This window comes from Capsicum annuum, chromosome 5 (genome assembly GCF_002878395.1).
Source record: "Capsicum annuum cultivar UCD-10X-F1 chromosome 5, UCD10Xv1.1, whole genome shotgun sequence".
Lineage (NCBI taxonomy): Eukaryota > Viridiplantae > Streptophyta > Magnoliopsida > Solanales > Solanaceae > Capsicum > Capsicum annuum.
The window spans coordinates 78,112,576-78,184,664 of NC_061115.1; the positions used below are offsets into that span (position 1 = coordinate 78,112,576).

The following is a 72,089-nucleotide window of genomic DNA, read 5'->3' on the forward strand; positions in this document are numbered from 1 at the left end:
TTAGCTTCTATTGGAAAGTGAGAAAGAAGATGAAAGTGGTCAAACTTGATTCTAGGGAGATGTGTGACTAGGGCCTCAGGAAAGTGATTTATCCAAGAGTTATTTTCCAAACATCTATCCAATCTTTCAATAATGATATTAGCTCTACTTTTTTGTCTCTTATTAGTCCAAGTATATATACAACCTCTAAATCCTAACTCAACCATACTACAATAATTCAGGCAATCCCATAACTTATTTATTCTACTATTGTTTATGGGAGCCCCTCCAAGATTTTCATTTGCTCTTAGGAGTTCATTGAATCCCCCACCAATCAACCAATCCTTTTTAAAAGTGGTTGAGAAATGACAGAGCTCATCCCATAGCATGGTGCACATATTAAAGTCCTGGCTAGCATAAATAGTAGAGAGCATCCAGGGATTAGGGTCATATTTTACCTTGACATTGGTCTGAATTCCTTAAGGGGAGATGGAGAAGTTTAAAAGCTTCACAATATCCTCTTTCCACATAATAACTATGCCCCCTTGAGTCTAGTGGTACTTGACTCTATATGATAGTCAAAGTGAAGCCGCTTAGTAAGATTTTTGTGATCCACTATTTTGGTTTCAAGAAAAACAACCATCGTGAGGTTATGGCTTCTTCTCTTTGTCCTTTGGGTAGGTTTTTCTTGGTCTAGATAAAGGCTCAGTGAGACCGCTGCATTGGCCAGGTTTGACATATTCCTGAGGCATAGTTTGAAGTTCCTCATCTACTTTGGACAGAGTACTATAGTTGTTGTGTTGTAAAGCTCTTTGTACTCTTTACGAAGTGGGTTTTCCAGAATGAAGAATTCGATGTTTGGGTCCCTAAATAATGCTAAGAATTATTCCATCTCTACATTTGTCTATTGCATTTTCTCTAGCACTGTGGGTCTTAATTTTTCTTGGCCTTCTACCTCATTGACTACTATTTGTGCTAGGACTAGGTTGGGAGTGTTCAATGGTGAATTCCATGGTACAAATTGTAGTATTTCTATTCCTGAGAGGTAGAGGGAGCTGGGGTAAAATAGAATGTTATTGAACATGTGGGCCATTAGCGAGTTGAACTCATTCGAGTTCATCATATTTAGTGTTCCTAACCTTAGTGCTTGGAGCACCATTTGAGCCAAAAATTGGTACCTCAACCTCTCGGCTATCTAGTCCTCTCCTTTCTTTATTATTTGTGCCATCCAAGCAAAGTCCTGGTTCACTAGAACTATTGATTGATCTCTTATTATGATGCAATGGGAGATTGACTTGCCCCTTAGTACTAGCTCTACCCGTGAGGTTAGATTTTGATGAGGAGGATATGGAGCCGTTCTGAAGATCAATGGCTCTTTTAATAGAAGTGGTGCCGATGAAGGTAGGTTTACCATATTGGGGAGATGGCGTGACTGGTAGATGGGCATTAGGGCTTTGGGGATCATTTATTTGATTAAAGATAAAGTGGGTAGAGGGGGTAGAGGAGATTGACTTGCCCCTTAGTACTAGCTCTACCCGTAAGGTTAGATTTTGATGAGGAGGATATGGAGCCGTTCTAAAGATCAGTGGCTCTTTTAATAGAAGTGGTGCCGATGAAGGTAGGTTTACCATATTGGGGAGATGGCGTGACAGGTAGATGGGCATTAGGTCTTTGGGGATCATTTATTTGATTAAAGATAAAGTGGGTAGAGGAGTTAATTGACATGGCTGTGTTGGTCATGTCAAACATCTCAGGATGATGATTATCCCTATTAGAGGTGGAATTAATCTCACCAGAATATTTAGAGGCGGAGGTCTCCATTGGAGTCTCCACATTATGGTGAGGGTGGGCCCCTTAGAGCTATCGATATTAATAGAAGAGTGAATGCTATAATTATAAAGGAGTAAAAGGGGTTAGTAGAGTTACTCCTTTGCCTTTCAGAAGGACGGGAGTTGACTTTTAAAAGGCTACCTTTTGCAGCTTCTTTATGGGTAGTGGGGCATGTGGGCCTCATTTTTATTTTCTATTTCTCTTTTGATTGTGGAGAAAATTTATTAGTAGAATTAATATTGTTCAATAAAATATGGTTAGATTTGTTTTGGGATGTATTAGAAATTGGGTTGAAAAGGAATTACTTGCAAGAAACTTACCTGTGGAGACATCATAAGTTTGTACCTGTGTGGCTCCTTCTTTGGTGTGCTTATCTCCTTTGATGAAGTTAGGGTTTCTGGTATGTGCTCTCAGTTTGGGGAAGGTGACCGTCTCCCACTCTTTGAATTCTAAAGGTTTACTATGTTGGATTACAGTGGGTGATTCAACATCTTTGGAGGTGGTGTTGTGCGAAAAGGCGTAATTCCGTAGAGTTTGCCAAGTCTGCCACATCCAGTGCATAGGAATTCCTCACTTTTATAGACTTTTTTTGTTTATGATTTACAATTACCACCTGGGTCTTACCTAGTTTGTCCAATGGTACTTAAATGCAAATCCTAGTGTAGCGTCCCCTGAGGGTTGATGAAGTATAGGTATCGATTTTCAGTAATGCTCCAATTTGTTATCGACTTTTTCCAGAATTTCTTTATCATAGAGTTCTGTTAGTAATTGAGAGAGGTGTGCCCAGATAGCTGTATGACTATGAGTGGCTTCCTTGGGGATGAAGTGGGGTTCTCATTGTCGGACTGTTAAAAAGGTCCCAATTACGAACCATGGGCCACCATGGAGGGCCTTTGCCATATTCTCTTGTTTATTGAATTTTTCTACGTAAAAGTCATGCCCCAGATCGATCAGAGTTAAAGGTTCTATTGGTTTCCAGAGTTCTACTAGCTTTGACTTCAGGTAGTTGTGGGTTATATTTTTGGCAAACAGTTTTACGATAACTGAGAATTACCATGGCTGATAGATTCTTATTATATCTTCTTTTGTTAGATTAATAGCTTCCTCTTCATTTGTTTGGTTAGTTTGGTAATCGATGGATTTGTCATTCAATTTTCTGTAACAAACATTCAGTGAGCTACTCTTATTTAGTAGTTTCTCTTTGAAGCTGTCGTTTGGTATCACCGTAGTGGGGTGGTCTTCTTCTATAATGATCATTAGGTCAGGTGGTTTCATTGGAGTTGGTGGTATGAAAGGATGGGATCATGTTGTCGAAGGGTTGGACATGAGTGCTCTCTAGGAGTTTGTCTTTTTTCTAGAGAGAAAATTTGTGTTGGTATGTGTGTTTATGTCCTAACCGAATTGGAGTTTGAAACAGAGAAACTACATTCAATGGAAGAATATAGATTTTCCTTAGAAACTTTGAGAATTATGCCGAAGTGTTGTACATTGAATTAATTAAATTAGTAGCATTGTCATATTTAGGTGATGAACATAAGTAAGTTTATGTAGATTGAAATTATATGTGTCGTTTGGCTCATTTTTTACATTTAGGGCTAAGGATTAGGAATGTAAAAACTAAATTGAGTTGTCAATCCTTTCTAGTTATTTATGTGCTTTTACACTTATTTTTGAACTCAAATAATAATATTAATGATATTTAATTTACGTGCTGGACAAATTTACATGATTTTCTCCATAAGTTAAATTATGATTATTCGAAGTTGATAGGTCAATTCAAATGTAAATACAAAATTTAAATTACAACAGCATCAAAGTCTATCACATGATCAGGTAGACACTAACTACCCAACTACCAGCATGTGCAAGGCACAAGCCCAGTGTCAGCACACTCTTAGCAACGCTTGTGTCACTTCTGTGCATGCTCCATGGCACTGCATTTTCAACATTCAAATTATCTAGTCTTTCCATGTCAACTATGATTGCTTTGCCTCAGCCACATCACCAAAACATGACTTGTCGTAGCCATAATCATTCTTAGCTTTGATTTGTCTTAGCTTGCCCAGCTCTTCAAATACCATAGCCATGTCACTGCTAAGATCTTATTATATCCTATCGACATGTGTCATGCCCTACCGATATTCGCATGCCGAAAGACTGATCCTAAATAAACTTGATCTTAACCGAAATCATTGGGTCTTGGCTAGGTTCATCATGTAAATCCTTAGCCAAGTGTGAGCCGCCTTAACCATCACGCGAGGGTCTAATAAGTAGTATGGTAAAAGGTAGTAGTTGTACATGAATCATATTCGTTTGGATTTTTTAAATACCAAACCAAACCATTTGCCCCAGTCTTTAAATCTATAAACTAAACCAAATCAATAATTTGAATTTTTCAACCTCGAATATTTTTTGGAGTTTTCAGGTTTGTTTTAATAAAGTCTTCATATAGACATATGATTAAATTGTGCTTCAAATATTTCTTTAGTCCTAGAAAGATAAAACTATTATAGGTGTTTCTTAAAAAAAATAACACAAATTTGAAATGAGTGATAACATTAAAATACAACAACAACAACAACAACAACAAACCCAGTGTGTTCCCACAAAGTGGGGTATGGTGAGGGTAAGATGTACGCAGTCCATACTGCTACCTCCGAAAAAGTAGAGAGGATATTTTCGATAGAACCCTGGCTCTAGATAAAGAATCATAGACAATGAGATGGATTACATAACAGAAAAGGCGTAAGGAATAATAAATAGTAAATCAAAGCAATGCGCAAATACAAGTGAGAGTGCAACACGAAAGAAGAAAATAGCAACTGAGAAATTATGAATGGGACACCCACGTAAAATTAACAAATACTCATAGCCATAGATACCTATGAACATAGTCCTAAAATTACTAACCCGGCTACACAAGATCTCTCCTGCTGGCTAGCTACAACCCACACCCTTCCGCTAGCCTTCTACCCTTATCCGCAACTTCCACACCTTCCTATCTAGGCTCATGTCCTCAGTAAGCTGCAGATGCTCCATGTTATGTCTGATTACCTCCCTCTAGTATTTATTTTTCCTACCTCTACTCCTTTTGAAACTATCCAATGCTAGCCTCTCACACCTATGAACTAGGGCATCCGCGTCCTTCCTTATCATAAGTCCAAACCATCTCAACCTTCCTTTATGCATCTTTTCCTCCATTGATGCCACTCCCATCCTCTCCTAAATAATCTCATTCCTAACCATATCCCCTCTAGTAAGCCCACACATCTAACGCAATATCCTCATTTCTGCAACTTTTAATTTCTGAATATGGGAGTGCTTGACTGGCCAATACTCTGCGCCATACAACATGGACGGACGGACTGTCACTCTATAGAATTTTCCTTTAAGATTAAGGGGAACTTTCATATCATACAACACTCTCGAGGAGATCCTCCATTTCATCCAACCTACTCCAATACGATTAGTGACATCCTCATCAATCTCACCATTCCTCTGGATCATAGACCCAAGATACTTAAACCTATCCTGTTTACAAACATCTTGGGAGTCCAAACCCACCACTACATCATCCTCCTATTTCAAGTCACTAAACTTGGATTCTAAAAACTCCATCTTGGACCTACTCAACCTGAACCCCTTCGACTCAAGGGTTTGCCTCCAAACCTCTAATTTGTCGTTCACGCCCCTCCGCGTCTTATCAATCAGTACTACATCATCCGCAAATAGCATATACCAAGGTACCTCACCTTGAATTCTTTGCGTCATCACATCCATCACCAACACAAATAGGAACAGACTAAGAGTCGATCCCTGATGCAATCCTGTCTCGATCAAAAAGTGGTCTAAGTTTCCTCCCACCGTTCTCACCCTAGTCTTCCTTCCATTGTTCATGTCCTTAATAACTCTAATGTATGCCACCGGGACCTCTTTCACCTCCAAGAACCTCTAAAGAACCTCCCTAGGGGCTTTATCATATGCATTTTCCAGGTCGATGAACACCAAATATAAGTCCCTCTTTCTTTCTCTATACTGTTTCACCAATATCCTCACCAAATGGATTGCCTCTATCGTCGAGCGACCAGGCATAAATCCAAACTGATTCTCCAAAACAGACATGACCCTCCACAATCTCCGCTCAACCACTCTCTCCCAAATCTTCATAGTGTGACTCAATAGCTTAATACTCCTATAGTTATTGAAACTCTGAATGTCACCCTTGTTTTATTAAAGCGAAATCATCATGCTCCATCTCCAAGCCTCAAGCATTTTCGTTGTCTTGAAAATATCGTTAAACAAATTCGTCAACCACCTTAGACCTGCCCCACCCGCATACTTCCAAAAATCCACCAGAATCTCATCCGGCCTCATCACCCTACGCCTTCATATCTTACGAATAGCCTTTTTGACCTCCTCTACCTTAAAAAGGCTATAGTAACTAAAATCACAACTCTTCTTCGAATGCTCCATCTCCCCTAACATAAAGCCTCTGTCCCCTTCCTCGTTCAAAATTTTATGAAAGTACTTCTTCCATCTCTTCTTAATGTGAACATCCTCCATCAGAACACTATCATCCTCCCCCTTAATGCACTTTACTTGATCTAGGTCACGACCCTTCTGCTCCTTAGCTTTTGCCAGCCTATATAACCTCATTTCTCCTACTTTCTCCTCTAACCCAGCATACAAGCTCTCGAACGCTATAGACTTGGCAGCTGAAACTGCTAACTTAGCCTCCTTCCTAGCTACCTTGTAAACCTCCCTATTCACCCACTTCTCTTCTTCATCTTTACTCTTAATCAACTTAACATATGCCCCCTTCTTAATCTCCACTTTCTTCTTCACTTCTTTATTCCACCACCAGTCCCCCTTACGCCAACCTGCCCAGCTCCTCAAAACACCCAACATCTCTCTAACAGTTTTCATGATGTAGCTGACCACCCTATCCCATAAAACATCCACATTCCCTCTGCACTCCCACGCCCCTATACCCGTCACCTTTTCCCCTATCTCCAGTGTACTTTCTGGCGTTAAGCTACCCCGCTTTATTCTAGGTCGTCCCTCCCTAGCCAATCTCTTCTTTCTCTTCTTGATAGATAAGTCCATCACTAGAATCCTATGCTGGGTCGAGAGGTGCTCACTCGCAATGACCTTACAGTCATTACCTAACACTCTATCCCCCTTTCTAAGTAGCAGAAAGTCAATCTGAGTCTTTGCTATTGTACTTCGAAAGGTAATCAGGTGATCCTCCTTCTTCGGGAAGCTCGAATTCACTACCACCAGCGTAAAGGCCCTCACAAAATCCAATAGGGAAGCTCTCTCGCCATTTCTAACACCGAAGCCAAAACCACCATGCACATCGTCATAGCCTCCTGGTAAGACCCTAATGTGCCCATTGAAGTCTCTTACTATGACAATCTTCTCTGTGCTAGACACGCTTCTCACCACCTCGTCCAAATCTTCCCAAAATCTTGCATTCACCTCCTCTTCTAAGCCTATCTGCGGTGCATAAACACTATATACCTGCAACGTAAAACCCTCAATGACCAACTTAATCTTCATCAGCCTATCACTGATCCTCTTAACCTTTACCACCTGACCTCTAAGCTTCTCATCCACTAAGATGCTGACTCCATTTCAACGCCTCTCACTCTCTGAGTACCAAAGCTTGTACCCATCTACATCCCTAGCCTTAGATCCTACCCACCTAGTCTCCTGAACACAGGTAATATTAATCCCTCTCTTCTTAAGAATCTTTATCAACTCTATAGACTTACCCTAAAGGGTCCCAATGTTCTACGACCCTACCCGCAACCTATCTACTCTCGTCTCTCGCCTCCCTCTAACACCCCTCCCCGACCCAGCCCTAACACCCGACCTATACCTCTCCACCTACCCCTACCCATCATTACCAACCCCCTCGAATAGGACCCTAATCCACCATCAACCCCTCCAGCCACTACTTAAACAGCAAAACCAAAACAAAGCCCCAAGCCGACAACCCAACGAACAAATCAACCTTACGAAAACAATAAGAAAAGGCACGCCCAAAGAACACTATTCGGCCTAGCATCTAAAACAAACACCACCAAATTCACCAATAAGCATAGTAGCTAGTCACCAATGTACTCACAGGAAGCATAAAATAAGAAAAGAAAGAGACAAGAAACAAGCAACAAGAAATAAACAAGAGACAAACAAGAAACTAGAAACAAACAAGAAGGGGACAAGAAACAAAATATTTCAAAGAAACCAAACTGTAGGAAGTGACTAAAATAATAAAGTATAGATATCACCGGTACGCCTGCGTGCTGCTGGTTCCAGTAATTTTGATGTCGAAATTGGTTGCCAAAACAGAGTCGCCGGAAAAGGGTTGCCGGAGCGTCGTCGGAATTTTGCCGGAGCATCTGGGTCTTGCCGGAATCTGGCCTTCGGTGTCTTCATACCCACCTATTTTGGCCGGTGCTGCCCCCTTACACGTCGCCAGAGTCGAGGGGTCGAACCGGCGGAAGCCCTAGTCCCGTCGGCGATAGTAGTGATAGGGAGAGAAGGGGGATAAAGAGATCTGGGAAGAGAAAATAAGGGGGAGAGGGTACCCTTACCTATTGCCGGCGTGCCTACGCCGTCACCGGTGTCAGCCATCCGATCGTGAACAGTGAGCGCTGGTGGTTAGTGAACGTTAGGGGCCTGATGGTCAGTGAACGTTAGAGAGAACTCTATGTCTGATGTCACATTTTCAATAGTGATGACAGTAAAATATTTAACCAAAAAAAAAAAGATACAATCATGTATAATAAGTATTGGCTATTAATAAGTTGTAATAAAAATAATCATAATTTAAAAATAGCAACTCATGCTAAAATAAGTCTAGTAAGTATTCATTACATGACTAACTATGAAATAAAAAGATAAATTTAGGTTATGTATTTATGCAAAACTAAGAATGAATATCCAGCATAATTGTCATTTCTATGTTTATTGAATATTTTTATTTGAATTAGTATTGATGTGAGCTTTGTCTGAGTTACTAATATCTATGAACTATAAAACTTATTGGATCATTCAAAATTCTTGATCTAAACTTGAAATAATTGTTGAATGATAAAAGCAACGAAAAAAGTTTAAGAGATATTTATAAATTGCATCACAGTAAATACTTTTATATATTAAATATCTTTAAAAATTATATAAATGTAAATGTAATATCGGATTGGTCCGATTCAATTTGACTTCTTTTAATTAAATCAAACTAAAATAATTATAATTTGGGATTTTTTTCAAATGCCAAACTAACCTTGTGATTTTTTTTCAAATTGATTCATTTTATGGTTTGGTAGGTTTGCAATTTAGGTAATAGTGGAGACGAACTCCGAAAATATGGCTCAAATGTTCGATGGCTCTGTGTTGGAACTTGAAAGTGACGTGTATCGACATATATCAACATTTTTTATTTTAAGCCACTTTACAAAGCTGGGAAAGGCTGGCTTACATTTTAGATTTAATCATATGAATGTAAAACAAGTCAGCTTGAGTGGTATTAAATAAGTGAGGTATATTTCGGTTTAATTTCATATGCAATATATCTCCATATCAAATATATTTTACCCCAAGATCAATTGAACACATTTGTGAGTAAACTTATTTTTCTATTACTTGTATATTACTATATATAAGTGTGATTTAGCACACAGCACATGATCGCCATGCATGCTTGTTGGAATTTATAGTTTGTTTAAGGGTATTTTAGGTATTTTACATTTTATTGTTCTTTTAAGTTGTTGTACTTAGATGCTATATGCATGTACTCTTTTTACTTTGTACCATAAAGCCTAGAATAGGTTGGGTTTATTACCAAAAAAGTCGTATTTTAGCTTTCCAGCTGGTAGGTCCCACTTAGTATTTTGGGATCTTTTCATTAATAGTTTTCAATTATTTTTTCAATATATACATGGACCTGTATTTAATTTGGTTTTTTATATGATACTCACTTAAAAAATTTTACACATATTTTTATAGCAATTTTGTTATATCACTTCTAATTAATTATTATGAGTCATTTAATACATATATGTTTCGCTACTTAATAGTGATATTTGGTTGACTCTTAGAATTATATCTTTGTCGTTTAAATTGGAATACAAGAAAAAGTATATAAATCTCAACAATTAAAAACTTAAATTATTTTTAAAATATAATTGACTATCAATGCCACAAAAGCTTGAACAAGGAGAGTAAAATTAATTATAATAGCTAAAATCTTAAAATATTAAATTACAATGCTAAAAAGGTATTATAAATTACAATAGATAACAACTTAAAAAAAAATACATTAAAAATATAATTGATCATCTAAATTTTAATGTAATTATTTTATTTTTAATTTTAACTTGTTATATATTTGAAAAAATTGTAATAATTATTAACTTTAAATTATTTGGAGACACATAAAAAGTTTTGGTTGACTCAAAATTTTAATAATGCAACATTAATTGGGATACATTATTTGAAAATTTCATGAAAAATAATATAAATCACAATAATTATCAATCTAAAATATTTTTAAAATTTATAAAAAATCTTTTTAAATTCTACCGATGTCATATTAATTGAGATAAAGGGCTATTATTTAAAAATTACGCAGAAAGTCGCATAAATCATAATATAATTAACAATTTAAAATATCTAAAACTATATATAACAAATTTGATTGAGTTTCTCAAATATTTCATCAATTTCACATAAACTAAAACAAAAAAAAAGGGTGAATCTCAAAAATAGACCCAAATTGGGGTGGCTTTCAAATTTTAGCCCCAAATAAAAAAGATTTCTTAAAATAGCCTTTACCTATTAACTAATATTCTTTTGGATAAAATTGTCCCTGATCAATGGAGTAAATTACATAAATGATTCTCATAATGGATAACAACTCTATATTTATATCTTTCAAGTTTTATTTTTTCTCTTTTTAATTTTACTTTAATTTTTATTTTTTCTTTTCTCTTTTTATTTTTAATTTTCTCAACCCTTACTTTTTTCCTCTCAACTTTTTTTTTTTTGTTTTTTCTTTTTTCTTTTACATTTTTTTTATTTTTCATTTTTTCTTTCCTCTTTTTTTTTTCTTTTTAGTTTTTCTCAACCCTTAATTTTTTTCTTTACACCTTTCAACGTCTACTTTTATTAAAAAAATATATATTTTATTTTTCTTTGATTTTTTTCTTTTTAAATTTTTCTTGACCTTTATTTTTATTTAAATTTTTTTAAAATTTTTATCAACCTGTATTTTTTTCTATTCTCTCTCAACTTCTACATTTTTTTTTATTTTTATTTTTTAATTATTTTCTTTATTTTCTTCTTTTTTCATAATTTTTATTATTTTTATTCTTTTCTTCGACTTCTTCCATTCAATTTACATCTCATGAGAAAGAGTTGACACTATCACATTATAAAGGCAAGACTTACGACTTTCAAATAATAAGCTATGTTTCATGGACAAGAGTTGCACTACTACATTGTAGAGGCAAGACTTATGACTTTCAAACAAGAAGTTATGTTTCATGGGCAAGATTCGATACTACCACATTGTATTTTGATTTATGGGATGATTTATAATTCTTACCTTAGAGGAAAAACTTAGCTCAGGGACTCTCAAACAACAAATTATACCACACGGGCAAGAGTTAACTCTACCACGTTATATTTTCATTTATGAGATATTCTACAACTATTGCCTTAGAGGTGAGACTTAGCTCAAGGACTTTCAAACAACAAGTTATGTTTCATGGGCAAGAGTCAACACTACCACATTGCATTTTGATTTATGAGATGTTCTACAACTCCAGTATTAGAGGCAAGACTTAGCTCGGGGACTTTCAAACAACAAATTATGTCCCACGGGCAAGAGTTGACTATACCACATTATGTTTTCATTTATGAGATGTTCTATAATTATTGTCTTAGAGGCAAGACTTAATTAGCTCAAGGACTTCCAAACTACAAATTATGCCCCACGGGCAAGAGTTGACTCTACCACGTTATATTTTTATTTATGAGATGTTCTACAACTACTGTCTTAGAGGCAAGACTTAGCTCAAGAACTTTTAAACAACAAATTATGCCCCACGGGCAAGAGTTGACTTTACCACGTTATGTTTTCATTTATGATATGTTTTACAACTCTTGCCTTAGAGGCAAGACTTGATTCAAGGACTTTCAAACTATAAATTATGCCTCACGTGCAAAAGTTAACTCTATCACGTTATATTTTCATTTATGAGATGTTCTACAACTCTTGTCTTAGAGGCTAGATTTAATTAGCTCAAGAACTTTCAAACTATAAATTATGACCCATGGGCAAGAGTTGACTCTACCACGTTATATTTTCATTTATGAGATGTTCTACAATTATTGTCTTAGAGGCAAGACTTAATTGGCTCAAGGACTTTCAAACTACAAATTATGCCCCATGGGCAAGAGTTGACTCTACCATGTTATGTTTTCATTTATGAGATGTTCTACAACTATTGTCTTAGAGGCAAGACTTAGCTCAAGGACTTTCAAACTATAAATTATGCACCATGGGCAAGAGTTGACACTACCATGTTATGTATTCATTTATGAGATGTTCTACAACTCTTGTCTTAGAGGGAAGATTTAATTAGCTCAAGGACTTTCAAACTATAAATTATGCCCCACGGACAAGAGTTGGCTCTACCACGTTATGTTTTCATTTATGATATGTTCTACAACTATTGTCTTAGAGACAAGACTTAGCTCAAGAACTTTTAAGTTTCAAACAACAAATTATGTTCCACGGACAAGAGTTGGCACTACCATGTTATGTCTTCATTTATGAGATGTTCTACAACTCTTGTCTTAGAGGCAAGACTTAGCTCAAAGACTTTTAAACTACAAATTATGCCCCACGGGCAAGAGTTGACACTACCACATTGTGTCTTCATTTATGGAATATTCTACAACTTTTGTTTTAGAGGCAAGACTTAGCTCAAGGACTTTCAAATAATAAATTATGCCCCACGGGAAAGAGTTGACACTTCCACATTATGCCTTTATTTATGAAATATTCTACAATTCTCGCCTTAGAGACACGACTTATCTCAAAAAATTTTAAAGAACTTCGTAACAATAATTCATGCCCTTAAATTTGCTTTGATGTCAAAAAATGAAGATACCTTTGCGGATTATTCAAGTTTTTATTTATTAGCAAAATATAATAGAAGTTGAGAAAAAAGAAAAAAGCTATTAAACAAAATAGAGAAATAAAAAAATGATTGAGAAATAAAGGAAAGAAAAAATAAAGATCAAGAAAAAAGTGAAGAATTAAAAAAATAGAGAAAAATAAAAATGATAGAAAAAATAAAAATAAAGTTTGAGAAAAATGAGGGAAAAAGAGAGAACTGGAAAAAAGTAAAAAACGATTAAACAAAATAGAATAATAAAAAAAAAAAAAAAGAGTGAGAAAAAAAAGGCAAGAAAAATATAAATATTAAGAAAAAAGCGAAGAATTAAAAAATTTGAGAAAATAAAAAATCAGAGAAAAAAATAAAAATAAAGTTTGAGAAAAATGAGGGGGGGTGGGGAGAGAGAACTGATAAAAACCAAAAATAAAAGAAAAATAAAGGTTAAAGACAAATGAATTAAAAAAAATAGATAATGCTTGAGAAAAAAGAAAAGAATAAAGGTTGAGACAAATGAATTAAAACATGAAAATTAAATTAAAGAAAAAAATAAAAAGTGAAAATAATAAAAAAAAATAGAATAATAAAATTAAAGGAAAAACTAAAAAAATAAAAAAATGAAAATAATAAAGAATAGAATAATAAAATTAAAGGAAAAAAAAAAAAGTAAAAATAATAAAAAATAGAACAATAAAATTAAAGGAAAAAATAAAAAGTGAAAATAATAAAAAATAAAATTTGAAAGACAAATAAGTATGAAAAGTTTAAAAAATATATTTAAGGTGTAGAGGAGCAAAATGGTACTCGTACTATACTTAAAAAGTAAGGAAGGTTATTATTTTAAAGACATTTCTTATTGGGGTCAAATATCTAAAGCCACCCCATATTTGGGTCTATGACATACAATTTCCTGCAAAAAATAGCATATAGCATTTGAAAAAGTAACATATTGGGCCCGTGCTGGCACGGGCTCCAATATCTAGTAAGTATATAAGTGTGAGTGAAGCTGCTGAAGCAGACAGTTTATGGAGGACGTGTTTGCTTCAGCTGCTTTAGTCGTGAATTTACTATATCACCTCTAATTAATTATTATAAGTCATTTGCGTATAACAAAATTATTAATATTTAATTAAAAAGTAAAATAGACATTTACTACATGTATGCTTCAGCTGCTTCAACTGTAATTTTATTATATCATCCCTAATTAATTATTATAAGTTATTTACCTATTAGAAAATTAACAATATTTAATTAAAAAAAGTTAGATAAATATTTTTGACATGACTGCTTTATCTGTTTCAATCGTGATTTTACTATGTCATCCTTAATTAATTATTATAAGGCATTTACATATTATAAAATTAATAATATTTAATTTAAAAGTAAAATGGATATTTACTACATGCCTGCTTCAGCTGTAATTTTACTATATCATCCATAATTAATTATTATAAATTATTTACGTATTAGAAAAATTAACAATATTTAATTTAAAAAGGTTAAATAGATATTTATAACATGACTGTTTTAACTGCTTCAATCGTGATTTTACTATATCATCCCTAATTAATTATTAAAATGCATTTACGTATTAGAAAATTAATAATATCTAATTACAAAAAAAAAAGTAAAATAGAGATATTTATGACATGACTACTTCAACTGTTTTAGCCGTGATTTTATTATATTATTCCTAATTAACTATTATAAGTCATTTACATATTAAAAAATTAGTAATATTTAATTTAAAAAGTACAATAGAGTGACATGTCTACTTCAACTGCTTCAATCGTATTTTATTAATCATCCCAAATCAATTATTATAGATCATCTAATCATTAAAAAATTAATAATATTTCATAAAAAAAAAGTAAAATAGACACAAAATTTTAAGTTAACTCATGATGTTTTAAATTAACTTGACGACTTATATGAGGTCTATTTAAATTTTTTTTACAATTACTTTTTATAGTAATTTTATTATATCATTTCTAATTAGTTAACTATTGATATTTTAAATTAACTTGACGACTTATATGGGGTCTACTTAAATTCTTTTCACAAGTAGTTTTTATAGTAATTTTATTATATCACTTCTAAACAGTTATTGTAAGTCATTTAAGTATGAGATTATAAATAATATTTAATAACAAGGATAAAATAGATGAAAAAATTATAAATTAAAAACGGTTGGATGAATACTTTGCAATATTAATATTTGGGCCAAAAAAAGTAAGAAAGTAGTACACCTACTGAGATCTATATTATTAGATTCAAACAAAAAATTAAATCCATAATTACGAGCTAAGATCTGAATGATCAAAATATCAATTTTATTAGGTACAACCAAATGAAACATAAAATATGTAAACAAGAAAATTAAATTTTAATTTTTTTTAACAAATTTTTGTTTTGGTGGTCGGCATGCTTACCTATCACTTTTTACTCCGTGATTTTACTATATCATCCTTAATTAATTATTATATGTCATTTACGTATTAAAAATTAATAATATTTAATAAAAAAGGTAAAATAAACATTTATGACATGTCTAATTTTACTGTAGCATCTCTAATTAATTATTATAAGTCATGTAAGTATTGAAAAATAAATAATAATTAATAAAAAAGGTAAAATAGACATAAAATGTAAAATTAACTCTTGATGTTTAAATTAACTTCACACTTATATAAGACGAACTTAAATTATTTTCATACGTATTTTTTCTAGCAATTTTATTACATCACTTCTAATTTGTTATTATAAGTCATTTAAGACATGTCTGCTTCACTACTTCAACATGATATTTACTTGACTCTCGAAATTAAATCAGTGTCACTTAAATTGGAATAGAATAAAAAGTATGATAAATCAAAATAATTAAAAACTTAAATTATTTAAAACTATTTAATTTTTTACGCCACTTCAGGCATAAATATATTTCCTTAACACTTATGAATGAAAGATCTAAACTTTAAGTAGTAAGATCACCTAGAGAATATACACTGTGATTAATTTCTAAAGACACTCATATTTTATATAAATTTGTCAATAATTAATTATGATGATTTATTTCACTGCTTTCATAATAATTTAGCCACTAGTTTAGTGATAGGGAAAAGGACGAAAATAGTTAGTCGGCTGAAGAAAAAAAAAGACATAAAATGGACAAGGAATTTCAAAACCCCATTTCTAGCCATTTAGTACAACTGCCACAGGTAGAAATTTCCATGCTCCCACTTGATCATAGACAATTGCAAAACAACTACAACACTCAAAAGGTTACGTTTTTATTGATCGGTGCACTAAATTTCACAATAGTCTAATTGTTGGAAGGTAAAGAAGTAACAAACCTCGTTGGATATAACATCAAGTTTCTTCTGATCTTCACCTTAGATATTAATAGTGCCTTGAGTTCCAGTAATGTTAACAATGTTGGACCTTTGTAAAAGCGATGTGATTTGCTTGCGGACCAGTGATATGCTTGAAAGAATTACAGTTAATTCTTCATCTATATTGCCTGCTTGTTCCTGTTGCAACAACCATGTTGTCAAATTAATCATTTCATATCGATTTTTCGATTTTTGATCTATGCTGGGGCTGTTTTTATTCCTTCCAAGCTTCCTGCTTCGCAACGAATTCTTGAATTAGGACTAAAGCTACTATTGATGAGTTGTTGTGATCTCTTGATATTTGTGGGAAAGAGATGGAAATTAGGAGAGAGAGGAGAAATGGAAGAAGAACTAGAGAATTTTCTCTGTAAAAGATGTATTTATGTGGTATATACTATATCAACGTGGTATAAAAGTGGATGTATTTGTGTGGTATATATGCTATATCAACGTGGTATAAAAGTGTATCAATATAGTATAAAAGTGTATCAATGCAGTATAAAAGTGTATTAATGTAGTATAAAAATGTATCACTATGATATAAAAGTGTATCAATTGGATATAGAAACTGCATGTGGTTGACTAGATCAATGGCTAAAAGAGGAAAATAAATTGGTCGACCGGCTACAGTTATCCATATTTTCAAATTGTGGACCATTTTTTTTCAAAGTGGTCAGCCCACGTCCTTTCCCTTCCCTTTAGTGATAAGCAACAAGAAATGTAGAAAGGTCATTGCTAAACACCTCTTTCTTTTTAATGAGGTGACTATCCTTCTAAACAAATTAGTGTTTCAATTATGTGCAAAGACTTATTGAAAGTCAAATCTACTTGTGTTCGATAAATATGATGCCTTAAGAATGCGGCAAACACGAAGAGGTTGACTGGACAATTGATTATCATAAAAGAAACGATGAATGGAGAATTGACTGGAACAATATTGAACATGAAACTTTCGTTGGGATCACTTCGTTTTAGTTCAAAACCAACACCTAGAGTGTCTTATTTTTTTCACTTGCTATTGCAAGTAGTCAAAATGTTAAAACAATTTCAATACTCATATCTAGAAAATGAAGGAATTTGGAAGAATATGAAAATAACGAACAAATTAACTAGATAAAACAATTAGAAGTATGAAACGTATCCCTTAAAATTATAAATTAAGAAACTCTTATACTTGCAAGTTGGATCAAAGTTAAAGCATATTTTGAATTTTGATTTGATTCAATGATAGCTCACGCGAACAAGTTTCTTTTTTGACTTCCCAAGGTATCCCCCAGCCCGATAGGCCAAGAACTAATCCTCCGCGGATCTGAGCTCCATTTAAGTGTTTGCCGCTGGCCAATTGATTGCTGCATGCACAAGGCAGGAATCGACATGCGAACAAGTTTCATTCATTGTGTACAAAGGTTTAAACTAAAATTTCAGTAGCTTGTATAAAGAAAGAGATTTCGATGAAACTTCATATATGCACTTATTAGTTAGACTTGAAAAATTGTAAATAGCATGTAGCTGACACAAAACGAACTTTCATTACAAATGGATCACCACTTAATCAATAATCGATATGACAAAAGTTAAAGAAATCATTACAAAATTAAACTCTGTATGATAAAAGATTTGGTGAGATACTATTTATGCTACTACTATGAAAGTTTTGGTATCCACACACACATTACCATTTTACATATTTAGACAAATATTACATCAGAAATTTGACCAACACTTTCATAACCACGCAAATCACGGGTAGTTTCACTAGTTTCGTTGTAATTAGTTTCAAAAGATTTCTTTTTCAAAATTTGGAAATAAATTCATTTTATGAGATGAAAAGGCTCAAAAATACTCCTGAACTATTCGAAATAGCTCAAAAATGCCCTTCGTTAGATTTTTGGCTCAAAAATACCCCTTCGTTAAATATTTGGCTCAAAAATACCCTTCCCTCTAACGGAATTCGAAAAAGGATCAAAAATACTCCTGAACTATCTGAAATGGGTCAAAAATATCCCTCTGTTAAATATTTAGCTCAAAAATACCCCTCCCTTAACGAAATTAAATTATTTCGATTATTTCGTGAATTTATATAAAGTTCATCATTTAATTTATATTTCGTTAATTTCTTTAAGTGAAAATTTATAGTTCATTAATTTCGTTAATTTATATTTCGTTAATTTCTTTAAAGATTAAAAAGATGTAAAGTGAAAATACCTTTTTAGAATAAATGTATGTTTATTTTCCAAATCAAATTCAACCAATTTATATTATAATTCAAATACTTTTTTTCATTATCTTATTTTTAAAATTTAAAAAATACTTTTATGTAAAAAAGTTAAAGCATTAGGGTTAAAAAGTTAAAGTTAGGGTTTAATTCAATCGAAATAATTTAATTTCGTTAAGAGGAGGGGTATTTTTGAGCCAAATATTTAACAGAGGGGTAAACGAAATTAAATTATTTCGATTATTTCGTTAATTTATATAAAGTTCATCATTTAATTTTTATTTCGTTAATTTCTTTAAGTGAAAATTTATATTTCATTAATTTCGTTAATTTATATTTTGTAAATTTCTTTAAAGATTAAGAAGATGTAAAGTGAAAATACCTTTTTAGAATAAATGTATGTTTATTTTTCAAATCAAATTCAACCAATTTATATTATAATTCAAATACTTTTTTGCATTATCTTATTTTTAAAATTAAAAAAAATACTTGTATGTAAAAAAAATTAAAGTATTAGGGTTAAAAAGTTAAATTTAGGGTTTGATTCAATCGAAATAATTTAATTTCGTTAGGGGGGGGGGGGTATTTTTTAGCCAAACATTTAACAGAGAGATATTTTTGACCCATTTCAGATAGTTCAGGGGTATTTTTGATCCTTTTCTGAATTCCGTTAGAGGCAGGGGTATTTTTGAGCCAAATATTTAATGGAGAAGTATTTTTGAGCCAGAAATCTAACGAGGGGCATTTTTGAGCTATTTAAGATAGTTCATGGGTATTTTTGAGCCTTTTCCGTTTTATAATCGTACTTATATATATGATCTACTTTAAGCAACGAGCTTTAAAAGTAGGATAAATTACACAAAAAATACAAATTTAACAGGTATAAATACATAGAATCCCTTATCTTTTAAAATGTTTTATAAAATCTCATATTTCTCTTCTTCTTTTTTTCTCTTCATACATATAAAATAAGAAAGTAACAGATTTGCATTTATTTTAGGAGAGTAAATAATGAGAGAAAATCTCCTAAATATCTTTAAAAAACAAATAAATTAAAAAAAAAATCATCAGATCTCATTATTTACAGTTTACAATTTGATTCAATTTTTTCCCATCTCTATTAATCTTTTTTTTTTTTCCTTAAAATTTTGAAAGCTTCACTTTGTGCTTCATGTTGATCATTCATATTCTTTCGAAGAATATTCGTACTGTAGAAGCTAAAAAATCTCATAGTTTCAACGGAACCATGGCAATGACGATGACCACTGCAATGGTCCGCAGAATTAGATATCGAATTCGATGTTGATACATATATTTTTGGTTAATGCGCTTGATACATATACAATGTTAATTTCTCAATACATTTTCGTACTATAAACAATGACACATTTACTGTCAGTATATTGGTAATAGATATGAGTGATGCATTTATTTATAAATGTTTGATAAATTTTACATATGTAAACTACTTATTTTTGTGTGAGGTTGTTTTGAATAGGTATTGAGTAATTTTACTAAATGTACCATTATGATTCATCTAGAATTGAATGTACTTATGCCACGATTTGCACATGATTTACTCCCCATCACTCAATTACAAATGTATCACAATATGTATCACAATAACCAAAATCCAAGATATCTTGTAATTTAACAAAGTTACAATAAAAAGTGTTACGACCCATTAAAAATCTGAAATTTATGTAAGTTACCCTTTAAAGTATCCAGCCAATTAGATAAACAAATTGAAATTGATGGAGCATCAGCTATTCTTGAACACATTTTAAGTTGTACACTTTGAAAAATGCATTGGAAGTGCGTGTGATGTGTATATAATATACCTTTCCGACCAAAACAAGGAATAACTTTCGAGTTCTTTCCTCTTAGAAAAAAAGCATCAATTAAAAAGTCACACCCAAGCATGTATAAGAATTGAAAACAGCAACATCTTTCACTGACAATGGCAAGGAAAATAGATCATTAAAGAAAGAATAAACAAAAGCGCACAGTTCTATTTTCTCATAGAATTAAAATCAGTTTTGGTTGGTCATGTCTGCGCCAATCTTTTAGCTAATTTATCATTTGAATCCCTGATACCTTTTGGCTCAACTACTTTTACGACATTCCTTCAGCCTACGTATACTGGTCTCAGCCGTATCATGGTATAATTTAGCTGAACTGATGATGCCATTGAAATGAGCAAGTCTTTTGCCCTGTTGCCAGTCCTGCTGCAACACTAGCGCTCCTTGGCGACAAGATTAACTCGTGCTGCAAACTCATCAATTCCAGCTTTATTTTGCTGTTTTTTACTCCTAAGCACTGAAACCTGTAGAAGATCACAATGATAACTACATTATTGGTCAAAGTTAATGTTGAATGCTAACTAGTGCAGTGACATTTTGCTGCAACAAGTCAAAATAGTATGTTAAAAAACAGAATCAGCAAAAGTTGTGAGAGATCTGCAGAATTGAAAGCCTTCTCCTCAGCATATCAAAGCAAAGCTAGATTTGAGCACTGCCCACTGTTCCTTTTTAACTAAATAATCGTAACAATTTGTATACGATCATTATACGGTAAGTGTCTGAACAGGCTGTTATCATATTTGAACCCCATTACCAAGTGTAAAGCTCAAGTTTGAGTTCTTTAGGTTGAAAATTGATTAAGTTCGACAATTGACAGTAGGTCAAGTTAGGAATTTTGACAAAAGGCAGGCAAAGGTACTATATAGCTCAAAAAAGCAAATATGAACAATTAATGTCTCGTGGTTTCCAATTATCAAGCAGATATCTGCTTAATGGATTGGAATTCAGTTTAAAAGAACAAGAATATAAATAATACAAAGAAAAAGGAAAATTCCAAGACGAAGTTATTAGCTATCTAGATTCAGTGATAAAAATTGACCACAGGCCAACTTGCTCTAAATTAATCTAGTTGTCATTAAAGCAACATAACTGATTGTCATGCAGCTGCTCCCACCCGTTCCTGTCCCATTAGTTTAAACACAAAAATCAGTGGTATGTCATATAAAATGTGAGAATATGCAGTTTATGATACCTTGGGCCTATCCATAGAGCTGCCAAAATAACCTATTCCAAAAGATGAGGAAGAATAAACAGCTGCAATCTCAACAGCTTCCAGCTTAGCCAAGTTGCCCCCAACCTATGGACAATGGATTGCCAACCAATGTGGAAGTTCCTTTATTTTCTTTCCTTTAAATAATAGCATGAGAAGAGACAAAGATAAGGAAACAAAGAACGGCCTTTACCAATCTTGGAGGCTCTGCTTGAACTAGAAGGAATCCAGCACTTCTTTCAGAGTCACACTGGCTGTTTTCTTGAATGGTTCTCAAAACCTTTTTACAAGCAGAAGATGGACCGGATTGAGACCTGCAGAAAGAAATGAGGCCAGTATAAAATTAGAGCGTGAAAAGCGCAATGGAATATGTGCATGTTCAAGTTCACAAATTCAACAATCCACTAATGTTCAGTAAAATCCATTGAATCTTGCAGGTAAAATTTTCTCCATGTTATGGAATTCAACAATCATACTGTGGACAAATAGGAAAGCAAATATCTTTCTATGCGTGGCAAACATACAGAGATGATGAAATACAGCATTCCCGAGCAGCAAATCCTTTCATTAGGTATTCTCCAGCACCACTAACACAGCATCCCACTATAAATGGAGATCCAAAAGGTCCCTTTGACGATGCCCAACAACCGGAACCATACATTGCAGCTAGACCCACACGCCCACTTACCTGTTATAAGTTCAAATAAATAAGCAATCCAAAGAATTTATCAACTCAATATAAAGAACGGACGGAAAAGGACCTCTGCTCTCGCAAAAACAATAAACTTTAGAACCATGGAAAGTTTCACAGCAGTTTAGGAGGCTAAAGAAAATAATAGACATCAGCAAGAAACTTCTCACTCGAAGTAGATTGTTTGAATACTGCAAGAGAAAGAGAAACTCAGAGCTCAACCAAAAGCAAACAACTTGGACAAAACCAAAACTTCTGCTTCCTTCAATAATATAATAGTTTTTCAGTCTTCACTTGTACGGTGGTTGGAAAGTCTGAAGCATGATATAAGCCTTTCAAGCAGTCAGTTATGATCAGAGAATCAAGTGCAGGAAACGGCTATACAGAACTGCACCAGTCACAATCCTTACAATTTTGAAACCTTCAGTATGTTGCATTCATTCACAACATGCACATACATAGACATTCTAGAGAATAACAGAAGTTGGGAAGAGAAACACCTACTGTAAAACCTTCCAAGTTTATTAATATGCTTTATGGAGAAAGAAGTTTATAAATCAATTCTAGATTCATCACCTTCAGTGCTATCCCACCACTAGAGCTTCCACAAACCAGGTGTCCTCCCGAATCGAGACAGATAACCCCAACAGTGTCTGAAATTAAGTCTTCGTTTAGTGCATCAAGCAAGGAGATTTGGTCACCCACTCCATTTCCCCTCAATTGATCAGATGGTTGGCTCTCTACTTCTTAAAAAAAAAATGCACATGTTTGAGACATACATACAGAGAAGAAGAGGGTAACAGGCAAATTAAAAATATACTGATATTTTCTCAATATGAAAAATTACTGGAAAACCAAGATGGTTCAGCCAACAAGAATATGCCAAGCAGAAAGTATTTCTTATACAACAACAACAACAACATACCCAGTTCAGCCCCAAAAGTGGGGTTGGGGAAGGGTGGTGTATACAGAGTCTTGCCCCTGCCTTGTGAATGTAGAGAGGTCGTTTCAGATAGATATCAACTCAAGTAAAGCATATCAAATCAGATATCAGAAAGAAATATCGAAGAAAAGAAAAAATGCTAGAAACAAAAATAAAAGAGAACACTCGCAGCAATAAATAAGAAGGTAATTGAAGCAAAGAAAACAACACATAATAATAAAATCGATGAATAAAATAGTAGGAGAGTAATAATAACGATATTGATAAAGGACTCGACCTCTATATCTCCTCTCTAGGGTCACTCGATAAGTTGCATGTGTGCCAAATCCTGTCTATCATCTCTCTCCAATAATTCTTCAGCTACCTCTACCTCTTCTCACACCCACCATTGCCAACCTCTCAAATCTCCTCACCAAGCATCCATGTGTCTCCTCTTCACATGTCCAAACCATCTCAGCAACTCAACCTCACCTTGTCCACCATGGAGGCCACTCCCACCTTGGTTAAGTTTCTATTGAATTGAGTAAGATCCTTTTGAATAGAAGATGCCCATGAAAAAGAATTGTTTGTCCCGAATATCTTTGTTCCTAATCCTTTTTCTCCTACTATGTCCAAACATCCATCTATCTCAACATTCTCATTTCTACCACTTTCACCTTTTGGACGTGCAGGTTTTTGACCGGCCAACACTCTGCCTTATACAACATAACTTGTCTTCAAACCAAACCCTTACGTACTCTTAGTCCTACTCATACTAAACCCTTTTAGACTCCACGGTATGTCTCCAAACCTCCATCCTATCAGTATCGGCTGCATATCTCGTCTATCTCTATGTCATCTACAAATAGCATACACCAACACCTCCCATCTGTTGCATCAATTCATCTATCAACAAGGCAAACAGAAATGGGCTAAGAGTTGATCTTTAGTGCAACCTATCACGACTAGGAACTGCTCCGAGTCTCATTGTAAGCAACGACACACCTCTAGCCTTAACACATCGCTGTAAGAAACCCCCCCCCCCCCCCCCCCCCCCCCCGGTCCTATGTTTGTCTAGGTTAATGAACATCATATGCAAGTGCCTTTTCCTTTCCCTATACCACTTCATCCATCCCTACAAGATAAATGTCTCTTGCAGTTGAACGCCTCGACATGAATCCAAATTGGTTCTTGGTGATACACACTCTTCCTCACCATCATTTCCACCATCTTCTCCCAAACTTTCATAGTGTTAATAGCTTGATACTCCTATTGTTGTTGCAATTTTGAATATCACTCTTATTCTTTTACAATGGAATCATTGTACTCAACCTCCATTCTTTAAGCATTTCTGATATCCTAAAAATGATGTTAAACAACCTAGTTAGTTAGCCACTCTGTTCTTCCAAAGCTCCACTAGGATCTTGTTCAACCTAATCAGCCCCCATTTCTCATCTTATGCATAACCTCCTCAAATTTTACAGCCTTACAATACCCAAAACCTAGACGACTCTTAGAGTGCTTTAAATTTCCCAGCACAATTTCCTATACCCTCTCCATTCAAGAGGTTACGAAAGTATGTATGTCATCTTAGTTTAATGTGCTCCCAATACTTTGCGCTCTTCGTCTTTGATGCACTTGACTTGGTCCAGGTCTCAAGCCCTCCTCTCCCTCGCCTTGTCGAACCTATACAACTTCTTATCCCCGCCTTTGTCCTATAGTTCTTCATACAAGTATTCAAACATTGCGGTTTTGGCTATTTAACCGCTAGCTTCGACACCTTATACCTCTCCCTTATTTTGTCCTATTTTCCTCCTCGTTTTTTCTCTCCACGAACTCCATAATAACAGTATTCTTAGCTTCCGCTTTCCTTTGGACCGCTCCATTTTGCCACCAATCCCCTTAATGTCCACCAAATCCCATCGCCATCAACTTCTCCCCTATTTCCTGAGCTTGGGAGTATCAAGCCACATCATTTGATTCTCTTAAGAAAATATTGTTTACACAGAAGCATTTTATTTTGTGCAAACCTTATCGACTAAGCAATTTCTAGTAAAATAAAGTGCATATATATATATATATATATATATATATATATATATATCATGCCCTTGAGTAAATAAGTAACTTGTAGAAGATAAAGAGTCAATCCCAATGAACAAAATGCACAATCAGAGGTAATGCATCTCCATTCAATTCAGTGTACTTGAGATATCAATTATGTCAAAGATAGTGTAGTAACTAACATAGTCTACCAGTAGCCTAATGTACAAGAAATACTTTGATGATTCCATCGATGATATCATTTAACTCTGCAATTGTATAGTAGGGGGAATATTTCATACATTGAAAAAATACAACCTTGTATATGAGTATAATAACTTCTAAGGATACAACTTATCAGAGGGTTGAAGATTCTCCTAAGGTCTTTTACAAAATAAAACAAAAGAAAAATTCACCGAAAGTCCTTTTCAAAAAATAAAAGAAGAGTTCACCTAATGTTAACTAAATGCAAAAACTGAGATATTTGAGACCTCACAATACGTACTGCCCAGTTCGTCAGAACTCAAAATAGTACTCCCTCAGTTTCAGTGTATGTGACTTTTCTTTTGTCTTTTGTCTGTTGCAAAAAGAATTAACATTTTTAAATTTGGAAACAACTTCTTTAAGACTCTCCTCATTTTACCTTTAATGAGAAGCTTCTATAACCACATAAATGCTATAGCATGTTCTACACCAAAATTTCGAAAATCTTCATTTCTATCTTAAAACTCTGTCCCATTCAAACTTTGTCAAAAAAATTGGAACAGATAAAAGTAATTTTGTTCACTTGTTGGCTATGCTACTCGGACTCTCCAAAGCAGATGTGGCACCCGTGTCTGATACTCCAAAAATGCACGACTTTTGGAGGTTCTAACACGCACTCTTCACCATTTTCAAAGAGTTTGAGCAACATAACTGGTTAGCCTTCCCCACATCAAGCTAAATTAAATCGTCCCATTAAGGAAATCAAAGAAAAATCTTTAACATTGAGAATACAGTAGCCTTACCAAAGTTGAAAGAACTTGGATAACAAGTGCTACTACTTACCAGATATTGCATGAGTCTCCATAGCATGGGTCATCTTTATGTCTGGAGCATCATTAACATCGTTGGCACAATCAAGAATTGCTTTGTATCTTTTCCATTGGGTTCTTGCTTTCTCAGTCACAAGCCACTGTCTCCATAAGACAAATAAATAGTTTATTTCAAGCCAAAATCTAGGAAGGATACTGATGATCGAAGGAAAATATAGTATTTAGACAGACCACCAATCTAATTGACCGAAATTCAAGAGACCTCCCTTTTAATTTAAGAGCTGCTAAGCACTTCCCTCTAATTATACAAATATCTCCATTGACACTTCTCCGGGGGTCTATCGGAAACAGCCTTGCTACTTCTCCGGAGGTAGTGGTATGGACTGCGTACATCTTACCCTCCCCAAACCTCACTATGTGGGAATACACTGGGTTTGTTGTTGCTGTTGACACCCTCAAATTTGGAGTACTAGGGGAAGAACGTATATTAATAATTTTAGCCTTAAAATGAAATTATCCTGACCCGAGAGGACAATATTTGAAGAAAACTTCAAGCATTAATTGGAAAACATAGTAGGACGCTATTGAAAATATAACTACATAAAATCTTACAAGTTAAGCTTCTTAATGAGATGATCACAACTTGGCAATAGGCAAAGCCCAAAGGTCTTGGGTTTGAGTCACGCCGTCTCCCTTTTATCAAAAAGAATTTTCATTTTTTATATAACTGTGGAGTTCGGCCCAGCTTACACGCACCTCAACTAATTCCACGAGATACCTGTCACCTCCCGACTCCCACCAACAACAGGAACCAAGTAACTGTCCACCAAGACTAGAACAGATGGGAAGAAATCACCTAATGTTTGTCTGGAAATTGAACCTAAGCCCCTGATGCTCAATCCAACTTCATTGAACCACTAGGCCACATCCTTGGGTGCTAAAAATTAGTCGAGGTGTCCCTGTTGGGAATCACTTAGGGTTTAGCTTATTTAAAAAGTTAAGCACACACATGAAGGGATGTGTTGAGAAATAATTAAATAAACAAAAATATGCTCTTTCTAACAGTTTAAACTTTAGTATACAATACACTTCAAACAGAAGCAATTGAAGTAAAAAAAAAAATAGGAAACTGGAAGTCTATGGATAACCAGTATAGCTCTGCAAATAGTTGAATTTAGTTGGGGAAACTCGTGATAAAGTTAGGCCTGAACTTTTTAAGATAGACCAAAGGGAGTTACCCTAAGGTGTCGTAACTTTTAAAGCTTAGAGCTTTCAACTGTCTCCAGATGTCACAATGAGAGGAGAGAGAAGACCTTTATTGAATTGGGTAATAAAGGTTAGCGAGTAGATAATAATGCATAGTTTCTTGTTCACTAACACAGAACAATAATCGCTCACCTTGTGACCTATTTTAACTCATTTTTTAATACACCTCGATACTAGGACATGCACTTTTGCAGTAGTCAAGATTTTAATTACTAAACAATCATTAAAAGTCTATAAACTTATCGAGACACAATCTAACAAAAATATATTTGTTTGCAATAAATTTTGAAGTAATGGAAACTAAACTACAATTACAAATAAAGTATAATGAAACAGGGATTTTACTGATGAATATTTGTGAATATCAGTGTTCAGAGAAGCGTGATGCAGAAAAAAGCAACAAGGCGTCGCACCACGCATTATGCGATGCGTTATGCAATGCGACCGCATCACTGACGTGAACCGCAATTTAATAGAAAAAAGACCTAATAGATCATTCAAATAGTAAATTATAACTGAAAAGACCATAACAACTATATAATCAACAATAAAGACGACATATATAAGGGAAAGTTTAAATGAAACCCCAATATCACTGAAACACCTATTGCAAGAAATAAAATAGTTCAACAAAGCAAAACAAACCCAAAAAAAAAAGGAAGAAAAATCAAATCTAAATTATTAATGTTTCAATCTAAAGCTTCTACCAGTTCATTAAGATTGTTCAAGCAGTAATCTAGTTCATTAAGATTGTTCACCGCATCACTGACGTGAACCGCAATTTAATAGAAAAAAAACCTAATAGAGCATTCAACCAGTAAATTAGAATTGAAAAGACCATAACAACTATATAATCAACAATAAAGACAACATATATAAGGGAAAGTTTAAATGAAACCCCAATATCACTGAAACACCTATTGCAAGAAACAAAATAGTTCAACAAAGCAAAACAAACCCAAAAAAAGGAAGGAAAATCAAATCTAAATTATTAATGTTTCAATCTAAAGCTTCTTCTAGTTCATTAAGATTGTTCAAGTCTTCTATTCCTTGAGTATCACCATAATGCTCATCATCTTCAACTTCCTAATCTTCCTCATCTTCTATTGAAGTAGCAACATCTTTTCCCTTATTGTATAAGCTTGAAATACTACTCCATAAACCATAACGACGCTCATCAACTCCACTTGCCTCAACAACAACAATCCAAGTGAAATCAATATCTCCATAAAAAATTGATTCATCTTCAACATTCTCAATTCCAGTTAGCCATTCATTGGCATCATCAATGTTGTCCAAGCTAATTGGATCAAATCCATTGCGAGCGTTGCAACGACGCCTCAATGTTCTATTGTACTTTATGAACACCAAGTCACTGAGGCGCTTTAGAATAAGACTATTCCTCTTTTTGGTATGGATCTGCAGGTAAATATTGGCAAGTATAAAGTCAAGACAAATATAATATACTTATCTCAATATATTAAAGCTTTTCTTTACCTCTTACGTGTTCGAACACACTCCAATTACGTTCACACCTAGATGTGCTACAAGTTAGACCCAAAATTCGGATGGAGAACTTTTGTAACTCTAGCGTTTCTGAACCATAAAGCCTCCACCATTCAACTATTAAAGTAAAGTCATTATTCAAAATTAGCAACTATAAAGAAATAACTTAAAAGTGTTAATTTAATAAAAACAATGGAGGAGTCATTCACCAGGTGACTTCTTGTCTCTTTGTCTTATGGATCGATTATTTTATCTTGCATATCTTCATCACCAACAATCTTTGCAAGCACGTATGGAATCTCATCATCAAACTCTTATTCAGTAAATCATCCCTACGATTATAATAGAGTGATGGGTTCAATATATTACCAGTTGTATGCAACGGTTTGTGGAGTTGAGCACTCCACCTTTTATCAATGATCTCAAAAACTTTTTGCATATTTATGCTCCTCAGTAAAAAATTTTTGAATAGCCTCCTTAACCTTTACTCATCGCTTCATAAATGTAACCCATTGATGGTTTTGCCTCACCATCTACCAAATGAAGAGCAGTAACCAAGGGACCACATACTTTAAGAACATAAGAAACATTGTTTCAAAAAATTTGAATAGCCTCCTTAACCTTACTCATCGCTTCATAAATGTAACTCATTGATGGTTTTGCTTCACCATCTACCAAATGAAGAACAGTAACCAAGGGACCACATACTTTAAGAGCATAAAAAACATTGTTTCAAAAGTGGAATGAAAGCATAATCCGTACAACTTCTTTTTCTAACACTTCTTTTGCAAATTTACTATTATTCGATTCTTCTGAAATGAACATGGTTCTCAAATTTGACTTTTGCTTGAACATCCTTTGCAAGATCAAGAAAGTAGTAGCAAATCTAGTCTTGCCAAGTTTCACCAAGTTTCTTTGATTAGTGGACCTTCTCATCATATTCAACAACAATGACCTTTGAACAATGTAAGAATGCACCTTAACTGTCTTGATGAAAACGCCTTGAAAGGGTCTCTGCTTGAAAATATCCCCGAATATCAAATTCAAACAATGGGCTCCACATGGAGTCCAATATATGTGCGGGAACACTCCCATTATCAGGGAAACTGCCTTAACATTTTCAGCTGCATTATCTGTAACCACTTGAACAAACATTCTCTGGTTCAATTTTATCTATGGCACTCTTAAACAAAAAGAACATTTTGATGAAATCAGTGGACAAGTCACTGGCATCAATTGATTCAAGAAATAAGCTTCCTCTCGTTGAATTCACCAACGCATTTATGATCATTTTTTGAGTTCTTGTTGTCCACTTATCCATCATATTGGAACATCCAAACTTGTTCTATTCCACCCGATACTCCTCCACAATTTCTTGTCTCTTCCATTGCTTTTTCTTTATTTAGGTAAGTTACACTAACCTCATGATAAGCGGGTGACTTCATCCCTGGACCATATTGGTTTATGGCCTCGATCATGTCTGCAAAAGAGTCGTAATTGACACAATTTGAAGGGCAGCCCTGCATCATACAACCACCGTGTAAAGGCTGCAACAGCATGATCCTCAAAATTCCCTTGGCCACAACCTGTGCAAATTCTGACCACTTTTCATTGAATCATTTCCTGGCTTCAAAGGGAAGTATCTATTGGCCCTTTCGTACCGGTTGATCCATAACTTGAAGAGCCTGATGCATTTTGTGATTTTGAAGGAAGTGACAAATCAACAGCTTCTCTTTCCTCCATTTCATCATCATCAAGATTAGTAACTTGTGGTGGGGACAACATTTGACGTTTTAGTTTCTTTTTTTGCTCAACCTACTCTTTAATTTCTTTTCTAACAGCATCCGGACACTTTTTACATTGTTGCACATCACTACAATTACCAATAAGATATTTATGGGGAAAAGCTCCACCATTAAATGTCAAGCCATAATAAATACATGTAACTTTGTTCCTATTGGTCCCACTTGCCCTTTTATCATATTTCCAAACCGGATCATACATTTAGAATTGCTATAAAGAAAACATAAAAAATAAATCAAACAAAAGTCGCAATAAAAAGGAAAAACATAAAGCAGTGTTCAGTTCCTACAAAAGTCGCAATAAAAAGGAAAAACATAAAGCAGTGTTCAGTTCCTGAGGAAAAAAAAATAAGTAAAACAAAAAAAAAACAGAGGAAAGAAAAATAGAGCATCGGTTGTAAAAAAAAAACTAGAGCATCAGAACTCAGAAGAAGAAGAAAGAGACAGTCGGGCAGCAGAAAAGAAGAAGGAGAAGAAGGAAAAAGGAAGAAGCATGAAGAAAGAAGAAGAAGAAGAAGAAGAAAAATTACCTTAATCAATAGCCAAAACAGTTAAAGCTTCAATGGAGAGGAGAGAAAGTCAAAGCTTCCCTCAATAGAAAACCCCAAAAATTTTGACTTTTCTTAAACTTACGACTATTTTTTTAATTTAAAAATAGCCCTAAAGAAAAACACAAGATACGCCCGCATTGCATCGCATCGCGCATCATTGTTCATCATGCAACAAGGGTTGATGCACACGCTTCTCTCAGATGGCACCGCCTCAAGAATGCGACTCGGTGGATGCCCGCATCGCATCGCCGCATCCGTGAACACTGGTGCTCCCCATCAAGACTTGAGATGTTGCAACTAATGTCAAAATAATGGAGAGCATCCAACAATTTATAGGTGTCATGAGTCGGCTAAAGATCAACATATTCAAGTAGGATTAGAGAACAGTTGGTTGCATCCTAGTTCCTTAAGAATACAATGTGTCATTTGTATAACACTAATCTCAATGACGTCACTTGAAGAAGACTTCGAGCACTAATTGCTCGAGCAATGGGCAACACAAGATTAAACTTCCAAGCAACAGGGACGAAATTTTAACATAACATTTACAGACTAATTAAGCTTTCAAATCCTCTAAAGGCTAGTGGAGTTCTCTAAAGATAATTACTTCAAATGTGAACATTTCAAAAATGAACAAGGCAATGTGATTGGAAATTTGGGAATAAGATACTCAATGCCATTTTAAAAAAAAATCATATTAGCTCCTTAGTACAATCTTCCAAATAGGGAATACATAGGGTTAACCTTTTACCTAGTCCTCGATGAAAGATCAAAATATGGCCTACAATATCTAAATGAGTAGCAAAGTGTGTTTCCCAAAGTGTTAAATCAAAGAGTCAAACATGGAATTTCATGCCATTAATGTCTCCATTGCTTTGATAAGATGCTTGTCCTCACAACAGTTGACAACTACAGACGAATTAAAATATCATAAGTATATCCTTTGGAAGGTTCATCAGTTTATCCGAAAATAAAGTTCCACTATAGTATCTCTCGTACGCCCCACTATGTGGGAATATACTGGGTAGGTTGTCGTTGTTGTTGTATAGTATCTCTTGTACTCTAGAGGCATTACATATAACTGGTTTACCTCTCTTCTTCGCCTTTTTAGATCCTAGGGTCAAATAAGATCGATAGACCCCAAAACCAAAAAAAAAAAAAGAATTATCTTTCCCATTGTTGGAGGTTAATTTTCCGTCGTGATGTGAACCCATTCACTAGGTTTTTAGAATACTAAATAAAGGAGCTCGGGAATGGTGTCCAGGTTGATGAGCCGGAACCTGAAAGAGTTTCCAATGAACCACTACCAGTAGAAACCAATCTTCAAAGTTGAAGTCTAATGAAATTAAAATATTTATCCTTCACTAATGCTCCCAAGTTGGAAGTCCTTTGACTTCACAAGCACCAAGTCTAAGATATATCTATTTGAAAATTGTACCAATTTTAGGCAAGACGTTAGCTTGCTCTTAGGGGAAAGTATAGAGTGGATTCAAAACATAACAATACTAGTTTTTTTTGGTATCTTTTTGTGCTCTTGAACATCTCTATTTGGATAACTACAATGTCAAGGTAAATGTGATCCATAACTTTAGTGTAATGCATTTTCATAGATGAAAGATCTTTTGCGTGTTGATTCATACTATATAATTTGGAATTTTCTTTCTGTGATTGGCTTTGTGATTGGCTTCAGGATAAGTAACGACTAGTCTTTCCCTATGTCAAGTACCGACTAGTCTTTTTTTTCATCTAAACTGTGTCAAAAATCTTTCCCTCTGTGATCTTTATTTCGGTGAGCCATATGTTGTCTCATGTGTTGTGTCCTTATTTAGAAGCTTCCCATATTTACAATATATGGAAACCAAGGTTCTTAATCAGTTGTTTCCCTTATTTCTCCTTGTTTGGTGGTTTCCTTATACCTTAGATCCTCTTCAGACTTTGGTGCTTCTATTATTCTCACTTAGGTGGATAATAGTGGTGAACCTCTAAATATGGAGTATCTTGATTTAGAAGGAGGAAGGTTTGTAGAGGTAACATTTAATTAGCTCAGAGTACGAAACATTCGAGGGGCGTATCCTCATGTGCTACTAATCAAGCTTCTCGGAAGTCTCCTGCTCCTTTGAGAATCATAATTGAGGTATCAATCTATGAAGATTATGGAAGTATTAAATCACTAATTGAGATGTCAAAATTTGGAGGCCAAACCCATCGACAGCCCCCTCAACTTGGTACCATCTTTCACTTTGACACTTCAAGTGGAGGTTGTCCACTTTTGGCACCTCAAGTAGCTATAAAGTGTGTCATTTTGACACTTTTTTGCTGAATCAGCAATGGACGTGTGACTCACGCATTTTAAGCGTGTTTTGAGGGGTATTTTTGTAATTTTATCCTCTCTTCTCTTTCTTCCTCATTCTTTCCCCCTTTTCCACCATTTTTTTCCTTCACAAGCTTCCATTGTTGAAGAATTCATTTTCTTCACCATTAATTTCAATTTTTGATATTAATGGATTCTCTCCTTCATTCCTCAAACTTTTGATAAATTTTAACAATATTTTATTAAGTTATACTATTAATTTCATTTTTTTCCAATTTAGTATTTCTCAATTTGATCCAATATACAACTTTTCCAACTGAATTTTGCATAATTTGATTAAAGAATCCACATATACAGGCATTGAGAGGAAGAGACCTCACCGGTAACAGTCATCTTAACGACGACAACCATCAGCGGCGAGGTCGTCTCTACCGTAACAGCTATGGAAAAAGACAATGGTGACATCTGTGTTTTGCCCCAATTTAATTTGATCAAAGAATTCATTTTTCTACACATGAATCATCACAAAGAGGAGGAAAGAAATCGCGTGTGTGTTTAGTCAAGGTCCATTAATGGCTTCCTTCTCTGAGGAGTTCATTAAGATTGTTCAAACAGTAATCTAGTTCATTAAGATTGTTCACCGCATCACTGACGTGAACCGCAATTTAATAGAAAAAAAACCTAATAGAGCATTCAAACAGTAAATTAGAATTGAAAAGACCATAACAACTATATAATCAACAATAAAGACAACATATATAAGGGAAAGTTTAAATGAAACCCCAATATCACTGAAACACCTATTGCAAGAAACAAAATAGTTCAACAAAGCAAAACAAACCCAAAAAAAGGAAGGAAAATCAAATCTAAATTATTAATGTTTCAATCTAAAGCTTCTTCTAGTTCATTAAGATTGTTCAAGTCTTCTATTCCTTGAGTATCACCATAATGCTCATCATCTTCAACTTCCTAATCTTCCTCATCTTCTATTGAAGTAGCAACATCTTTTCCCTTATTGTATAAGCTTGAAGTACTACTCCATAAACCATAACGACGCTCATCAACTCCACTTGCCTCAACAACAACAATCCAAGTGAAATCAATATCTCCATAAAAAATTGATTCATCTTCAACATTCTCAATTCCAGTTAGCCATTCATTGGCATCATCAATGTTGTCCAAGCTAATTGGATCAAATCCATTGCGAGCGTTGTAACGACGCCTCAATGTTCTATTGTACTTTATGAACACCAAGTCACTGAGGCGCTTTAGAGTAAGACCATTCCTGTTTTTGGTATGGATCTGCAGGTAAATATTGGCAAGTATAAAGTCAAGACAAATATAATATACTTATCTCAATATATTAAAGCTTTTCTTTACCTCTTACGTGTTCGAACACACTCCAATGACGTTCACACCTAAATGCGCTACAAGTTAGACCCAAAATTCGGATGGCGAACTTTTGTAACTCTAGCATTTCTGAACCATAAAGCCTCCACCATTCAACTATTAAAGTAAAGTCATTATTCAAAATTAGCAACTATAAAGAAATAACTTAAAAGTGTTAATTTAATAAAAACAATGGAGGAGTCATTCACCAGGTGACTTCTTGTCTCTTTGTCTTATAGATCGATTATTTTATCTTGCATATCTTCATCACCAACAATCTTTGCAAGCACGTATGGAATCTCATCATCAAACTCTTATTCAGTAAATCATCCCTACGATTATAATAGAGTGATGGGTTCAATATATTACCAGTTGTATGCAACGGTTTGTGGAGTTGAGCACTCCACTTTTTATCAATGATCTCAAAAACTTTTTGCATATTTATGCTCCTCAGTAAAAAGTTTTTGAATAGCCTCCTTAACCTTTACTCATCGCTTCATAAATGTAACCCATTGATGGTTTTGCCTCACCATCTACCAAATGAAGAGCAGTAACCAAGGGACCACATACTTTAAGAACATAAGAAACATTGTTTCAAAAAATTTGAATAGCCTCCTTAACCTTACTCATTGCTTCATAAATGTAACTCATTGATGGTTTTGCTTCACCATCTACCAAATGAAGAACAGTAACCAAGGGACCACATACTTTCAAAAGTGGAATGAAAGCATAATCCGTACAACTTCTTTTTCTAACACTTCTTTTGCAAATTTACTATTATTCGATTCTTCTGAAATGAACATGGTTCTCAAATTTGACTTTTGCTTGAACATCCTTTGCAAGATCAAGAAGTAGTAGCAAAATCTAGCCTTGCCAGGTTTCACCAAGTTTCTTTGATTAGTGGACCTTCTCATCATATCTAGACTTTAAGCCTGGGTGAGTCCAACTTGAAGAATTGGAGGTTGAGAGGACTTTAACTTCAAGACATGGTAGATTTGAGACTTGAACTTGCAAACTAGGTGGATTTGAAAACTTCAACTTGAAGACTTGAAGAATTTGAGGATTTAAGTCTTCATCTTGCAGATTGATAAATTTGAGACTTCAACTAACAGGCTTGGTGGATTTAAAGACTTCAACTTGCAAATGTTGTTGATTTGAAACTTCAACTTAGACTAGGATGATTTGAAGACTTCAACTTGTAGACTCCAAGGATTACTTTAACTTGAAGATGCGATGGATTTGAAAACTTCAACTTGCAGACTTGGAGAATTTAAGAACTTAATACAGACTTGGCAGATTTAAGACTTCAACTGCTTCTAAAAAAAAAAGATTGAAGACTTCAACTAACAGACTTGGCAAAGGACTTCAACTTGTAAATGTGGCTGATTTGAGGACCTTAACTTGCAGACCCGATAGATTTGAAGACCTCAACTTACAGACTTAGCAAATTTGAAGACTTCAACTTGACGACTAAGAGGATTTGAAGACTTCAATTTGAAGACGTGGTAGCCACTAAACGACTATAATCATTTTGTTGATGAAGCCTAGTTGCCCCCCATCGAGCCATCAGTGCCTGTAGGCCCGACCTTCATGTGCCCAGTCAAGTGGACTCGTTTCCATCATACTTCATTCAAACTATTTGTGCTATATGTACTTTTTTAACTCATGAAATTAAACTGAGAATAAAACAGTGAAGAGAATCAAGTCTTTCCATAGTTTGAAAAGAGTGATTTTTTGGTCTTACATTTTCCCTAGGTCGCCTCTATTGATGTTTTCAACCTGCCAGGCTTTTTTTCCTTTTTATGTCCAGCTTTTGCCTAGAATGCCTCTTTCAAGGTTTTCAACCTAGTTGACAAATCTTTTTGGAACGTACACAATAAGTATACCTCATGCCGCAGGGAGTAATATGCAAGGGTTAATGCTCATACCTTATGGAGTGTTATCTTGCTTCACGGATAGTACCTCTTCAAGTTTTTATTCATGAATACTCCCTCCATTCCTTTTTAGTTGTCATAGTTCCCTTTTAAAGAGTCAAACGATACAACTTTGACCAATATTTTATCATACTAATATGAGAAAGATTGCAATTTATAGTACTTTTTATATAGTTTTTGAATATCTAAACTTTAATTTTAAAATATTGAATTAAGTTAATCTAATTTAGCTTTAAAAATTAGTCAAATTGACTTTCGAACAACAAAACGTGACAACTAAAAAGGAACAAAGGGAGTATTTGTGAGTACAATTTTGTTCCTCTCTTGAGTCTTCTCACTAAATTTTCTCTATGATTCAAGGGTTGCTAGTAGTATAGTTCTCGAAGATAGGATGATTTGAACTTCCTGGCGATGTATTTAATCGCTAAGAATGTCGAGTAGCGGCTTTGACAAAGGCAATAGTTGATGTTTAATCTCTTTATGATGTCCTAGAGTTAATTGGATTTCGAGATCCCGATCTCTCCTTGTGAATACTTAATAGTTTATGGATATTTGAGATTTCAACCTCTTTAAGAATACCCAAGAGTTTATGGGATATTAAAGATGACTCTTCAAGGAAATATATATTTCCATTTATAAAACCGTGAGCCAGGGTTTAAAGTAAAAAAACCTCCAAGAACCCAAACAAAAATTGAATTCATCTCGTAGAGTGCCACAAATTTTTGAGACCTAAATGTTCCTTTATCTTTCAACACACCTCCTTGCTCTTAAACTCAAAGTGGTGGAAAAAACTTAGTTTGCAAATCAAAACCAGAAAGTTAATATGAATAATCCTGAAAAAAAGAACAATTATAATAACCATATTGTTGTTCAACCCACATCGGCTCATTAGAGATGGGATTGTCTCTTCATACAATCTTGGACAATCTTGAGCTAGTTTTTAGAATTGGGTTTGGCTTAAAGTCCATTTCTTAACATGGTACCAAAGCAGGCAAAGGTCCTAAATTTGAACCAGCAACCCTTATTATTAAAAGCATTTCCACATGCTTGGCTTATCATAAAGAACCAAGCTTGCATGTGACAGGTCGTGTAGAAAATATAATTAAGTAAACAAAAGGATGCCCTCTCTAACAGCTTAAGCTTTTAGATGAGATAACCATAAACTTCAACATATTTTATATAATGTAACTACTACATGTGCTTGATACCTAAAGAAAAATAAATCTAAAGTTAAGACAAGTGTATTCTACCTCATCAGCCTCTGTAATAGTTGATGGTAAAACAACACCTTTGGACTTCGCCCATGCACGAGCACCTTCACCAACTAAAAACCTAGACCAAAGGTCAAAAAAGTTTCATTAGAATATAAAGTTGGAAGAAGTAAGTTAAACCAAGAGACAAAGAAATGGACTTCTATTTATGAACAATTTTCTTTTTTCGGAAAAGGAAGGATGCAATGAGTAGAACAGGAGCTGTAAAAACAACTTTTTCATTTGTTTGTCCCCTAAAATTTAAAAAGAAAAATTCAGCCAATGGAATCATCATAATCAATCTTGATAAATATAGTAGAACACTAAGTATCTCTTTATCATATCGATGAACAATAGGTAATTTGCAACAACAAATGCATCAAAATTAAATGAGGTGTCTCTCGACTATTTAATTATTTTTTCAGTCCATTAAAGTTAATTGGACCCGCTTCCTTTTTAGCAAATTCCAATTTCATTGAATTCTTAGATTGATATATTATGCCAATGATATATTCATATTGCACAAATATTATAAAAAAAGGATGATATATTAATAAAAAAGGCACCATCTAACGGTTTTTCAAAAGAAATATATAGCTATTTACAAATTGCAAGAAATCTAAAGAAGTGTCAGCATACATTGGAGATATTCGTCCAAGCTGTGAAGAACCAAAGATCTGTTCCTTGGCCAACAAAGCAGCAATCTCAATGACATTTCTAACACCTGATAATGGTTAACTTCACAAAAGATGTAGCAAGAGTAAACAAAATGGATGCCTCCAAAACTAGAGTATTAACACTAAACAATAATGACAAAATTTAGAATACATCGCCAATGCATGACCTCGACTTTCTGCAACAAAGTACATGATCATTGGCTCTGAGAATACCTGCCACTGCACCTACAGCACCGAATGCTCCAGAATCACCATCCATGATACTAGCATCACATTCCACATGACCATCCTCTGTCAAATTTGAACCCCGTCCAGCATTTATATTTGGATCATCCTGCAAGAATATAATATTTCACCAATCACCTACACTCCTTGCTAGAAAGGGATTTTAAGACTTACAAGAATGATACTTTTATGATTTCGACATTTACAAGCTCATATAACTACAGTCAGCCGAAACAAACTTGACCAAAGTGACTCATAGGGCATCATGCACTTTTCACCCTATTTCATTGTTCGGTAATTGAATACCTACTTCTTTGACAATCGTATAATTGAATACCCTCTTCAATAGCATTTCAATACAAGGTAAACTTACAAGTAAATTTCATTACAACCTCTGGTGCTTCTGTTCCAAATATTATATCCAACCTTTTCAAGAGATACTCACAAACTATATGGTTTTACCAAACGAGGTACTTTCTACTACACTATACAACAACTAGAAACTTGTATAGACACACTTTCTCTTCCAAAAAGTAGGCCATCCTTAATCTATTCTTTGAAGATCAAAAGTAACTCGTGCCTCCATATGTACCCATCTAACTAAAACGGTATTCCTGTTAACCATTTCAATGACAAAGCAACTTCAAAATAGGGCATTCAATTAGAGACCAACATGCTAATCTTGGCACTACTGAAGTTATTAAATGCAGGAACGGCTTTTGTGACGGTGCTCCTAACTTTCACCATGTCCCTACATGATCCATATCTCATGGAGGCATTAAAAATTCATGTCCCCACTTGCCAAGGATGTCATCCAAGCAACTCTTCATTATCAAATTGCTCGGAGAGTTCAAAATAATGTCATGGATCTCTCTCATCCCGGTGAATGTAATACCTTGCTTATTAATGTTGATGCCACTAACAGTTACCAATGCACCCAAATCCCCAAACAAATTAAAAAAGAACTTATAACAAAAATATTCCAGATTCATGGGTGACAAATTAGGAACAATTGAGAGAACCCCTTATAAATTCAAAAAGCTTATTTCTCCAATTTATTGACATCTCAAGCTAGTTTCTAACCAGGATATGACCACGGACATTACAATCAATCTCCAAACAATTTTAACCTATTTTATGTATAGTTAAGAACCTTGAACTTCTCTGACCATCTTATTTTTTTTAGAATAGCAACATCGACTTGCTTGGCCATCTTTTCGCCCGAATTTATTTATCCTACAAGCACCACATTTTTATCTAAATTTCTTCACCTTTTAAGAAATTGACTACCAGAGAAACATCCTTCCGATATAGTGCATCGCAGTGTTCTTGGATGCGATCGCATCAGTGCATAATGCGCCGATGCAATGCGATGTGGGGTGTTTTCTCTTCGGGTTTTTGATGCAAAGCAATCTACAGAAAGCGCGTGCATCACCCTCTCATGCTTGATGCGTGCTGATGCGCTCGCATCGTGTTTATTAAATTGTTAGGCCATTTTTAAATTTTAAGAGAAAAAAATGGGTCAATTTAACCAAAGAAAAAGTCGAGATTTAGCAATCGCGGCTTTTCTTCTTCAGTTTTTTTTGGCTGCTGCGACTTGCTGTGCCATTCTTGTTCCTTTCTTCTCCAAAGTTCTATCTCTATTGTTGATGTGACTTCTCTTCTTTAAGGTAATTTTTCTTCCTCCTTTCTTCAACCTTCTCCTTTGTTTCACTGTTACTTCTCTTCTTCTTCTTTTTAAACTTCTGCTCTTCTTCGTTCTTCTTTTCCTGTTGCTCTGTTTTTACTCTTACTGCAACTTTGTTTTTTCCCTCTCTTTCCTCTTTCTTTTTCTCTGTTTTACTTTTAGGGGGTGTTTGGTATGATGGAAAATGTTTTCTTGAAAAATGTTTTCCTGGAAAATAAGTTGGTTTTCTACTTATTTTCTCATGTTTGGTTGGTGAATGAAAAATATTTTTTGAAAAATATTTTATGGTGTTAGGTTGGTGAGTAGAAAAGAAAAATATTTTCTAGTATTTGATTGGTGAGCGAAAAAATATTTTTTAGAAAATGTTACTAACTGTTAACTAGTATATCAGTGTCTATAGCAACTCAACAATTTTTAAGAATTAATTTAAGCATAGCAAATAATATTAATATCGAATACTAAATATTACAATCACTAAATTTAAGAAACTATTAATTAGCAAATATAGGAGACATTTCTCAACGTTTTGTCAGGACAATCTCAAGATACTACAAGCAATAGAAATATAACGGAACGACAAGCTTATTCAACCTTGTGAAACACTTTACATCAATGACAAAATGAAATATGCAATTAGCAAAAGTAACATAGGTAAGTGTTCCTTAATGTATATGAAAATAACAATACATTCAACGAACATTGAAAAGGGGAAAAATTCGGGCGTCACTATTTTTTATTTCAAACAGTAAAAAATTGAAACAAAGCACAGTGAAAAATATTTCGGAGTAATGTAAATTTTTGAGAAATGTGAATTTTTTGAGTCATGTGAATATGAGTATTGTCGGGGTGGGGAAGAGGGGTGGGAGTGGGCGTGGGGCATAAGTCACATTTGTCATTTTTCAGAAAATGACTTCCCTTGGTCCATGAGGGAAGTCATTTTCCCTCAAATAGAGGAAATGACATTTTCCCTCAAATAGAGGAAAACGAGTTATCTTGAAAAATATTTTCCCAATATTTTACTACAACCAAACAAGGAAAAATAGGAAAACATTTGACAGAAAACATTTTCCATCATACCAAACACACCCTTAGTTTTTTGTTGCTCTGTTTTTATTTTTTCTGCAGCTTTTTTTTCCTTTTTTTTTCTCTTTTTTTTCTCTTTTTTTTCTCTTTCTTTTTACCTGTTCTGCTTTTGGTGTTTCATTTATACTTTTGCTTATATATGTTGTCTTTATTGTTGATTATATAGTTGTTTCTTTTGAAACTGGTAAAGTTGTATTCCTCTGTATTAAGGGTATGCTGGCCACCTCAAAAAATTGTCAATTACAAATTTCCTATTAATTCTACAATCTGATCTACTTCATCTGTACAAAGTTGTTTACGCCAAAAAAGTAAAGATACTAAAAAATTCCATTTAACCTTGTGAATGGAATTGGGTCTATCTTCAAAACATCTCCCATTTCTTTCCATCCAAACTGACCACCATATACATGATGGTATTAACCTCCACCATTTCTTTTGACTCTTGCTACCTCCTCTCCTGATCCAGCAACTCAATGCTTCTGCAGTATGTTCTGTCATTGTCCAGTTCAAAGTTGTGATGTTGAGAAATAAATTACCGAGTCGAGAAGTGAACTTACATCGCAGAAATAGTCTACCTTTTTTTTGACGCACTTCCTGAGTTAAGCAAGCCCTCTTTATTACTAGCCAAGTGAAGCATTTCACTTTTCTAGGTGTATCCCCTTCCAAAAATAGTTCCATTAATATTTAGGGCATCCATCCAAAACCTGCAACCCTCTCTTGTATGCACTGTTGACTGAAAAAAGAACACCTTTGTTGTGCTTCCATTGAATTTTGTCCCTAGTAGAGGTATTTATGTTGATGGTCCCTAGTTTCCCTAATAGCTCTGCCACCCTCTTTATCTCCTAATAATTAAGGGATCTTCTAAAAGAGATGTCCTAGCCCAATTCTGACCAACAATTACCTACATTAGCATCAGGATTGTCACAAATTTGGAACAAGACTGGAAAGAGTTCCCTGAGAGGAAATTGGTCTATTCAGACATCATTTCAAAATTTGGTCTTATTTCCATTTTCCACCTTGATGAACAAGTTTTCTTTCATTTTAGGCCATAAATTTCTAATTGTTCTCTAAACTCCCACACCATATGGTTCATTAGTGCTCTTTGTACACCAAGGACTCATTTCTCCATATTTTGCTATAATCACCTCCCTCCAAAGAGCTTCTCCCTCCTCATTGTATCTCCGCAGCCACTTCATTAATAGACTTTCATTATGAAGTCTCAAATTTCTAATACCCAACCCCCTTCTTTCTTTGCTAAGAAGCAGACTTCTCCAGTTCACTAGACTATAGCCATTTCCTATTGCCTGAAAATAAAAACTTTCTCCTTAAATTGTCTAATTTTTTAACCACTTTAATTGGGATTGGAAATAAAGAAATCACATAGGCTGGTAATGAGTCAAGAACAGAGTTAATAAGAATCAATCTTCCTCCTAGATAAAGATACTGAGCCGTCCATCTTGAAAGCTTCTTTTCAGTCCTCACCAAGATATTATCCCAAATATCCAGAGCCTTGTGGTTGCTGCCTAGGGGCATGCCCAGGTAAGTGGTGGGCAAAAACTCAACACTACATTCCAATATACTTCCCAATTGCTAAATTTGAGGAACCTCATCAACAGGGAAAATACTACTTTTTCCCCAATTAACTCTCAATCCAGAGACTGCCGCAAAACAAACCAGAATTGCCCTGATATAACTAATTTGTTCTGCTACATGCTCACAGAAGATCGTATTATCCTCATAAAGCATATGGCACACTTATTTTGCTTCTCTCCCCCCTCCCTCCCACTTGAAAGCCTTTGATCCATCTATTTTGAGTTGCAATCTTCATCACATAGTCGAAACCTTCCATTGCCAAAATGAACAAGAAAGGGGAAAGAGGATCACCCTGTCTCAATCCCCTTTCTAACTCAAAAAAGCCCACAGGTTCTCCATTAACTAGAACAGAAAACCTAACATTTTTTATGCAAGCCTCAACCCACTTCAACAATCTGCATCTAAATCCCATTTTTCTAAGTGTGTTGAGAAGGAATGACCAATTTACATTATCATAGGCTTTTTATGAATATCCAACTTACACATTATTCCCAGGACTCCATTCTTCATTTTTGTATCAATACACTCACTAACTATAAGTGTTGCATCCAAGATTTGCCTCCCCTTCACAAAGGCCGTTTGATGATTAATTTATCCATAGCTTTTTTAAGTCTTTCAGCCAATAATCTAGCAATTATCTTTTAGACACCACCAACTAGACTAATTGGTCTGAAATCTTTCAAGTTTGAGGCTCCTAGCTTTTTTGGAATTAATGCAATAAAAGTTGCATTAAAGCTCTTTTCAAAGGCTTGTTAGCGTGAAAAAACTAAATAGTTCTGATGAAATCCTTTCAACACATTCCAGGAAGTCTGAAAAAACACCATAGGGTAGCCATCCGGTCCAGGAGCTTTCTCTATTACACATAGATTTAAACACACCAAAATTTCATCCTCCTCAAAAGGTCTTTATAGCCACACTTGTTCTTCTAAAGTGATCTTTGTAATGTTTAGAAGTTCCAATTCAGGTCTCCAATGTCCGGTCTCTTTGTAAAGGCTCTTATAGAACTCCTCCACTGACTCTTTGATTCTATTTTGGTCTTTAGCGATAACCCCTTCTATCTCCTGTTGTTCCATAGAGTTGAACCTTTTATGGGAAGTTGCAACTCTGTGAAAAAACTTGGTATTTTTGTCCCCTTGTTTTAGCCATTGGATTCTGGGTCTCTGTTTCAATGCTATCTCCTCTCTCTGCAACTTCTTCAAATCCCATTCCCAGATGTGTCTTTTGTAACAATTCATCATCAGTTAGAGACCTTTGTTCCTAAATTCTTTCCCAGTCAGCAATTTGATTCAAAATGTCTTCCTTTCTTTGTCTCCAGTTCCCTCTATTGTTTTTGCTCCACTCTTTAAGCTTCACTTTCAACATCTTAAGTTTTTCAGCAAGGATGTAACCTGGTTTATCACTCACTTGAAAAGACCTCCACTATTCTTGGATTTTCTCTTTAAATCCCTCCACTTCAAGCCACCAGATTTCAAATTTAAAGTAGGACTTCCTCCATCCTTCATCTCCACAAGTCAAGATTATAGGATTGTGGTCAGAGGCAATTTTAGGAAGACAACTTTGGCTTATCTGAGTGAAATTTTCCCCCCATTCCGCACAATGGAGAAATCTATCAATTCTGGAGGCACAGTGATGATCTTCTCCTCTTCTCCAAGTAAATGATCCTCTAAATAAAGGAGGGTCCACCATCTCCAGTTCTTCAATGCAGATTGAGAAATCTGTTATTGCACCAGTCAGTCTGTGACTATTTGTTCTCTCTCGTGGAGTATCTTGTGTGACATTAAAGTCACCACACACAATCCATGGCCATCAATGGTGTTCTTAAGCATTAGTAGTTCCTGCCAAAGCACTCTCCTCCTCACTCTATTACAATTTGCATAAACAGCAGTGATAAACCAGTTGAAACCATCATTCACTCCAGAGAATTTCCCAATTATGCATTGATTCACATCCAGAACCAACTCCCTATTCCAAATTCTTTTATGGTCTTTTCACTTATGATTTACTATTTTGGATGCTTTATTAGGTCTTTTTTCTTTTAAATTGCGCTTCACATCACCGATGTAGTCGCATCGCTTCACACATTGTTGAATGCGTGATGCGGAGTCTTGTCATTTTTTTCCGCATCACGCATCCCTGAACACTAGTGTAGCGGAAATTTGATTGCTTTACATAATTCTTCCAAGATTCTATAAGACATTCATCTCGCCCTAGATGTCGAAAAATAAACTATCAAAAGCAGATTCCACTATATAAGGTTTTCAGAATTAAAAAAAAAAAGTACTCACTTTGTCCCAATTTATGTGGCACTTTTCACTTTCCAAGAGTCAAACGGTTTAAGTTTGACAGTGAATTTGGAAAAGAGATCTTCAATTTTTTAAAAAACCAAGTCACAATAATCGACAACTCAACATATTTAAAACATATATAAAAAAATTACAGCCAAAGATGGTGACACATAAATTGGGACTAAGGGAGTAAGAAGTTGTTGAAGTACCTCCAAGACTTGAATTGCAGTCGTAACAGCGTCCATGCATCCACCAGAACCCTGAAAGTAAACCAACATGCCCACATTGTGAAAGAAGCGGATCCAAAATTTTAAGTCAAAATTAGAATACAATTTAAATAGACAAAAAGAAATTACTGCGACCGTGCACCCAAGGGTGTGGCCTAGTGGTTCAATGAAGTTGGATTGAGCACATGAGGTCTCAGGTTCAATTCCCAATTCCCAGCAGAGACAAACACTAGGTGATTTGTTCCAATCTGTTCTAGCCTTTGTGGGAGGTGACACGAATCCCGTGGAATCAGTTGAGGTGCACGCATTATCAAAAAGAAATTACTGCCACCGTTCCTAAATAGTTGTCATCCTTACTAAAACTATTTGTTCCACAATACCTGTTATTTACACTTTTCCCACTTTACCCTTAACACACTTTTCATTTATTTATTGAAGAGAGATCACACTTTTCATTAATCAAAGACAGATGATTAAAGAAATTAAAAGCGGTATGATGGGGGCATGCAAATCAAAAATTTGACAAGTACTTTTTTTTTGTAATTGTAGTGTTCGGCCCAGCTTGCACCACTTCGACTAATTCCACAGGATATCTACCACAGACCTACCTCTGTCTATAAAGGCTAGAACAGATGAGAAGAAATTACCTAGTAGTTTGTCTAATTTGGGAGTTGAACCTAAAACCTTACGGTGCTCAATCCACTTCATTGAACGACTTGGCCACACCCTTGGGTTCTGACAAGCATTTAAAAAGAGAGAGAAAAAATATATAAAAAGCAGTTTTGGTCCCTAAAGCTCCCGTTATGGGGGTCTAGATAAGGTCAAACCACAAGGGTTTATATCACGTGACCTTACCCCATAATTTACATAAGGAATTTTAAAAAAAAAACATATATAAGTGGAATCGAATACACGGATCGATTTGCATGCAAAAATTTCAAAAAGAAAAACTATTTATTGAAACCTTTTGGAGAATGGAAGCGGCGGCGAGACACGCGCATTTCATGGCGGAACGGAGAGATTTCTCATTCGACGACGCGTGATATCCAGCGCCGACGTGTACGGCTACGAAAAATGTCGGTGTTGAGAGTGTCCGATCAGTTATCTCAGTGGCCATGACTCGTCTGTGCTCCGCCGGTGTATACAATAAAGGAAAATTTAAGCAAACGAAAGGAAGAGACTTGTGAAAATTGAGGGAAAGGAGTTTTTAAGTATCCATTAAGTTTTGCTGACATTGAGCAAGGTCAAGGTCAAAAGTGTTTTAAAATAATGAAATAATATCCAATTACCCTGAATTATACCCTGAGGGGTCATTTGGTTTAGGTATAAAAAATTTAAGGAATGAGTTATCTCGAAATAAAATAAAAGATTATTTAATCTCTTATTTGGTTGGAGGAATTAATTCAACCGAAATAACTTATCCCACCATTTTCCCCTTAGTGATGGGATAATTTATCCTATATACACGGTGAAATAAGTTATCCCAGGTAATCCCGGGATAACTAATACCGTATAACAATTTTCCAACAAAACGACCCCTAAAGCTATAATACACCTTAATTTAAATATTACCCCTGAATTAATTAAAAGTGTAATTATGACACTCTTAGTGCCTACGTGACACATATGTGACACATACGTGGCACAACATACTGAAGTGTCCACGTAGGCATACGTGTGTGCCACGTAGGCACTAAGGGTGTCAAAATTATATTTTCAATTAGTTCAGGGGTAATAGACCTCTTTAAGTTGAGGTGTGTCATAATTTTTTAGGGTATAGTTCAGGGGTAATTGGGTATTTTTACTAAAATAATTAAATAAATTAATTGAGCAAATTAATATTTCTAAACTTGATAATCTTTTCTAAAATCAAATTAATCCACACCCTGATTTAATGTGTAATAAATATAAGGAACTAATTAATTATTTTTTAGTCTTTTTTTTTTAATAATTAAATTGGAGTTGAAGTACTTATTATTGCAATTCTCAAAAAGGATCCATACAACCGAATAATAAACAAAAAATTTGAATTTGATGACCCAACCCGGCCCAATTGCCAAATTAGGTCTCTATAAATAAAAACACTCTAGGGTCTCCTAAAATCAGACAATATTTGGATCCCCTCCGCTATTTTCGTCATTAATGATGTTGAGCTCTATCTCCTTTAACCTTCAATTCCAGTTTTTTTCACTGTGGGTGATGAATTATCTTTACACGTTGCTGTGATTTTTGTTCTTGCTTAGCTTGCAGAAGTAAGAACAAGCACTGCTTACTTATTTCTTTCACTTTCCTTATTCTGTTACTGATTTTCTCCCCTGTGTGTTTTGATGGATATCCATGGGTTATGAAGAAACTAGTCTAAGGGCTAGAACATTGTATCTCAAGTTTTTAGATCTGTGTAAGTTACTTAATACATACCACATGCATTTGATTTCTCTTCATTTTTGATTTATGTTTCTTTTGTAGCTGAAGTAGAAGAGGAGAAAAACAAGTTGCTCCCGAACTTCTTCTTTCAGATCTCCAAGTCAAGCACAAATGACATGTTACTAAATTCGTTTCTCTGCTCTCGATTTTGCTGGTGACCCTTTTTTGTTGGCTGATGTAGCCCCTATGGCGACCACAAACTTTATTGTATATGTAATAACTGTGAAACACTGATACGGGATAAATAAGGGAACACCAAAATTAGTCCAAAAAACAGTCCACAAAATGGAAGAAATCCGTGAACCCTTTTGGAGACCAAGTCTCGGCTTCCTAAGAACACAATAACAAGAAGATAGCAAGGTGTTTATTACATCAAATCAACGGGCAATAAACTAGATTAACAATATAAGATGATGAACAAGAAGACACAAGATTCGGATTTAACAATAACAACAAGAACACAAGATTACAACACAAACACTAAACAAGATTACAAGAAGGTAAAATGATAGATAGATAGACCACATGAAGGTATAATCTTAAGAACCCAAGAATGGACACTCTTGGACCCTTATCACTACACACAACAATAAACCTATCTCTTACATAACACAAGATCGGATTCCACCTCTCTAGCATCAATGTTTCCAAGCAAGCAACAACAAAAGAGAATCCACCCTATTATTATATCCTAGTTTCGGTGGTCACTCTTCTCACTAAAGAGAGAGAGCTTGTTACAAGTCTTACAAGACTCCCAAATATCATCCAAAAAAACTAAACTAAAAACCCTACAATGTTCCTTTTATAACTATAACAAAATATAAGTTAAAATGACCAAAAGGCCCTTCAAAGAATGGGCACCCATCTAGTGTAATTTATGGGCTGATTTTTTTGGGCCTTTTTTACATTTTAATTGCACGTGCCAAGGCTCGGGTCCAACATGCACTCTCCTAAGTCCATATCCGTGATTATTCCCATGTCATCCTCCCCATCTTGAGAGGAATTTGTCCACAAATTCACGGCTTCACCTCATTCAATTGGTCACTTCAAAGGAAATCTACTCAAAAATAGTCCGCAAAACATGAAGAGCCCAAGAGCTCAATAATAACAAGGGACGTATCAAAAGCGAGCTAAAAATATCCCAAAAGAAATGCACAAAAATAGTCTACAAGCTAACCAAACTGAAGAGCATAATGACAATAAGTCTCGAATCCAACATCTTTATTTGGAACCTCGGCTTCCTCTCCTTCTTGAGATTGGCCTTCAATCTCATCCGACTCAAGTCTCCTTCTATCATATAAGCATCGTCGTAGACTCCATATCCTTCATGTGTCTCTCTACTATATTCCTCTTCTTGGATGTGTCAGTTTTTGGAATTGGAAGTTTTGGTTAAGAGGCTCGATTTGGTAACGTGAAGCTTCGTTTGTAGAGCTTGGATGAGAGGAGATTGGCTTCCAAGTCCTCCTTGTTGGACTTGATCAACTTGTGGGGGAAGTGGTCTATCTTGTTCTCGATTTTGAGGGCTATTTGGAGCTTGGCTTATGGTATTATGTAGTTGTCTTGGAGGATTGGTCATTGGAAGTAAAGTTTCGAGAGTAAAAACACGAGAGTTCCTTCGACTCTCCATTCGATCCAACCTCTCACGCATAGTTACCACATCCAAGTTAATTTTTTTAAGACCCGCATTTGCCCTAGCAAGATCTCGGGACAAAGCATCAAGGAGAGCTAAAATGGTTGTCATTATGGCCAAGAAATTACCTACAAAACAACAAATAAGTTAGTTGTACAAGAATGGTCCTCACACTTCATCTCTATTGTTTTGGCTCTCAAATTTTTTTTCTCACTTTGATCTCACAAGTGTCATAACCTTGCTTGTACTCCGTGAGGTAGTAATAGGTGTACCAAGTATTACAACGACTCAAAAGGATAAGACACACAAAGGAACGTATACACGAAGGACGGGTTCAAAACTAACTTACAATCTAAAACTAGCTTGTAAGTTAGTAATGGAATCAACAAACGAAACTAAAGAAACAACACAATAAAAATAAATTTTTTGTGTGAATAGTAACTTGGGTGACATAGCAGCATACCATTGGTCACGGCCCCACAATTAGTCACTAGTTGAAGTTTACAAACTTTAGTTACTATGTAATGTAAATAATTGGTTTTGGAGGAAAGTATATGTCTTATATCTCATTTAAGTGTAATCTTCAAAAGGCAAGACTTGACTTTGTACAATTCCCACAAAACAAGGTCCTTTGAAACAAGAAAAGTGGTTGAAAAGTAGATGTTAAATCAAGAAAGTGATGGCTCAAGTCTTCTCACAAATAATTTTACAACTTGTAGGTTCATCTTTTTGAATCTATGTTATACTTTGGTTGTATTAAGTTGTAAGGTGAGATGAAGAACAAGATGAAAACCACAATAAACTTCAAGAACACATCAACAACACAACAACAATTTCCACCCCACAGTAAACATCAACATATATCACGGCAAATTTTAGTGTCAACACACGGCCAAGGTTCTTTTTGGTGTTGTATTTCGATTTTAGAAAGGGTGAAGGTTGTGATGAATGTCAAGAACTCAACAACAACTTTATAAAGAGCAAAAAAAACACCAACAACATCCAACCAAGACTATAACAACAAGTCCACACGTCCAAGAACAACAACTTCAACACACGGTCATGGTCTTGTTCACAACAACAACATCAATTTTTTTAAAGCTCAAATCTAGATGACTCAAAGTGTTAATGGACAAGAATTCTAACACTTGAAATAACAACACAAGAAAAATAAATCCTAGACCTAGACACACAACATTCGGCCAAGATACAGCAACAACAAGTTCAACTTCTCGGCCAAGATCTCAAGCTCGAGAACACGTTTTTTTTAATTATTTTCTTAGCAAGAAATCCCAAGATTGGTATTGTAAGAACAAAACCAAAGATTTCTTTGATACCAAATGATACGGGACAAACAAGGGAACACCAAAATTAGTCCAAAAAATAGTCCACAAAATGGAAGAAATCCGTAAACCCTTTTGGAGACCAAGTCTCGGCTTCCTAAGAACATAATAACAAAAAGATAACAAGGTGTTTATTACATCAAATCAGCGGACAACAAACTAGATTAACAACATAAGATGATGAACAAAAAAACACAGGATTCGGATTTAACAATAACAACAAGAACACAAGATTACAACACAAACACTAAACAAGATTATAAGAAGATAAAATGATAGATAGATAGACCACATGAAAGTATAATCTTAAGAACCCAAGAATGGACACTCTTGGACCCTTAACACTACACACAACAATAAACCTATCTCTTACATGAGACAATATCGGATTCCATCTCTCTAGCATCAATGTTTCTAAGCAAGCAACAACAAAAGAAAATCCACCCTATTGTTGTATCCTAGTTTCGATGGTCACTCTTCTCACTAGAGAGAGAGCTTTTTACAAGTATTACAAGACTCCTAAATATCATCCAAAAAAACTAAACTAAAAATCCTACAATATTCCTTTTATAGCTATAACAAAATATAAGTTAAAATGACCAAAAGGCCCTTCAAAGAGTGGGCACCCATCTAGTGTAATTTATGGGCTGATTTGGGTGTATTTTAGGCCTCTTTTACACTTCAATTGCACGTGCCAAGGCTCGGGTCCAGCACACACTCTCCTAATTCCATATCCGTGATTCTTCCGGTATCAGACACTGTGGTCCATGTTAATCCCCTACTCATGCATAATTATGTGTGATGCTTATCTTCCTTGTTTTTATTTTTATTGCTGGAATCTGCTGCTTATCTATGTTTATGATCTTTTTTCCTTAACTTGGTAGCTGACTGAACTCATAAAATTGAATCTTTTGTTCCTATTCAATATTTATATTTGCTATGTAGTCTGCTAGCTGATTAGTTTCTCTGTATATGTGATATATATGAATGTTTAGATGACCACTTAAACTTCTGATTTCCTCAATACTTTCTTTTAGCATCCAAAGAATCTTCTATTCTCCCATAATCATCCTTTTAATACTAGGAGAGTTTGTCTCTAATTGAATTTGCATCCAATTTTGTCTGAGACAGTAGGAAATAACTTTTAAAATTGTAGTAGTTTCTGCTTCCATGTTTGTTGTAGCTCCCACTGATTGAGCCTCTGTGTATATCAAATCTCTCTTTTTGTTTCTATTACAAAAGGCATAGGAGCTCAAACCTGGATTTCCTTTGCTAGCACCATCCGTGTTGCACTTTAACTATTCTGTATCTAGCCTGTTCTAAATTTCACTATAAGATAGTAAAGTTGAGGTTTATAAGCCTGTAACACTTTTAGAATTCCTTGCCAGTAATGTGGTATGCCTTTTATCTATGGATATCTAACTTGAACAAGATAAAACATATTTTTCTGTAGCTGGTATTTCATCATATTTAAGGTAATATCCTTCCCATGTCTTCTTGCATTTCTTCTCTTTCACAGTTCCCACATCAACATTGTTGGAATAGCTTGAATAATGTTTTTATCTTTTGGGCTACCTCCATGACTCCACCATCTGTGTATTGTTTGTTGATAAGTAAGACAATCCATGTTAATACCTGTATATAGAGCAAATTGCTTCCATAATTGTTGAGCTATGGGAACTTTTAGTAATAAGTGGACCATGATTTCTTGATATCCAACCTCATAACATTGATATTTGAAAGCCATTTGAATGTGCATTCTTTTAAGATTGTCCTCTGTTGCTATTCTTTGTTTCCATACTCTCCAAAGAAAGAAGGCAATTTTAAAAGGAATCCCTTTGATCCGAATGTTCCACATCCAACTTATATCCTTATTTTTCTATCTCATAATATGAAAAGGTGAAATAACCATGAATTATCCTTTTGAATTACCCATCCACCAAGATTTTTCATTATTATCCCTTCCTTTCAGAGGTTTTATACTTTAAACTATATGATCAGTCAACTCATCTGGGAGATATCTCCTAAGTCTCTCAACATTCCACTCCCTATTATAAATGAATTCTTTAACTTATATTTATTCTTCTCCCTCATTCTACTCTACCACATAATAAAGTACCCCCATATTTGTTCAATTATCAAACCAGAAGCTGGAGTTTCCATTCTTGAGCTAATCATTTTTCAGTCGATTTTTACAAAAATGAAATATTTTATTCTCTAAAATATCACTCTCACCCAATAGATTGCCTCAAAATAAAATAACAGATCTATATTATTGTTATCTCCAGAGACTATTAACTGTTTAAGAACCCACATTCGACTTCTTTATCCTTCCTTCTTCCCTTACAACCGTCAATTTCTCTCTCTATCTTCGTAGGTAAATACTTCTATATTATTGGTTTTCATAAAATTGGAATGTTTTAGTTGATGAAGAAAAAGAAGAATTTTAATTATATTCTCTTATAGAATAGGTTAACAATTTTAATTTTTGATGCTCGACAAAGAAATAAGAATATGAGAAAATCCTCATTTGTGGTAGTTGTTCTCTTAATATGGTGATTGATGTAAATGTGGTGTCTTTTTGAGTGAAATTTGATTTTTTGTTATTGTTCTTGTTCTCGGATATTGTTGCTGAAAAGTGAAACTTAAACTTTGACTTTTTCGGAGATATTTATTATGATAATTTTGTTGTATTATTTGTGTTGTTGTATTGAATCACTTCACTTGATATTTTTGGTGTTGTTGGTATATGTTGGTGTTTTTTTGTAGTTGATGTTGTTTGTGTTCTAGATATGTTCTTGATGTTCTTAGTTGTGTTGGTGTTGTTGGTATTGTTGGTGTTTGTGGTTGTTGTTATTGTTATTGTTAGTGTTATTGGTGTTCTGGATTTTCTTTGTTTCGTTGATTTTGTTATTGTTAGTGGTGTTGTTAGTATATTGACAAAAACATTAATGTCGTTCAAGTGGTGATATTGCTTGGTGGTGGTGGTGGTGGTGTTCTTGGTGTGATATTGCTTGGTGTTGTTATTGGTGGTGTTCTTGGTGTGATATAGCTTATTGTTGGTGGTGATAGTGGTACTGATATTGGTGTTCTTATTGATATATAATGTTGCCCAATAGATGTTGATATGTTGTAAAGAATAAGAAATTATTGAAACATATTAAGCATTTGTTGGAAACAATTGTATCCTTTGTTGGTTTACTAGTTCGATTCTTTTTCAACAAATGATCTATCTGTTACAACAAATGAGTCATCTATTAAAAATATTTTTGTATCGTGTTTTATTTATTAAATTTTCTGTTACCTTTTTTTTTGATGATGCATAAATCAATTGTAATCATTTTTATTTTCTCTTGTTTGTAGATAAAAAATGTCTTCCAAAAGAAAAGAAAATGGATCAACTTCTGATAAACGAACTAAAATATCTCAATCACAAACAACATTAGAAGAACTTGTTGAACAAGCTCTTTCACAAACAAATGAACTATTATCATCTGTAGATGTAGAAAAAAAGAATGAAGATGTGGAAAGAAATAATTAATAAGATATTAAAGAAGAATCAGTTAAAATATCTATAGATAATGTAGAAATTGAAGGTGAAGGAGATGAAGAAGAAATTATAGAAGAGGAAAATAAAAATAAAAATAAAAATAAGAAAGAAGATGGAGATGATAAAGAAAGTGATAAAGAAGATGAAGAGGGAGGTTAAGATGAAGGTGATGATGAAGAGGAAAAAGAAAGTGAGAAAGTATATGAGGAGGAAGAAGATGGATATGAAGAGGAAAATGAAAGCGGTGTTGAAGTAGAAAGAGTTGGTGATAATGTTGATGACTATCGATCGTGAATGTAGATAAAACATCTAGCATAATCTTGTCAAAATTTTTAATATCGATAAGTTCCAAGTTGAGATGACTATAGATAACACTAGAGATTTGGTTGGTGATTTTGTAGTAATATCTGTTATGGGTAAATTTTTGATGGTTCTGGGAAGATATTAACGGATTAAAAATTGAAGGATTACTTTAAGTTCAACTGCGTTGGATACTTTCTTGATCTGCTGGAGGATAATAATGAACACTTTCAAATGACCATTATATATGGTCTCAAGTGCAGGATCAAGTATAAGGGTTATGATGATACAACATTAAAGAATGATGACAAGAAAATAGATGAGATTTGATAAACTACTATGGCAGGTCGATTTGTTTTGGCATGAAAGAATTTGCCATAGTGAATGGCATAAGATTTCATCCTCCATTTGAACCTCTTCCCACAATAACACCCTTACAAAAGTTAAAGACAAGCAAGATACCTAAATAAGTGAAAGTATCAAAGAAAGGTAAGATGCTAACCAAGCCACCCACCAAAACCAACAAAGGCAAAGAAAAAAAATGAGTTGTCGACCATTGTTGTACCCAGCTACAAAGCTAGACCACTGATAGTTGATATTCACAATAAAAGGTTTTTGAAGAAGTACAAGGAGCTATTGTACTTAGTTTGGTTTGTACATTCTATTTTATGGGCTAGAGAAAATAACAAAATCATAGAACCTAAATTATTGGTGTTTGCTAGGGATTTGGAGGTATTCAACAATTATTAATAGGGATATGAAATCTGTTCTTTTGACCATCAAATATATATATTATCAAAGTTATCTTCAAATACGATCAACTTATACAGCTTTTTTGGGGGCTTTCATGGTAAACTTCTTCCCTATTTTTTAGTGTTTTTTATTGATACTATTAAATTATTATTCTAAATTTTTATTTTCATCAGGTTTACATTTTTAGTTTTGAGAATTTGAAGTCATTCCTCATCTTCCATAGCAAGTCAAGGAATACTCGAAAGAGGTTTCTCATCCAAGCTTCTTAGTTGGTTGTTTGCCAAGAACAACTCAAAAATGAATCCTTTGATCTCTTCAACCCTCATGATTATGATGATGATGAGGCAATAAGTCTTCTTTTAAGTAGAATAAATTTACTCAATTTAACAAATTAACACATTACAACAGATAACTCATTTGTTATAATATATTAACCATCTGTTTGCAACATATTAGCCATCTATTACAACTTATCTCTTTAAATTATCCATCTACTGCAACTTATGCAACTGATGACTCATCTGTTGTCCATTACAATAAATGAGTCATCTGTTACAATTGATAATTTATATGTTGTATAAGTTCTCTAAACCTGTTAACAGATTACCCAGTCTACTGTAAAATAATTCAACAAATGCATAATTTATTGCAATAGATGACTTATCTATTGCAAATCTCTTACAAATTATAGGTTTAATATATCTACTTTTATTTATAAATTGTGCATCCCTAGCTTCTACGTACTAAGCAAGAGTTGGAGATGTTTTCCTTTATTACTCTTAAGTGTTGTTGAAATAAAATTAGACCCAAAAGTGAATTTGATTTAAAAAAAATTAGTTAAAGCAACAACCATTAAAATAGAAGCACCCGGTGAAGGTTAGATCGTTCTTGTTGAGCCTATTATTGAGTGTTTTGGTGATGTTGCAACAGATTTGGGTTTTGGTATTACTATTAGTGATAGTGATTGTATTAGTGTTGGTGCTGGTATTGGTGTTAGTGATGTTGGTGTTAAAGATGGTGATGGGCATGTTAATGGTGTTCATGGAAATCTATTTGTAAAAAGAGTTGACCATGATGATGGTTATACTGGTGATGGATGTGGTCGATTTACCCCTTTCAATAGGCGTACGACCTCTTTTGATCCTCTTCAAGCTCACGTTCTTCTTGTAAATGCCTAGAATGTAAGGACAGACATAACAACTTAATTAAAAATATTAATGCTCAGACTGTTGTTATTAAGAAATTGACATCTAAGATGGGTGTCATATTTTCAAAGAAGCTGATAGAGCCATTCACTTCATTAGAGGTTAAGAGAATGAAAAAAGTGATACTATCAGACATTAAATCAAGAAAACTTATAACTCTTCTTTCCTTCCACTGTTGAGAAAATTCAAGGAGCCATAGGAGAGTAGGGACAACTGAAGAATGTAAATATCTACAAGTTAGTGAAAGCCACAAAGAAGACTAAGTTGAAGACATTGATAAAATCCAGAAAGGACCTAGAAGTCTACTCCATGAAAAAATTTGGGCCAAAACACTTCAAGACATGATATATATGAAGCAATGGTATAAGGACTGGGTAAGTTACTTTTTCTAACCTTCTATCTATTCAATTTCTAACCTTCAGAGTCATCTGTTGCAATAAAATACCTATTTATTGCATTAGTTTGTAGTAGATTAGATAGTCTGTTAACAGGTTTAGAGAACTTATACAACAAACGACTCATCTATTGTAGATGAGTCATCTATTGAAACAGATTATCCATTGTTACATAAGTTGCAGTAGATGGAAAATCTGTTAACAAGTTCAGAGAACTTAAGCAACAAATGGCTCATCTGTTGCAATGGATAATCCATCTGTTGTATTTTTTCAATTGTTATTATAAGTTACTAACTTAGTTAAATTATGTTCTTACATCAGTATATTGATGAAATTCTTCACCTCATGCGGGAGAGGTACTATAAATTCACTAAATACTATGATCTCAGGGATAGGATCAATAAAGAAATAACAACTCTCGGTGGCAGAAAAATTAAGGAGATACTTACTGAGTTTGAATGGGATGAGGATATGACTGATTACTGTAAAGGAAAGATGCCATATTCAAGTGTCAAAATTGGACTGGAGAAAAAAGGATTCTTGCAGTCATGAACTTAAAGAATAAACATTTTATGACTATTGAGATTATCATGAATGAGGGAATCATGAATGTTACAACTACAACATACAAGGTTTTGAAGAGTGATATTTTTTGATTTGCATGTAGCCTTTATTGGAGTTATTCCCAAAGTTATTGAAGCAAAGTGGCATAATGAATCACTTGCCAGAAAAGTTGCTTAATGAATGATGGGCTTTTGAAGGTAAAAAATAGAACCTTCCAAAAAATGAGACTGGTGTCGCGTGTGGGTCATACTCGCTTGCATTTATTGAGCATTTGATAATTAATACTGGTATGACAACTCCAAGGATCTTATTGAATGACAATAAAGTTGGAAGGATGTAAGAGGTTTGGGCTGTTGTGGTAGCATGTAAGAGTTTGAAGCGCTGATGTGGGTTGTAATTTGTTTGACTTATCTGGATGTGTTATAGATAATTTCTAGACAATATAATTTTTTTACATTTTTAGTATTTTAGTTAATTATATTGCGTAATAGGTGATGACAATATTTTAGGCTTAATTGTGTCCATTGAGTTTGTAATGAATTCTATTTTATCCTTAGATTTGGAAACTTATAAATTATTACTAAAAGTAGATTGCTAATTTCAAACATTACAACAGATGTATTATCTGTTCCAACAGATAACTCATCTATTGGAAATAATCAAATAGATATAGATATCTGTTACAATGCAACAAATGGCTCATTTGTTGGAAATAATCAAACAGTTGTGGATATTTGTTGCAATAGATTCATGATTTATTGCAACAAATGTCTCATATGGTGAAATATTCAAACAGATATAGTCATCTGGTGCAACATGCTATAATCAGTTGCAATAGATTATACACATAGATGAGAAACATGAAGGAAAAATGTCTTTTAAGTCTTCATTGTGGAATTGGTGTCATTGACCAACTTAAAGTGTCAAACATAATTAGGAAACTTAATTAAGTTAATTAGGGACTTGATTACTATTTTCAAAACTTACTAATCTTAATTAAGTTAATTGAGGACTTGATTATTATTTTCAAAACTTTCTAATATGTCCAAAAGTGAAACGATATTAGGTTGGGACATGCCCCGACCATAGCCAAAGCCAAAGTCTATTAAATGACAAAAGTATCTAGAGAAATCCATAACATGAAATGGAGCCTTCTAGAGTATGGAAGCTCACCACTTTAATCCAACTCAAGCTGTCCCCGAATCCGATCACTAAGCAGTAGGAGTATGGTTGGTTCCGGTATCACATAGGGATACAGTGCCCGAAGACGGGTTAGCAGGTGAACGATAGCATGCACTCAGGAGAAGGATAAAACAATGCCAATATTTCAAAATAAAGTAAGTAACCATATGCGTCAACATCATTACATATACATATATACAATCCATATTGGGAAAGAAAACTGGGTGTAACTTGTGTTTAAAACCATTAACCTGTGTTTGTGTATCTTAACCGTCCTTGAACCACCCACGGGCTATATGAGTCCTGTGTTACCCCCTGTACGAGCCGAAGATATTATAGGGGAAGGGGATTCCCCGTGTACCCTTCACCCTACATGAAAAACATATATACAAGTATAACTTAGGGGATTCCCGTGTATCCCATTAGTATATGGTCGCCATGACCATCCTCATGTCGACAAACATGAGTTTCCAGTGTCCGTCCATTGGACTCACACCTTCATGATTAGCTATCACAGCTCATCATTATTTCCTAATTAAAATTATTTGAACACCACCAGACCACTAATTCCATGTATTATTAACCAAGGATTTATGAAGTGGTATCGTCATACCGACTATAGGTTTCAAACACTATCATTAGCCAACCTTTTGTGGAATTCCAATGTACCTCATAGATTTCGTTATTAAATTCACTAGGGGGATTCCCATGTGCCCCACAAGTATTTTAATTAAACCAAACCATAGCCACGAAGCCTTGCCATTTAACCATTTAAAACAATTTAAACCAATTTAGGTTCCATTACCATATTATACTATGCATGGTTTATCAATAAAAGTCCAACTATGTACAAAAGCATTCTCATAGGCATTTTAACAAACATGTTGAGGGCATATAGTTCCCAAAACCAAAATCAAGTACCAATTGACCATTCCCATGCAACCACATGTTCAAAACACCATAACAACCTGAAAACCATAAGTAAATAAAACATGGGAAAACATTATCCAACCATTAATAACCCAAATCTCCAACATATATTTCAAAACCCAAAATATTATCACAATCATGCCATAAAAACTATTCATAAAACATGTCTTTAGTTGGTACTAATAATGAGGGAGGAGTAACATGCCTTAGATACCATAGAGTACAGAGAAAAACCACCCTTGTAAACCCCAAATTGATCATATTAAGAAAACCCTAGCCTTCCTTGAACCAAGAGCCTCGAGAGAGATTTGACAGTATTTTGAATGTTATTGATTGAGAATATTAGGATAAATGAAGGCCCAATAGTTCTTTAAGTCGTAGGGTTAGAAGAGGTTAAGAAGGCAAATGTCCAAAATACCCCTAACTTAAATTGTAAAAATCACTGCAGGAGGGTATGTCTCCCCCTTAACTCATACCTACAACATACGAGTGGTACCCATCACTCATACCCTAGAAAAAATGCTAGACATCACACACTGTCCAATATAAGACTCCCATTGCCTAAATCGTACCCATACCATATGATTAGTACCTTCAGACAGAATCAAAGATAGACTTAAAGGAGTTAGACACTAGACAACATACAAATTATACTATACCACTCATACCATCCCCATGCGACCCTTATGATGTCTATTCGTACCTTGGATAGAATACAACTTAGATCACATGATTATCATACGACCAAGACCCTATAAACTATACCCACATCATACTACTAGTAAACTTAAGTTGTATGATGTCCAGAGAGCTCAAAATCCAGAAAATTTCTAAGGACCAGAACCTAGGGTGTTTCAATTTTGCTATGTTGTACATATTAGATTTACTGTTATCCTTTTGTTAATGATGCATTAATCAATTATGATATTTTTTATTTTCCTATTATTTTTAGATAATATGAATCCCTAAAGAAAAGAAACTGAATTAAGTCCAATCAAAGGAACAAGTGAAGTAGTAGGCTAAATCCACCACTCTAGAGCTTATTTTACAAACGTTATCTCAATCAGAAGCAGAAGATAATGAACATGTGGATGAGGAATGTTTCAAAAGAGATGATCCAAATAGTAATAGCCTTTCTACGGAAGAGTTGATCAAAACCTTCAGAATTGATAGTTATCCTGCGAGAATGTAGTGCGATGGTGCCACAGATTTAACTTGTGATTTGGTGGTTAAGTCAGCCATGTGAAAAATCGTTTGACACCTTTAGAAAAATACTTCAGAACCAAAAATTGGATAATTACTTCAAGATCAAGTGATGGTGATGACTTGGTGTTCCTTTTTGGTTCAAAGTTCTAAAACAAAAATTTGATAGAAACGCTGAAAGGTAAAAGACTTTCAAAGAAGCACAAACAATCATTGATCTTGGTTAGGTTTGTACATAATATTATTTGGGTGAGAGACGTTAACAACAACATACCACTTGATTTAATAAATCTCTTCGAGGATCTTGAGGCATTTAACAACTATCCTTGGGGTTATGAAAGCTTCAAAATGACTATCAAATATTTATTGACTCTATTAACGCCAAAGATAGTCAACTTATATGGCTTTCCATAGGCTTTAATGGTAAATATTTCCTTTATTATAATTCATTTATTTTTTATTGAATAATACTTTTGATTTATATTTTATAGGCTTGGGCATTTGAAGTCATTCCTTATTTGAGATAACAAGTGAACTACCAGGAAGAAGTTTCATGTCCAAAAACTCTGAGATTATTGTCGACTAAAACTAATAAATATACAAAATTTATTGATCTTTTTATCCACTGAAGGAAGCAGTAAGTCTAATTCGAATTAAGTTTTTATTTTAATTAATGATTTTTTAAAATGATTTAATCACCATTCAAATATATGTACTGATTTAATTTAGATTGTATCTTTGTTGCATCCTAAGGTCATAAATACAATAAAAAGGAATTGTTTAGAGCAACAACCATGATAAGAAAAATAATTTTTGAGGATGGGCTTGTTGTTGTTAATGGTATTAGTGGTGATGGAGCTGTTGGTTATGGTAGTGGTAGTGGTGCTACTGTTGGAGCTAATGATGCTCCTATTATAGTTTTTGAAACATTAAACCACTATGATTATGATCAAACTAGTTTTACAGATTTTTCTCTCCTAGCCAATATTCTGCATACAAATGTCAAATTACAAGGCGAGACATAATGGAGTGATTAATGCTATTAATGCATTAACTGCTTTTGTAAAAAAATTGACATCTAAGAAGGGTTTCATTCTATCAAAGAGGATTTCATATCCATATACTCCATTAGAGATTAAGGTGGCTACGAGGAGAAGGAAAAAAAATTCAAAGGAATTATCAAGCATCGAAAAAAGCAAAATTATAAATCCTTTGTCTTTGTCTTTCACTTTTGATCAATGTACAAGGGTCATAGGTGACAACATGAGTTGAAGAAGGTGAATATATATCATCTATTCTAACTAACAAACAGACTACATATATGTTTCAATTGATGACACATCTGCTAAAAAATATCAAATAGATATATATATCTGATGTAAAGTTGACTAACTTGTTGCATCAGATGCATTATCTGTTGCAACATATGTCTCATCTATTTAGCAAATCAAACTGGTCTTTCTGCTATTTTAATTTGTACCAACAAATGGCCTATTTGCTGCAATAGATGGGGAATATGTTAGGAGAAATTAAATCAAGACTTCCTACTATTTTAGTTTGTCCAAACAAATGAGTCATATGTTTCAACAGATGGGTCATCTGTTAGAAATTATTGTATAGGTGTTCCTCCTATTTTAATTTGTCCTAATAGATAAACTATCTGTTGTAATAGATAGGTCATCTATTAGTTCAAATTAAAATAGAAAGAAGACCTATTTGATTTAATAAAATAGATGAGTTATCCTTTTCTATTTTTTTGTGTCTCAGTGATTAGCATTGATAATTTTGGATTTCAAGGTGGATGTTACAATAGAAGCTACTACTAAACAATATAATATCACAGTTTATAATCCTTCAACTGTTTCCAATGATGAAGAAAAAGAGAAGTCTGTCAGTCCAAAAAAATGGCAGAATTACCTGTTTGAAGGGTTCAATATCTCAGACGAGGCTCCTAAAAAACTAATATAGTTGATCAACGACTATTTAGAATGGATTGCCGATGGGTTGTTACACCTTTATGTCGGTAGGTACATAAATCATCTTTAAACATATTGGTTTATACAATTCTTCTTTTAAAAACATGACATTAACACATATAAATCATGTAGAGAACAAAATGCCAATCAATACAAAGTGAACTATTCGATTCTTGATTTAAATATGTTTGACTTTGTTGTTGCACATCCCATAATTAAGAATTGATTTTATTTGATGTCACAGTCTTAAACTTGTTGGAATGATATAGGTTAAATATCATACATCTTACTATTAATACTTTATTTAACTGTACTTGTGTATTATTGTATTGTCACATAATCTAAAATGTCTAATAATATGTGCAACACATCGATTTCAAATTTTACTACCTTCGAAAGAAGGCCAAGTTGCAAACACAAGAACAATACATATACACAAAAAGTAATTATTTGTACAAAGTTTACATCAATAATACCTACGATAAGTATTGTCAATAAAAACTGGAAGTTTCCTGAAATAGGGAATTCTTAATCAACATCATCAAAGGTTTTAGCATTCTAGCTGGATTACCTCAAAATTTGGTTGATGAAGAGTACATCCCAATCATTTGTGGTGATGAATTTCATTTGGTGTTGACTGTCGTCCAAGTTTATGACTCGATGTCGGGAAGGAGATGTTCTGGGCCGTCGTCTAAGATATAAAAGTTGAACAAATATTACCTACTTACCTTGATATAAGTGGATTTTTAGATTAAAAGGTTCGTATTGATTGGTCAATGATTGAAACATACCGGGATAAAATGAGTAATCTATTTCATATATAATATGTTGAAGGAATTGCTCAACAACCCAGTGGTAGCCTGTAAGTATAATGATTTAGTTTCTTTTCATAAATTTTACAATGCTTACATTAATTGCAAAATATGAATTTTTTTGATTTTTACAAATGCTAGGATTGCGATTGATGTTGGGTGTATTTATGCATTTTAGCGTTGTTATTTTAGCTTATTAAGCCTTGTTTTGAGGGTAATTCATGTGCTTTATGTGTTTTTGATGATATAAATAAGCATTTAAGTGTTCAAGGATACAATTACAATGTTTAAAAGTGTTTTCAAACAAGTTTGGGTTTAAATCAATCATTTAAAGTCTAGACGAGAAAACTAGTCTTACTAGCTTTAGCCAATTGTCGTTCTACTTGATCTCGATGGACTCTAACATGTTTAATGAGTTCCTTACAATTTGAATGTGTAAGTATATGTGGAACAACTTATTTGTAATGTATAAAGTGCGATTCAAGTCATGAGCCAAAATAAAGTGTTAAAGATTAAGCGAGCAAGCCTAGTCTTAGCTCGTGTTTCTTACTCCTCGTTGTGAATGTTGTGTTGTATTGAGCTCAAATCCATGGTGTTTTATGATGTATGATTCTTGTGGAATTTGTTTTGGCGAAATATGAATGTTGAACAAGTTGGAAATTAACGAAAAAACAACACCAAAAGCTTGAAAGGGAAGGCAAAATAATGTCATAAGGCGTGGATAAGAATAATGGACGTTGGAACACTTAGAAAATAAGTTGGAAGCAAATTCCAGTAGCACCATGCAACATGCACACTAAGCAGGCTCCTAAGAAGGCTCTTTTGCCATAGAGAAAATTAGGAAACACAATTCAAGTGAGGGCATGTAGCTAAGGCCACGACGCATGGTCTACTACTGTGGTGTAATACCCCGTACTTTTCTTAGTTTAGTTCATCTCCTAGTGCTTGTATAAGAGACCAAAATCTTGAAAATTTAGCTATGTGTTGATGACTTATCCATTTTTAAGACCTTCTAACTTTGAGAAATTTAAAGTTGACCTTCCAGACTCCGAGACGATAGGTTTTGAGTTGATTCATGTTCAGGGGTGTAAAGAGCATGTCTCGGGTAAGTTTTGAATTTTTTGGATGAGGTTTGTATCATTTTTGAATTTCCAAAATAACAAGTTACCTCGATTATGGCGCATTGCGATGGCTATAGCAGTGGCAGCCTTGGCGCATCGCGGTGATGCCCAAATCAACAATGGTCCTATTCAAGTGAGCCACCACGATTCCACCGTGTCATGGTGGGAATCGTGATGACCCATTTACCATATCATGGTGAAGCCTTAAACGGTGCTCCAGTTCCGAGTTCTAAATTTACAAGGGTAGTTTTGTCTTTCACTGAGCTCCCAAATCGTGAAAATAGAAGATTAAGTGTATTTTGAGAAAACTATATTCATTATTTATCAAATTCTCTCCAAGGAAACCCTAATGCTTTAATATTAGACTTCAAGAAATCCCAAATTCCACCGTTCCTCTTTCAAGATAATCAAGAATTTGAGTTTCCCGATTAAAGAACTTCAAGAAACAATCTTCAAGAACACTAGTAGGAATTCCAAGTCAAGTGTCTTCATTAATTTAATTCATTAAGTTTTGCGGGGTTATGAACAAGGATACTTCTTTCATCCTTGTGTCCAAAACTAGTTTTAAAGTTGAATTTACATGATTTGCAATTTAGGGATCATACCCAATTATCATTATTTAAAGAATGTTACAAGTGATTTAAATATTGAATTAAATCTTTATTTGTATGTTTATGCGTGTGACGTGATTATATATACATTGAGAATTGAATTTTCACTATTTTAACTAGAATTATTACAGAATTTCAAGATTTTAATTATTGAGCATGAATTGGTGATAATTTCACATGAGTTTAAAGCATGGGTTATTAAGCCTAGTTTAAGTATTGAGATTTCAAGAAGATAATGCTTTTAAGCACATATGATTAGTTCATATTTAGATTTTGAGAAAAGATTCGATCTTTTGGCCCTCAGCCTAGATATGGAATCCATATTACAGTTTTATAATAGTTTACAGTAAGTAGATACATAACAGGTTTTTATTTTAAACCCTTATGTCAGTTTTAGAACTAGGTGTTATGACTCACAAGATTTATACAATATGTTTATTTCTCATAATTTATGATTTTCAGCTTTCAGTTATTCAAGCAAGTGTGAGTCATTTACACTTTGCATGCATTCTTTACAAGTTATGTGCAAAATTAGTTACAGTTTTTACTTATGCATTCACCCCTATATGCTTAGTACATTCAAAAATTACTGATCCACATATACGCCTATATGCTACACTGTTTAATAATGTAGGCACCAACTCAGTTTAGTCCATTTATTATGATTAGACAGTTGTAGATTCCTGCCAGTAGATGATAAGTCCTTCTAATTTGGGGACTTCAATTAGATTTTATTTATGTACTTTATTTTCTTATCCATATATATTGATTAGTGGTAGTTGTAGTCGCGTCCCAGCTATCTATAAACAGTATAGTAGAGGCTTCACAGATGTCAGTCAGAGTCTGTCTTGTAATTTTAGTTTTGCTCTTCAGTTTTATCAGAATATAAAAGTGTATCAGTACTGTATTTTCCCAGATTTTATCATGATTATGTTTCCACACAGTAAACTCAGTTATTTTATACAAATTTAAATCAGTTGCTTAAAAGTATGCCAGTTCATGGGTTAGCTTAGGATCACTTGTAGTCCTATGCACCGTGTAACATCCAAGGGCTAGTCTCGGGGCATTACAAATTTGGTATTAGAGCATAAAGTTCAAGTGTCCTTGGGTGACTGTCTAGTAGAGTCTTACAGAACGGTATGGAGATGTCTGTACTTTTCTTCGAGAGGTTACAGGGCATTTAAGAAATGTCTCATTTCCTTCTTTCTCTAGATCGTGCAGTAAAGTTCCTCTCTCTGAAACTTTTGTTGATTCGTGTGTTACTCCATAATTCTCCATCTATGTTATATTCTTGAGATAACATGATTTGCAAGTTCCAATTCCTCCCAAGATGATGCTCTCAGATTTACTATCAGTAACTTCAGAAGTCATACAAGAGGCTTAAAAAGAGCTCGCTAGTGTGATATAATTTCCTTAAATCGAAAGTTATGTCCTCATCCATATGAGTAATTCAGTTAGGACAAAATAATATATGTATTCAGATTTTTCGTTAACCCTTTAATACAGATAGTGCTCATAAGAGGAGATAGTGTGAACCTAGATTATTAAATATACTTTTTATTCTAGCGATATTGCAACCTAGAGTGCTATGATTCATAAGTAGTAGGACCTTCTTATAGTTGGAAGTATGGGTATAGAAGTGTAGTGACAAGAAAGGTGGTGATGATGATTAATAGAAAGTATATAGATAAGCTTATGCATATTATCGAGTTTGTGTTAAGGTGATATGTCGTTGTGTGTCAGCTTAGGTGTAATGAATATGGTATAGGTTCCTTGGTTGAAGGTGGGAGAGAGTTATTAGATAAGGTGAATTGTTGTTTGCTTGAAGTAAGAAAGGCGTTATTGATGGTATTTATTATGTTAGAAAAACATAGGTTGTTAATTAAAGTATTTGGTTGTTGAGTATTGTGAATTTAGGCTTCTCTTGAGGTTGAAATGAGTTTAGTTGAAACTTATGGAGATATGAAAGGCATTCATATGTATAGATAGGTGAATGGTAGTGATGCGTAAAGGGAGGACGCGCTAATGGATTGTAATAAGATAGATCATAGGATTATATTACTGAACAACATTATGGAGAGCAACATTATTTTCCAGTAGTGTTGCCAGTATGTTGCAGAACAATATTAGGGAGAAAGATGCCTGGCCCATTCTTATTTTTGTATTTGTACTTCAGTTATCATGATATCTACTAATGCCTTACGTGTCAGTTCCATGATCATACTTCAACTTTTATGCACATAATAGAGAATCATGTACTCTCCTAGTTCCTATTATGAAGAGTTCTAGTTCATTCAGCAGTATGAATCATGTTCCAGAAATTTATGAACTCCAAACTCAGGTCATGCATCTCATGACTCATGTACTCATTCTTTAAGCATCCGAATTCCCCAAAACTATGAGCCAACATTGGTACAGATTCATATTATTCCTATTTATAAGGATGACAGTTATAAATTATGATCACTTAGCTCAGGTTATACTCCTTGGCAAGAGTATGACACCTCTCCCCAACGTGAGGTTTTTCCTAAGAAATTAGACGTTGGACTCCATGATATCTCACATGATTTATGTTGGTTAGAAAAACCTCCCTACAAAAAAGAGTAGCCCTAACAGAAAAGAATTATAGAAAAGCTTTTAGAAACTAAGTGTAAAGGCTCACAAATTTTACTTAGATATTATCTTACATGAGACATCAGTTATCAGATTTTAACTTTCAGTTTTCATATGATAAAGGTGAGACCTTTTTACACTTAGCCTGCATGATTTGAAAATAGACTTAGCTTTAGTCCTACTCAGTTGATTATCAGAAAGAATATAAGCACAACTTTTAGAACCAAGTGTTATAGCTCACAAGATTTTTACAATATGCTTATTTCCCATGATTTATGATTTTCAGCTTATGGTAATCCAAGCAGTGTGAGTCATTTACATTTTGCATGTATTCTTTACAAATTATATGCAAAATTAGTTATAGTTTTTACTTATGTATTTATCTCCACATGATCAGTATATTCTAAAAGTACTGATCCACATGTATATCTATATGCTACATTGTTTAATAATATAGCTACCAACTTAGTTGTAGTCCATATATCATGATCAAACAGTTTTAGATTCCAGCCATCAGATGGTAAGTCCTTCTATTTTGAGGACTTCAGTTAGATGTTATTTTTGTACTTTATTTTTTTTATCCATATGTATTAATTAGTGGTAGTTGGAGTTGCGTCCTAGCTATCTAAAGCCAGTATAGTAGAGGTTTCACAAATGTCAGTCAGAGTCAGTCTTGTAATTTTAGTTTTGCTCTTCCATTTTATCGTAATATAAAAGTATATCAGTATTGTATTTTTCCAAGATTTCATCATGATTATGTTTCCACACGGTAAACTCAGTTATTTTATACATATTTAAATCAGTTGTTTAACACTATGCTAGTTCATGGGTTAGCTTGGGATCACTCGTGGTCCTAAGCATCGTATGACGTCTAGGGGTTAGTCTTGGGGCGTTATAGGTAGACTTGTGCCTGTGATGCCCCTCCATTTCCATGCTATATTTCCTGCAATGCAGGCTTTATTTTGGTTCACCAGTGTATGGGGCTCCCCCTTCATTTTGGTGCTACAAGGCATGCGTCTCTTGTTCTATTCTACTGCTAATATTTTGGTTGCTTCCTACTCCTACACGGCTTGGACTTTGTCCTATTATAAATACATTACATCATACATATTATGAAGAGACTTTTGGACGTCCTTGGATACAATTAGAGGCTGCTACACATGTAATTTAGGGTTCTTAATATTTAGTTTAGTTTCTATTTGGTTTTGATCATGAATTCAAGTCTTTGGATTACGGTTAATTCCATTAGTGGCTAAACGCCCCCTTTTTGGGGTTAAGGCCAAGATCATGACCACTTTTATTTTGAATCAAGTTTGTTGAATTGTTTATCATTATGGTTTTTTGTTTATCCTTGTTTTAACTATTTTAAGGATTATCTACCCTTAGAATATATTCATTGTTGACCTTGTGGTCTCAGGAGGGGGAACAGGAAGATTGAACATAGGGATAAGCAATGTAAGGTTCGTAGTCTTTTGTAAAGTAAAGATTTTGAATTAGCATCTAGGACAGGGATATAACTAGAAGCCTTACTTGAATCACATGTAGGATGATAACTTTAAGCACCTAATTGGATTATTACACCCCCGCTGAACGATGTAGTTGTAATGTCAAGGTTAGGTAAATGGTTAGAGGTCAGGAGACCATGATCATGTGATTAACCCTACGAATTAATAGCCAAGATAAGAAATCTAACGAATAAAGTTCATTGACGTAGTATGATTGTTCGCAAACCTTACCCTGGGTCTCTATCTAGTGATTGTCAAAAGTCATTACTTTTCCGCATTAGTTTAGTTTACAATTCTAAAACTTTATTGTTTACTTTTTCTCAATCAATAAACTAGAATTGGATAGTTGGTCAACACAAGTACCCATGGGATCTATATTCGGCTTTCTTTAAGGCCACTATTTTACTTGGTGGACCGCGTATACTTGCGTGTGCGCTTTGGCGCTGTCAAGGTTTTGGCACCGTTGCGGGGGACTTGTAAATAGGCAACTATCCTATTTTCAATTTAGCTAGATTGAGTTGTACATAGTTTAGTAATTTTTATTTTTATTTTTTTATTTTTTTAATTTCTCACACTCTTCTTAAGATGTCTATTTGGGATCAATGGTTTTCGAGCGATGACGATTCTTGTCCTTTTTGTGGAGGACCCCACCACGAGGATTTTTGTCCAAACTTTGATCCAAGCATTTGGAGAGGACCTGTTTGTTGCCGACCTTTGCAGTAGACCACAGGTTGGTGTGAGGTTTGTGGAAATATGTATCATTCTGCAGACATGTGTAGTTTTAATCCTGATTCATTAATGTTTGTAGGCAATGCATAAAAGACAATTAAGGAGATACCACCACCACCATCTCCATAGAGGATGAGAAAAGCAATGGAGGATCTTAGCCAATTTGTGGAGCAAACATAAGAATCCTAGTCACTCAACTGTCATCTTTCTTTTGAGACTACAATTGAAAAGGTGAATATGAGTGAGGGTGTTATGGATAGTGTAAATTTTGAAGTTGGATTGGTTAGGCCTTATTCAAAGAACTTTTCTACATTATGTTAAGATGACATATTGTCTGTGGAATCATCTGAAGTAGTGGGACAGTATGAAGATGAGAAACAAGAATCCTATATTCTTAATTTTGTACGAGAAAAGCAACATAAAGACATACCTCACTTCACAGCTGAGTGGTTTACCATGCACCATCCATTACTCGATTCTTTCATCTTTGTACCACCTCTTTATGAGCGAGGAAAAAAGATGGATACAAAGTTAGGGGTGAAATTCATATCTTCAAGGTGGAGGAAAAAGTTGATATAGGTCGTGCCACAAAACTAAATTAGGAGATTCTTGGGAGGAAAACCAAGTTAAAAGTGTAATTTTGACACCAATAGTGCCTACGTGGCACATATGTGGCACAACACACTAAAGTGTCCACGTAGGCACACGTGTGTGCCACATATATGCCACGTAGGCACTAAGAGTGTCAAAATTGTAATTTTAATTATATATAGGGTAATAGGACCCCCTTTTAGTTGAGGTGTGTCATAGCCTTTTTGGGTATAGTTCAGGGGGTAATTGGGTATTTTCTCTAAAATAATTTAATAAATTAATTGAGCAAATTAATATTTTAAAACTTGATAATCTTTTCTAAAATCAAATCAATCCACAACCTAGTTTAATGTGTAATAGATATAAAGAACCAATTAATTATTTTTCAGTCTTTTTTTTAATAATTAATATTGGAGTTGAAGTCCTTATTATTGCAATTCTCAAAATGGATCCATATAGCCAAATAATAAACAAAAAATTTGAATTTGAAGAC

The 72,089-nt window shown here is 34.3% G+C and overlaps 1 protein-coding gene across 4 annotated transcripts; it reads right to left on the minus strand.

The window, feature by feature from the left end:
• Positions 1-20,494: 20,494 nt before the first annotated feature.
• LOC107870835 (putative threonine aspartase) lies at positions 20,495-47,400 on the minus strand. 4 transcript variants are annotated; one of them, XM_016717499.2, is made up of 12 exons: positions 47,124-47,400; positions 46,142-46,192; positions 39,273-39,393; positions 39,022-39,106; positions 38,383-38,464; positions 26,387-26,513; positions 23,300-23,359; positions 22,951-23,117; positions 22,208-22,371; positions 21,877-21,997; positions 21,666-21,770; positions 20,495-20,937 (listed from the first exon to the last, which is right to left on the minus strand). In XM_016717499.2, exons 1-12 carry the CDS (start codon positions 47,274-47,276, stop codon positions 20,848-20,850), a joined length of 1,326 nt encoding a protein of 441 aa, XP_016572985.1. In that variant the 5' UTR covers positions 47,277-47,400; the 3' UTR covers positions 20,495-20,847. The 4 variants fall into 4 exon arrangements, with proteins under 4 accessions (XP_016572985.1, XP_016572984.1, XP_016572987.1 ...); XM_016717498.2 differs by having other exon boundaries at positions 22,951-23,120; XM_016717501.2 differs by lacking the exon at positions 23,300-23,359.
• Between the last annotated feature and the right edge of the window lie 24,689 nt (positions 47,401-72,089).

Excerpts from the sequence above, each read along its gene's own strand:
- LOC107870835 (XM_016717498.2), bottom strand. The coding sequence starts at position 47,276 with ATGGCCACTGAGATAACTGATCGGACACTCTCAACACCGACATTTTTC. Across the intron at positions 23,360-26,386 it reads GGAGACTCATGCAATATCTG|GCAGGGGCAAGACTCTGTAT; the intron begins GTAAGTAGTAGC and ends TACATTCACAAG. Across the intron at positions 23,121-23,299 it reads CACTTTTGGGGCTGAACTGG|AAGTAGAGAGCCAACCATCT; the intron begins GTATGTTGTTGT and ends TTTTTTTTTAAG.